This window comes from Lolium perenne, chromosome 5 (genome assembly GCF_019359855.2).
Source record: "Lolium perenne isolate Kyuss_39 chromosome 5, Kyuss_2.0, whole genome shotgun sequence".
In the NCBI taxonomy this organism is placed as follows: Eukaryota; Viridiplantae; Streptophyta; class Magnoliopsida; order Poales; family Poaceae; genus Lolium; species Lolium perenne.
Genome location: NC_067248.2, coordinates 9,295,807 through 9,367,895, shown reverse-complemented (window position 1 = coordinate 9,367,895; position 72,089 = coordinate 9,295,807). Strand labels below are relative to the sequence as shown.

Genomic DNA, 72,089 nt, shown 5'->3' with positions numbered 1-72,089 from the left:
AAACCTACACCTAACCATAAATACTTACCTTTAACCTAAACCCTAGCCCTACCCCCTAAACCCTAGCCCTAACCCTACACCTAACCCTAACCAGTAGATCAGGCACACCCTCGATCGTGTGATAATGGCTCTAGCTGCGGGGTATATGTGCCAAAGGGTGCCAATCTTGGTTCTCCATGTGTATATGTACTAAACAAACCTAAAAGAATGAAAAGGTACATTGGTGCACCCTCGCGCGGAGAAATCTAGGGGGGTAGACCCGCCGGGGCACACGTTCCGCTGTTTTGGGGGGAGGAGGGGGAGAACGACCGCCGGAGCACCGGAACCCCACCAAATCTTGCATGTGGACCTATGATATGTGTCAAAGTGTGGTGCAAGGTCTGATGGTGCAAAAGTAGCTCCCCTAAACCCTAAACCCTAAACTGGGGAGGCTTCGAGCCCTAAACCCCTCTAAACCCCTAAACCACGACACCGGAGCTGCAGAACCATGCATCATAAATCCTAACCCTAGCCCTAAACCCTAAAACTACACCTAACCATAAATACTTACCTTTAACCTAAACCCTAGCCCTACCCCCTAAACCCTAGCCCTAACCCTACACCTAACCCTAACCAGTAGATCAGGCACACCCTCGATCGTGTGATAATGGCTCTAGTTGCGGGGTATATGTGCCAAAGGGTCCCAATCTTGGTTCTCCATGTGTATATGTACTAAACAAACCTAAAATAATGAATAGGTACATTGGTGCACCCTCGCGCGGATAAATCTAGGGGGTAGACCCGCCGGGGCACACGTTCCGCTGTTTTGGGGGGGAGGAGGGGGAGAACGACCGCCGGAGCACCGGAACCCCACCAAATCTTGCATGTGGACCTATGATATGTGTCAAAGTGTGGTGCAAGGTCTAATGGTGCAAAAGTAGCTCCCCTAAACCCTAAACCCTAAACTGGGGAGGCTTCGAGCCCTAAACCCCTCTAAACCCCTAAACCACGACACCGGAGCTGCAGAACCATGCATCATAAACCCTAACCCTAACCCTAAACCCTAAACCTACACCTAACCATAAATACTTACCTTTAACCTAAACCCAAGCCCTACCCCCTAAACCCTAGCCCTAACCCTACACATAACCCTAACCAGTAGATCAGGCACACCCTCGATCGTGTGATAATGGCTCTAGCTGCGGGGTATATGTGCCAAAGGGTCCCAATCTTGGTTCTCCATGTGTATATGTACTAAACAAACCTAAAAGAATGAAAAGGTACATTGGTGCACCCTCGCGCGGAGAAATCTAGGGGGTAGGGGCACACGTTCCGCTGTTTTGGGGGAGGAGGGGGAGAACGACCGCCGGAGCACCGGAACCCCACCAAATCTTGCATGTGGACCTATGATATGTGTCAAAGTTTGGTGCAAGGTCTGATGGTGCAAAAGTAGCTCCCCTAAACCCTAAACCCTAAACTGGGGAGGCTTCGAGCCCTAAACCCCTCTAAACCCCTAAACCACGACACCGGAGCTGCAGAACCATGCATCATAAACCCTAACCCTAACCCTAAACCCTAAACCTACACCTAACCATAAATACTTACCTTTAACCTAAACCCTAGCCTTACCCCCTAAACCCTAGCCCTAACCCTACACCTAACCCTAACCAGTAGATCAGGCACACCCTCGATCGTGTGATAATGGCTCTAGCTGCGGGGTATATGTGCCAAAGGGACCCAATCTTGGTTCTCCATGTGTATATGTACTAAACAAACCTAAAAGAATGAAAAGGTACATTGGTGCACCCTCGCGCGGAGAAATCTAGGGGGGTAGACCCGCCGGGGCACACGTTCATTGTTTTGGGGGAGGAGGGGGAGAACGACCGCCGGAGCACCGGAACCCCACCAAATCTTGCATGTGGACCTATGATATGTGTCAAAGTGTGGTGCAACGTCTGATGGTGCAAAAGTAGCTCCCCTAAACCCTAAACCCTAAACTGGGGAGGCTTCGAGCCCTAAACCCCTCTAAACCCCTAAACCACGACACCGGAGCTGCAGAACCATGCATCATAAACCCTAACCCTAACCCTAAACCCTAAACCTACACCTAACCATAAATACTTACCTTTAACCTAAACCCTAGCCCTACCCACTAAACCCTAGCCCTAACCCTACACCTAACCCTAACCAGTAGATCAGGCACACCCTCGATCGTGTGATAATGGCTCTAGCTGCGAGGTATATGTGCCAAAGGGTCCCAATCTTGGTTCTCCATGTGTATATGTACTAAACAAACCTAAAATAATGAAAAGGTACATTGGTGCACCCTCGCGCGGAGAAATCTAGGGGGGTAGACCCGCCGGGCCGGGGCACACGTTCCGCTGTTTTGGGGGGAGGAGGGGGAGAACAACCGCCGGAGCACCGGAACCCCACCAAATCTTGCATGTGGACCTATGATATGTGTCAAAGTGTGGTGCAAGGTCTGATGGTGCAAAAGTAGCTCCCCTAAATCCTAAACCCTTAACTGGGGAGGCTTCGAGCCCTAAACCCCTCTAAACCCCTAAACCACGACACCGGAGCTGCAGAACCATGCATCATAAACCCTAACCCTAAACCCTAAACCTACACCTAACCATAAATACTTACCTTTAACCTAAACCCTAGCCCTACCCCCTAAACCCTAGCCCTAACCCTACACCTAACACTAACCAGTAGATCAGGCACCCCTCGATCGTGTGATAATGGCTCTAGCTGCGGGGTATATGTGCCAAAGGGTCCCAATCTTGGTTCTCCATGTGTATATGTACTAAAAAAACCTAAAATAATGAAAAGGTACATTGGTGCACCCTCGCGCGGAGAAATCTAGGGGGTAGACCCGCCGGGGCACACGTTCTGCTGTTTTGGGGGGAGGAGGGGGAGAACGACCGCCGGAGCACCGAACCCCACCAAATCTTCCATGTGGACCTATGATATGTGTCAAAGGGTGGTGCAAGGTCTGATGGTGCAAAAGTAGCTCCCCTAAACCCTAAACCCAAAACTGGGGAGGCTTCGAGCCCTAAACCCCTAAACCACGACACCGGAGCTGCAGAACCATGCATCATAAACCCTAAACCTAACCCTAAACCCTAAACCTACACCTAACCATAAATACTTACCTTTAACCTAAACCCTAGCCCTACCCCCTAAACCCTATCCCTAACCCTACACCTAACCCTAACCAGTAGATCAGGCACACCCTCGATCGTGTGATAATGGCTCTAGCTGCGGGGTATATGTGCCAAAGGGTCCCAATCTTGGTTCTCCATGTGTATATGTACTAAACAAACCTAAAAGAATGAAAAGGTACATTGGTGCACCCTCGCGCGGAGAAATCTAGGGGGGTAGACCCGCCGGGGCACACGTTCCGCTGTTTTGGGGGGAGGAGGGGGAGAACGACCGCCGGAGCACCGGAACCCCACCAAATCTTGCATGTGGACCTATGATATGTGTCAAAGTGTGGTGCAAGGTCTAATGGTGCAAAAGTAGCTCCCCTAAACCCTAAACCCTAAACTGGGGAGGCTTCGAGCCCTAAACCCCTCTAAACCCCTAAACCACGACACCGGAGCTGCAGAACCATGCATCATAAACCCTAAACCTAACCCTAAACCCTAAACCTACACCTAACCATAAATACTTACCTTTAACCTAAACCCTAGCCCTACCCCCTAAACCCTAGCCCTAACCCTAACCAGTAGATCAGGCACACCCTCGATCGTGTGATAATGGCTCTAGCTGCGGGGTATATGTGCCAAAGGGTCCCAATCTTGGTTCTCCATGTGTATATGTACTAAACAAACCTAAAAGAATGAAAAGGTACATTGGTGCACCCTCGCGCGGAGAAATCTAGGGGGGTAGACCCGCCGGGGCACACGTTCCGCTGTTTTGGGGGGAGGAGGGGGAGAACGACCGCCGGAGCACCGGAACCCCACCAAATCTTGCATGTGGACCTATGATATGTGTCAAAGTGTGGTGCAAGGTCTAATGGTGCAAAAGTAGCTCCCCTAAACCCTAAACCCTAAACTGGGGAGGCTTCAAGCCCTAAACCCCTCTAAACCCCTAAACCACGACACCGGAGCTGCAGAACCATGCATCATAAACCCTAACCCTAACCCTAAACCCTAAACCTACACCTAACTATAAATACTTACCTTTAACCTAAACCCTAGCCCTACCCCCTAAACCCTAGCCCTAACCCTACACCTAACCCTAACCAGTAGATCAGGCACACCCTCGATCGTGTGATAATGGCTCTAGCTGCGGGGTATATGTGCCAAAGGGTCCCAATCTTGGTTCTCCATGTGTATATGTACTAAACAAACCTAAAAGAATGAAAAGGTACATTGGTGCACCCTCGCGCGGAGAAATCTAGGGGGTAAACCCGCCGGGGCACACGTTCCGCTGTTTTGGGGGTAGGAGGGGGAGAACGACCGCCGGAGCACCGGAACCCCACCAAATCTTGCATGTGGACCTATTATATGTGTCAAAGTGTGGTGCAAGGTATAATGGTGCAAAAGTAGCTCCCCTAAACCCTAAACCCTAAACTGGGGAGGCTTCGAGCCCTAAACCCGTCTAAACCCCTAAACCACGACACCGGCGGAGCTGCAGAACCATGCATCATAAACCCTAACCCTAACCCTAAACCCTAAACCTACACCTAACCATAAATACTTACCTTTAACCTAAACCCTAGCCCTACCCCCTAAACCCTAGCCCTAACCCTACACCTAACCTTAACCAGTAGATCAGGCACACCCTCGATCGTGTGATAATGGCTCTAGCTGCGGGGTATATGTGCCAAAGGGTCCCAATCTTGGTTCTCCATGTGTATATGTACTAAACAAACCTAAAAGAATGAAAAGGTACATTGGTGCACCCTCGCGCGGAGAAATCTAGGGGGGTAGACCCGCCGGGGCACACGTTCCACTGTTTTGGGGGGAGGAGGGGGAGAACGACCGCCGGAGCACCGGAACCCCACCAAATCTTGCATGTGGACCTATGATATGTATCAAAGTGTGGTGCAAGGTCTAATGGTGCAAAAGTAGCTCCCCTAAACCCTAAACCCTAAACTGGGGAGGCTTCGAGCCCTAAACCCCTCTAAACCCCTAAACCACGACACCGGAGCTGCAGAATCATGCATCATAAACCCTAACCCTAACCCTAAACCCTAAACCTACACCTAACCATAAATACTTACCTTTAACCTAAACCCTAGCCCTACCCCCTAATGGTGCAAAAGTAGCTCCCCGGTGTGACCTTCCTCACATTTGGGCGATAACACTTAGCAGATTTTTCGAAGCGCGTATTAATTGCTCCGAAACCCTGATATATGTGGGGGATGAACATGGAGGGTAATTTTGTATTGCACATTGTCTTAAGTAACACTAATAAATAGTCATCAAAAAGTAAAACTAATAAAAAATAAATATAAGTATTAGATGAAATAAAATAGAAAGAAAAACAAATAAAATGAAGTATGGCGCACGGCAAAGAAGGAGTGCACGGCAAAGGCGTCTTTGCCGTGCATTTTATCTGGCCTCACGGCAAAGGGAAGCCCACGGCAACGTCCCAGTCCTTTGCCGAGCACAGTTTCTTTGCCATGCGGCCTCTGTTGGCTTTGCCGTCATGGTTTCTTTGCCGTGCGCGTTTGAGGGACTTTGCCGTGCGAGGGGACGTTGCCGTGCGGCACGGGTGAGGTTGCCGTGCTCTGTATCTTTGCCGTGCGCCACCCTGTAACTTTGCCGTGTACATATTCTTTGCCGTGCGTGCGTCTTGCGTCTCACGGCAAAGAAGTCATTGCCGTGCGGTGCCTCACGGCAATGATATGCTGCACGGCAGCGCCTGATTTTCCCGTAGTAGCTTATGCCATCGTTTCTTGTAACATGTAAGTTATGCTGTGTGTACTACTTCTTTTTTGGACATTATTATTTTTTCACTGGATACGAGGCATGGTCAGTCTATCACAAAATTTCATTAGCTTGGGCAAAACACATTGTTCGTAAGCTATTACTAGGAGGCGTCAGCGCGGCGCACGCCGCGCCCGTGACCTTTTGCACGATGAAGTGCTCTAGCGCAATTTTGGTCCATGTATACTTACTTTGTAAAGCCGGCCGAATGGCTATGAACCGCTGGATCAATTTGGTAGCAATATTGGTGGGTTGGGTAGATGGGCTGCGCTAGCGAATATAGTCCATATGTGATCCATCAATGCCAGCGACTTCATTTCTTGAATTTATATTTTCTTACAGTTCTTCAACCAATTTTTTATTCTCACGAAACTGCTAGAGGCTAAGACGATAAGAACAGAGCGGACAGAGCAAGCGGTCAGCAATCACCACCGGCGACCAAAGCAACCGGAGACTGAAAGAAATTAAGCAGTGAGCATTACGCGAGGCGCCGCCGGCATTAATCGATGCATGGCCGCCGCCTTGTTGCGTCCTTCGCCGTGCTAGCCGGCGCGCGGGTCGAGCCGTTGTTGTGCGCTGCCCACCGTGTTATCGGCTAGCCAGTCTCACACCTTCCTGCTGACGGCCGCCCAACGTGGCCGTGGCAATTAACTGGGCGTTTACGGCGACGGAGCTCTGTTGCAAGGCAAGATCCGGTCAGTCAGCATCGCCAACATCGTCGGCGAGTTCCTGAGGGAAGAGGAATTCCTCGTTGGTAGCAGGCATCGGTGGCCGGAGAGCCGTAGGGGACAAATCTGTTGGAAATATAAGCAAATATTCATATGAAATAAACCGTACTAGTAAATGATAAATCATGACTACGAAATTAACAAATAAACTAATCATGCAGACTAGTAAGGTAGATGAACAGATCACATCTAAATAAGATAAACTGATCGCATCTGGCACACAAACTAGAAGAAGAAACTCTAACAGAAACTGAAAGAGAAACGACAAGATCACATACTTCGCAGCAGTGTCGTTGTCGCCCATGTTGAGGTTGTCGAAGAAGTCGCTGAGGTCCGGGAAGAAGTTGTCGGTGTGGAGGAACTCATCGTCCGATGACGACGTCGTGATGCCAGTAGTCGCGCCGGAGCGCTCCCCAAAAACCTGATTGCCCCTCACCCGTACAGGTTCACGAGAGGCAGGGTTCCGGAGGCCTACTGTCCCGGCAGTCGGTGCACGCCGACGGACGGGATGAGGAAGACGAAGGCGGCGGCGCAATGAACTGGAAACAGGTAGTCGCGTATGCGTCTCGTACAGAGTAGGGTTGGAGTCGGCGCTTATGTAGTGCGGTTCGGGAAGGTCGTGGGACGCAGCCCACGTCCGAGTCGGCACAGCCACGATCCAGAAAAACCGGAAGGCAAAACGGCTGAGTAACGCGTCCGTTAATGACTCGGAATTGATTACACAATTAATTTCCCAAACAGCAAAAAGATAAGCTCGGCTCGGCGAGATTCCCGCAACCCGCGACGCGTCGTGACGTGTCGTGTCGTGACGAGGCGAGGCGGGCGGCGGAGGAGGAGGAGTGCGCGATGGCTCTCTCTCTTCTCACTCACTTACTAGGACTAGAACAGTCCACCTTATATACCACTCCAACTCTCTCCCAACTAGCAATGTGGGACTAAACTTTAGCTCCCACTAGTGCTGCCACTGATTATTGGAATGGGCCATGTGAGTTTCAGAATTTGATAATGGGCCATGGGCCAAAGGCCAAATGCCCCAAATTCCAGCAATCCCCCACAAACTCTCATTGGCACATCTCATCAATAAGTTTCCAGAACATTGTTTTATATACCGGTATGTCATGGAGACTGTTAAGTGAACTTCCACTTAAAGCTTCATATTACACTAGATCGCAACTTGGATAGTGGACTATGCCTTGAACTACAAGTTTTCTGCGCACTAGCTTCATACAAAGCCTAGACCGATACTAGGCTGCCGCAAGACTTCCTCGCGGTTTGGAGCTTATACGTCATACTCCAGGGCCTTTCATGAGTTTACTAGAGAGCACCCAACTCTCATAGATTGCGACGTTTAACAATCAGACTCATATAGGTGTGTTCTTCAAAAGATATTCTGCAGGACAACATCTTTGCTGAAATAAGCCACTTAGAACACATTAAGATAATTATCAACCTGCCATGCAGATTAGGAGAATATTGCATCTTACGGAGTGGTAAAATTGTTATAGGGATATATACTCTCCTCCCAGCTAACCAGCAGCTTGTCTCCCAGCTCTAATTCACGGGATCTCCGATCACATAGAGTAGGTTACCACCGTGGGCAGCTCATAGTGTGGGTCTCATACCCATCTCCCTCGATGCATTTTCTATCACATTTCATGATAGTCCCTTTGTGAAGGGGTCTGCCAGGTTTCTAGACGTATGGATATAATCCAACGCTATAACTCCGGAGTTTCTCATTTTCCTGACAGTTTTCAGTCTCCTCTTCACATGCCTTGATGACTTCATATTATCCTTAGAACTGTTTACTTTGATGATCACAGTTTGATTATCACAGTTCATAGGAATAGCGGGTATTGGTTTCTCAACCACAGGTAAGTCCATCAAGAGCTCACGAAGCCACTCTGCTTCAACAGTGGCTGTGTCTAATGCTGTGAGTTCTGCTTCCATAGTTGACCTCGTAATGATGGTCTGCTTGCAAGACTTCCAGGAAACAGCGCCACCTCCAAGTGTAAGCAAATAACCACTTGTGCCCTTAGTCTCATCAGCGTCAGATATCCAATTTGCATCACTATAACCCTCAAGTACTCTTGGATACCCAGTATAGTGAATGCCATAACTCGCAGTGCCTTTCAAATAGCGCAAAACTCTCTCAAGAGCATGCCAATGAACATCTCCAGGTCTAGACACAAAACGGCTGAGTTTACTTACAGCAAAGGAGATGTCAGGCCTCGTGGCGCTGGCTAAATACATAAGCGAGCCAATGATTTGCGAGTATCGCAATTGATCTCTAGCAATTCTTTTATTCTTATGAATTATCACACTAGGATCATAGGGCGTTGGAGAAGATTTGCAGTCGCTATACCCGAAGCGACTTAGGATCTTTTCCACATAGTGGGACTGAAGCAAAGTAATCCCACCATTGTCATCCTTCAGCAGCTTAATGTTTAAGATCACATCAGCTACTCCCAAGTCCTTCATCTCAAAACAACGAGATAGGAACTCCTTGACCTCCTTAATCACAGTAAGGCTGGTCCCGAATATCAGTATGTCATCGACATAGAGACAAAGAATAACTCCCTCGCCCCCACCATGGCGATAGTATACACACTTGTCAGCTTCGTTTACAACAAAGCCTTCAGCGGTTAAAGTTTTTTTCAAACTTCTCATGCCACTGCTTAGGCGCTTGCTTAAGCCCATATAAAGATTTCAGTAGTTTACACACCTTTCCTTCTTGACCATCTACTACAAATCCATCAGGCTGCTCCATATAAATTTCCTCTTCAAGCTCTCCATTTAGGAAAGCAGTCTTAACATCCATTTGATGAACGAGAAGACCATGTGAGGCAGCCAAGGATAGTAGCACTCGAATGGTGGTCAATCTGGCAACAGGTGAGTATGTATCAAAGAAATCTTCACCTTCTTTCTGGGTATAACCCTTGGCCACAAGACGTGTCTTGTACTTTTCAATAGTACCATCGGGCCTAAGCTTTTTCTTGAACACCCACTTGCATCCTACAGGTTTGCACCCATAAGGACGATCAGTAATCTCCCAAGTTCCATTAGCTAAGATGGAATCCATCTCGCTACGGACAGCTTCCTTCCAGTAGTCAGCATCCTGAGATGCATATGCTTCTGAAATAGAAGTGGGAGTATCATCCACGAGGTACACAATGAAATCATGACCAAAGGACTTTGCAGTCCTCTGTCTCTTGCTCCTTTTGGGAGCTTCATTGTCATCCTCTACAGGATTGTCAAAGTGTTCTATAGCCATGGTAGGTTCAGGAAATAATTCCTGAGTAGATGAACTAGGCATCTCCTGAATTGATGAGCTAGACGTTTCTTTCATAGGAAAGATGTCCTCAAAGAAAGTCGCATCATTCGACTCCATAATTGTACCAACATGCATGTCGGATACCTCAGATTTTACTATCAAAAATCTGTAGCCAATGCTATGAAATGCATATCCCAGAAGAACACAATCCACGGTTTTTGGTCCAAGCTTGCGCTTCTTGGGTATTGGCACATTTACTTTCACCATACAGCCCCAAGTTCGTAGGTAAGAGAGTTTCAGCCTTTTCCTTTCCCATTCCTCAAACGGGGTAATGGTTTTATTCTTTGTGAGGACACGGTTTAGGACATGACATGCAGTCAATATCGCCTCCCCCTACCATGCCTTGGAGAGACCCGATGTATCTAACATGGCGTTAACCAAATCAGTTAGAGTACGGTTCTTTCTTTCGGCCACCCCATTTGACTGAGGTGAGTAGGGAGGCGTCCTCTCATGGATAATACCATGCTCCGCACAAAAAGAATCAAACTCGTTGGAAAAATACTCTCCACCACGATCAGACCTTAGCCGCTTGATCTTTCGATCAAGTTGGTTTTCTGCTTCAGCTTTAAAGATTTTGAAGTGATTAAGAGCTTCATCTTTAGATTTCAGGAGGTACACATAACAATATCGAGTAGAGTCATCAATTAAAGTCATGAAGTATCTTTTTCCTCCTTTTGTCAATTCACCATTGGCGCCGTTGCCGGGGAGGAAAGGTAAAAGGCACTCATACTTCGGTTCCAGGTAACAGTACTTTTCTGGCTCCATTGTGTTTGTGCTCGAAGCTATTTCCTTTAGATCCTGCAATTGCAACTTTTTATTTCTTGTTTACACTAGTTTGGCATAATGGACAACAATGAGCTTCTTATTCTATTTCCTGATTTAAGACATGGATGGTTTGATCCGAAAATTAAAAAACCCATGGAACATGTTAGCATGAATACTTTGAACACCATTGTTGCTAATGATATGGAAAATTCTAAGCTTGGGGAAGCTGGTTTTGATGAGCATGATATTTTTAGTCCCCCAAGCATTGAGGAGAAATTTTACTTTGATGATACTTTACCTCCTATTTATGATGATTATAATGATAGTAGTCTTTTGGTTCCACCTGTTATGAAGGATAAATTTAATTATGATTACAATATGCCTCCTATATTTGATGATGAGAATAATAATGATAGCTACTTTGTTGAATTTGCTCCTACTACAATTAATAAGAATAATTATGCTTACGTTGGGAGTAGTAATTATTTTATGCATGAGACTCATGATAAGAATGCTTTATGTGATAGTTATATTGTTGAGTTTGCTCATGATACTACTGAAAGTTATTATGAGAGAGGAAAATATGGTTGTAGAAATTTTCATGTTACTAAAACACCTCTCTATGTGCTGAAATTTTTTAAGCTACACTTGTTTTATCTTTCTATGCTTGTTGCATTATGCTTCTTGAACTTGTTTATTTACAAGATTCCTTTTCATAGGAAGCATGTTAGACTTAAATGTGGTTTGAATTTTCCTCTTGATGCTCTCTTTTGCTCCAAATACTATTTCTTGCAAGTGCATCATTAAAACTGCTGAGCCCATCTTAATGGCTATAAAGAAAGAACTTCTTGGGAGATAACCCATGTGTTATTTTGCTACAGTACTTTGTTTTATATTTGTGCCTTGGAAGTTGTTTACTACTGTAGCAACATCTTCTTATCTTAGTTTTGTGTTTTGTTGTGCCAAGTGAAGCCTCTAATCGAAGGTTGATACTAGATTTGGATTTCTGCGCAGAAACAGATTTCTATCTGTCACGAATCTGGGCTGTTTTCTCTGTAGGTAACTCAGAAAAATATGCAAATTTACGTGCGTGTTCCTCAGATATGTACGCAACTTTCATTAGTTTTGAGTTTTCTGATTTGAGAAACGGAAGTATTTATTAAAAATTCGTCTTTACGGACTGTTCTGTTTTGACAGATTCTGCCTTTTATTTCGCATTGCTTCTTTCGCTGTGTTGGGTGGATTTCTTTGTTCCATTACCTTCCAGTAGCTTTGAGAAATGTCCAGAAGTGTTAAGAATGATTGTGTCACCTCTGAACATGTGAGTTTTTGATTATGTACTAACCCCTCTAATGAAGTTTATGAGAAGTTTGGTGTGAAAGAAGTTTTCAAGGGTCAAGAGAGGAGGATGATATACTATGATCAAGAAGAGTGAAAGCTCTAAGCTTGGGGATGCCCCGGTGGTTCATCCCTGCATATTTCAAGAAGACTCAAGCATCTAAGATTGGGGATGCCCAAGGCATCCCCTTCTTCATCGACAAATTATCAGGTTCCTCCCCTGAAACTATATTTTTATTCGGTCACATCTTATGTGCTTTACTTGGAGCGTCTGTTTGTGTTTGTTTTTGTTTTTGTTTGAATAAATTGGATTACATCATGCTTGTGTGGGAGAGAGACACGCTCCGCTGTTGTATATGAACACATGTGTTCTTAGCTTTACTTTTAGTGTTCATGGCGAAGGTTGATTGCTTCGTTCATCATTATATGGTTGGAATCGGAAAATGCTACATGTAGTAATTGGTAAACTGTCTTGAATAATTTGATACTTGGCAATTGTTGTGCTCATGTTTAAGCTCTTGCATCATATACTTTGCACCTATTAATGAAGAAATACATAGAGCATGCTAAAATTTGGTTTGCATAATTGGTCTCTCTAAGATCTAGATAATTTCTAGTATTGAGTTTGAACAACAAGGAAGACGGTGTAAAGTCTTATAATGTTTACAATATGTGTTTTATGTAAGTTTTGCTGCACCGGTTCATCCTTGTGTTTGTTTCAAATAACCTTGCTAGCCTAAACCTTGTATCGAGAGGGAATACTTCTCATGCATCCAAAATCCTTGAGCCAACCACTATGCCATTTGTGTCCACCATACCTACCTACCACATGGTATTTCTCCGCCATTCCAAAGTATATTGCTTGAGTGCTACCTTTAAAATTTCCATTCTTTACCTTTACAATATATAGCTCATGGGACATATAGCTTAAAAACTATCGTGGTATTGAATATGTACTTATGCACTTTATCTCTTATTAAGTTGCTTGTTGTGCGATAACCATGTTTCTGGGGACGCCATCAATTATTTCTTTGTTGAATATCATGTGAGTTGCTATGCATGTTCGTCTTGTCTGAAGTAAGAGTGATTTATCATGATCAAATGGTTTGAGTATGCATATTGTTAGAGAAGAACATTGGGCCGCTAACTAAAGCCATGATCCATGGTGGAAGTTTCAGTTTGGACAACAAACCTCACTCTCTTATGAGAATATTATCTGTTGTTGAATGCTTATGCATTAAAAGAGGAGTCCATTATCTGTTGTCTATGTTGTCCCGGTATGGATGTCTAAGTTGAGAATAACCAAAAGCGAGAAATCCAATGCGAGCATTCTCCTTAGACCTTTGTACATGCGGCATAGAGGTACCCCTTTGTGACACTTGGTTGAAACATGTGCCATGCTATGATAATCCATGTAAATCCAAGCTAATTAGGACAAGGTGCGGGCACTATTAGTATACTATGCATGAGGCTTGCAACTTGTAGGATATAACTTACATAACTCATATGCTTTATTACTACCGTTGACAAAATTGTTTCTTGTTTTCAAAATAAAAGCTCTAGCACAAATATAGCAATCGATGCTTTCCTCTTTGAAGGACCTTTCTTTTACTTTTATGTTGAGTCAGTTCACCTATTTCTCTCTACCTCAAGAAGCAAACACTTGTGTGAACTGTGCATTGATTCCTACATACTTGCATATTGCACTTGTTATATTGCTTTGCATTGACAACTATCCATGAGATATACATGTTACAAGTTGAAAGCAACCGCTGAAACTTCATCTTCCTTTATGTTGTTTCAATACCTTTACTTTGAATTATTGCTTTATGAGTTAACTCTTATGCAAGACTTATTGATGCTTGTCTTGAAGTACTATTCATGAAAAGTCTTTGCTTTATGATTCAATTGTTTACTCATGTCATTTACCATTGTTTTGATAGCTGCATTCATTACATATGCTTACAATATTATGATCAAGGTTATGATGGCATGTCACTCCAGAAATTATCTTTGTTATCGTTTACCTGCTCGGGACGAGCAGGAACTAAGCTTGGGGATGCTGATACGTCTCCGACGTATCGATAATTTCTTATGTTCCATGCCACATTATTGATGATATCTACATGTTTTATACACACTTTATATCGTTTTTATGCATTTTCTGGAACTAACCTATTAACGAGATGCCGCAGTGCCAGTTCCTGTTTTCTGCTGTTTTTGGTTTCAGAAATCCTAGTAAGGAAATATTCTCGGAATTGGACGAAATCAACGCCCAGCACCCTATTTTCACACGAAGCTTCCAGAACACCCGAGAGAGGACAGAGGGGGGCCACAGGCCCACCACACATGGGGCTGGCGCGGCCCAGGCCCTGGCCGCGCCACCCTATGGTGTCGGCGCCCCTTCGACCTCCTGACGACGCCTCTTCGCCTATATAAAGCCCCTGGACCTAAAACCCTATGACGTTCGACGAAACCCACAGAAACCTTCTGCAGCCGCCGCCATCGCGAAGCCAAGATCTGGGGGACAGGAGTCTCTGTTCCGGCACGCTGCCGGAGCAGGGAAGTGCCCCCGGAAGGCTTCTCCATCGACACCACCGCCATCTTCATCAACGCTGCTGTCTCCCATGAGGAGGGAGTAGTTCTCCATCGAGGCTCGGGGCTGTACCGATAGCTATGTGGTTCATCTCTCTCCTATGTACTTCAATACAATGATCTCATGAGCTGCCTTACATGATTGAGATCCATATGATGATGATTGTAATCTAGATGTCGTTATGCTAGTCAAGTGAATTTTACTTATGTGATCTCCGGAGACTCCTTGTCCCACGTGTGTAAAGGTGACAGTGTGTGCATCGTGCGGGTCTCTTAGGCTATATTTCACAGAATACTTATTCACTGTTATGAATGGCATAGTGAAGTGCTTATTTATATCTCTTTATGATTGCAATGTGTTTTGTATCACAATTTATCTATGTGCTACTCTAGTAATGTTATTAAAGTAGTTTTATTCCTCCTACACGGTGTAATGGTGACAGTGTGTGCATCCGTGTTAGTACTTGGCGTAGGCTATGATTATGATCTCTTGTAGATTATGAAGTTAACTATTGCTATGATAGTATTGATTTGATCTATTCCTCCTTTCTTAGCATGAAGGTGACAGTGTGCATGCTATGTTAGTACTTGGTTTAGTCGTAATGATCTTTCATGCACTCTAAGGTTATTTAAATATGAACATTGAATTGTGGAGCTTGTTAACTCCGGCATTGAGGATTCGTGTAATCCTACGCAATGTGTTCATCATCCAACAAGAGTGTAGAGTATGCATTTATCTATTCTGTTATGTGATCAATGTTGAGAGTGTCCACTAGTGAAAGTCTAATCCCTAGGCTTTGTTTCCTAAATACTGCTATCGCTGTTTGTTTACTGTTTTACTGCGTTACTACTGCTGCATTACTACTGCTTATTTACTGTCCTGGGCAAAGCACTTTTCTGGTGCCGTTGCTACTGCTACTATTTATTCATACCACCTGTATTTTACTATCTCTTCGCCGAACTAGTACACCTATAAGGTGTGTTGGGGACACAAGAGACTTCTTGCTTTGTGGTTGCAGGGTTGCATGAGAGGGATATCTTTGACCTCTTCCTCCCTGAGTTCGATAAACCTTGGGTGATCCACTTAAGGGAAACTTGCTGCTGTTCTACAAACCTCTGCTCTTGGAGGCCCAACACTGTCTACCAGAATAGAAGCTCTCGTAGACATCAACCATTCATTTCACAAAGATCTGAATGTATAAGCTCCAGCGGTGCCAAGTCTCTTGCCTCCGCAGTCTTGTGAGACTTACGTGGTTGCTTAGCTTGCACACATACTTGGCACTTGGATTTCTTGACAATAGCAAATTTCGGAATTATATTCATATTCGCTAGCCGCGTCATGCACCCAAAATTAATGTGACAAAGTCGTGAATGCCAAATATCGGACTCACTATCATTGCAAACGTGATTAATAATTTGAGTACATAAGTCTGACAAAGATAAGCGGAACAAGCCTCCGCACACGTAACCCTTTCCAACAAATTGTCCACACTTGGAAATTACAACTTTATTGGACTCAAAAACCAACTTAAAACCATCTCGACATAAAAGCGATCCGCTAACGAGATTCTTATTGATGGAGGGAACGTGCTGCACATTCTTCAGCTGGATGGTCTTTCCCGAAGTAAACTTCAGATCCACCGTACCAACACCAGGAACAGAAGCACGTGAGCCGTTTCCCATCAGCACGGAGGAAGTCCTTGCGACCTGATAAGAAGAAAACATAGAGACATCAGAACATACATGTGTATTGGCTCCGGTGTCTATCCACCAATCAGGAGAATTACATACTGAAAGGACAGTAGGAGAAATACCGTACCCAACGTCCTTCATCTCAGTATCAACACCAATAACAACATTTGCGGACTTGCCGTTGTTCCCACGCCGATCATGGCGTTCTGGGCAATCAGGAGCCCAATGTCCAGGAGCGCCACAAACATGGCAGTTCCCTTTCTTCTTATAAGGAGTCTTCCTCTTGAAGTTGGTTAAGTTGGAGGCTTTGTTCTTTTCATCAAACTTGCCTTTTCCATTGTTCTTATTCTTGGACTTGTGGGATTGAAAGTTCTTCTTTTGTACCACATTGGCACTAGAACCTCCCTCAAAACTATGAGCGTGTGTGTCCTTTGCTCTCGCCTTCTCTTCCACATGAAGCGAGCCAATGAGATCCGAAACGGAAAATTCTTGTCTCTTATGTTTCAGAGAAGTAGCAAAGTTCCTCCACGAGGGAGGAAGCTTGGCAATAATGCCACCGGCGACAAATTTGTCCGGTAAGGTACACTTAAACTGCTCGAGTTCTTTGGCAAGGGACTGAATCTCATGAGCCTGCTCAACCACGGAGCGCTCATCAGTCATCCTGTAGTCATAGTATTGCTCCATGACATACAGTTCAGTGCCAGCGTCCGAGACCCCAAATTTGGCCTCGAGCGCATCCCACGCATCTTTACCATGGTCGAAAGCCATGTACGGGTCAACAATGTTGTCCCCAAGAATGCTGAACAAGGCCGCCTTAAACATGGCGTCGACCTTCTCAAACTTTTCCTGCTCCTCTACAGGGAGAGGCCCCTCAGGTCTAGCATCTGTGGCGCTAAAACAGCCTAGGTTTGTAAACCATAGAACTGCCTTTGTGCGCCACCTCTTGTAATGCATACCATCAAAGAGGGGAGGTCGAGTAGCGGCAGCAACGCTGCTTGAATTGATTTGCCTATATTCAGGTTTTTGGATTGTTGGAAATATAAGCAAATATTCATATGAAATAATCCGTACTAGTAAATGATAAATTATGACTACGAAATTAACAAATAAACTAATCATGCAGACTAGTAAGGTAGATGAACAGATCACATCTAAACAAGATAAACTGATCGCATCTGGCACACAAACTAGAAGAAGAAACTCTAACAGAAACTGAAAGAGAAACGACAAGATCACATACTTCGCAACAGTGTCGTTGTCACTCATGTTGAGGTTGTCGAAGAAGTCGCTGAGGTCCGGGAAGAAGTTGTCGGTGTGGAGGAACTCGTCGTCCGATGACGACGTCGTGATGCCAGTAGTCGTGCTGGAGCGCTCCCCAAAAACCTGATTGCCCCTCACCCGTACAGGTTCACGAGAGGCAGGGTTCCGGAGGCCTACTGTCCCGGCAGTCGGTGCACGCCGACGGACGGGATGAGGAAGACGAAGGCGGCAGCGCAATGAACTGGAAACAGGTAGTCGCGTATGCGTCTCGTACAGAGTAGGGTTGGAGTCGGCGCTTATGTAGTGCGGTTCGGGAAGGTCGTGGGACGCAGCCCACGTCCGAGTCGGCACAGCCACGATCCAGAAAAACCGGAAGGCAACAATTAATTTCCCAAACAGCAAAAAGATAAGGTTCGGGAAGGTCGTGGGACGCAGGCCACGTCCGAGTCGGCACAGCCACGATCCAGAAAAACCGGAAGGCAACAATTAATTTCCCAAACAGCAAAAAGATAAGCTCGGCTCGGCCAGATTCCCGCAACCCGCGTCGTGGCGAGGCGGGCGGCGGAGGAGGAGTGCGCGAGGGCTCTCTCTCTTCTCACTCACTTATTAGGACTAGAACAACCCACCTTATATACCACTCCAACTCTCTCCCAACTAGCAATGTGGGACTAAACTTTAGCTTCCACTAGTGCTGCCACTGATTATTGGAATGGGCCATGTGAGTTTCAGAATTTGATAATGGGCCATGGGCCAAAGGCCAAATACCGCAAATTTCAGCAAAATCAAGGGCAAACAGTCACTTGACGGCGGCCCCGACTGGTTGCTCTGCCGTGCGCGTGCAGCTGCCTATGCTACCTGGATATGTCCAGCACCATTCTCTCCCGGCAACGCTGCAGTAAGCTGCTTCTCCCCATGCATCTCTCTCCCCTTAATTCAGATCAGAAATAAGAAAAAGCTGCACCATCGGGCCATGCACAGGGAGCAGCGGCAGCTGTGGTGTGGTGAATCCCCATATTCATTTTTTGGTTCTTGGCCTGCATCTCTTCATAATTGTCATTTCGTGGATAATGTGGGGTTCAGTTTTTCCTCTATCCATACACAACACAGCAGAAATGATATGTGATCATTCACCTGTAGCTTTGAATGAATATTATTTCTCCGTACACATGCACAATAGTATGCTCAGTTCAGACAATCTGCTTATTTTTTATTTTGCCACCTTGACCTTACCAATGTAAATCTCAGGCAAGTAAATCAGAAGTATGGAACTGTGTGTGTGCTGCCAACTTAAGCTACAGCACTCTGAAGTTGAGGCTCTTACTCTCGGCTAGATGAAGAAACAGAATCTGGCGTTTTAAGGAAGGTCAATTCAGCTGTGATTCAGGGATTCATGTACACTCCAAGAAAAAAAATGAAGCTATAACTCTTATGCAGGCTCAGGCATGGTAAAAGTGTTTAGGTAATTCGCTATATTCTTTTACCATGTGACAGTATTTCAACATCAAGTGTCAACGGTCTCAAATGTCAATGTAGGACAGAGAATACTGGTAAGGGAAAAAAATTAAACTTTTTCAATCAGGTTGATGATAAAAAAGGTGTGTATCAACTCTCAAATGTCAATGTAGAATAGAGAATACTGGTAAGTTGTTCTTTCTTGTGTGATGTATGTTCAGACGTGCAGTCGGAGCTACATACCATTGTCATTCTGATAGTACCCTAATGATTCCATGTTGCTATTGGTTTTTATAATAGCTAAACCATTTTGTGCACATGTTAACAGAAATTGTTGCATTGAAGAAAATCAATAGTAAAACTTGAAAGAAAGTAGTCGTTGCTTTCTGAATTGTATTTATAGTTTGCCTGATCTGCTAAAGCTTTATCTTCAGTAGTCAGACGAATATATTTTTAGAAAAGCAGAAAGAACTAATTTCGCAGATATCACAATCATTACCAAGAAAAGTGATTGAAACAATAAGAAGCATTATAAAGAATTGAAGACATAAGATTTCAGCACATCGACTGACTATAACTATATATATAACACGAAGTACAGAAATCATAAGGCTGACCATAGCATAGAATGGGAAGCTCTGTAGTATCATGGGTAGAAATGCTAAATTTTTATTAACATTTCGCTTAATTAACCGAAGTTGCTGGAGAAGAACTGGGAATATAGAAGAAAAGCTAATTATACAAAGAAACCGAAGTTGGTAAGTATATTGATTACAAGGATAAGAGGAAATGTAAGAACAGAAGATGCAAAGGATAGCAACAGGAAATAAAAAAAACAGAGCAGTCACTATGGCATAATATGGAACTAACTATTAATAAGCAGTTTGCCACTGGCAAACAAAGCGATACATGAAGAGAGTAGCACATAAAAGATTTGAGTTTTAATAAAACACAGGAGCACATTTGGAGATTAGCATAACTAAGACTATTACACATAGTTATAGTAGATAGATCAATTGTGCCATAAAGGGTGTCCTCGATGTTCAAAGCAGCCAAAGTAGCAACATTATATTGGATCCTTGCTTCGTCAGTTACACTAGCTATCTTTGGCTGGTTTCTTCTTCACATAAGCCATGCTGCATGAAATAGATTACTTATGAGTCTTTAATGTAAGGATAGCTAGTCCTGGTTTGTTGCAGAAATGCACCTTTTCTTGGTTGATGTCGCAGGTGCGGTTTCATTCTTCCTTCCCTTTCCTCCTGTTGTAGAGTTTGTATTCTTGAACAAAAAAAATGTACGATGATGGGTAAGTTCTATCTGGAAGTAATATATAAGTTAAGCTTTCAATAGATAAATCAAGAAAAGTGTTGGCTGCATGACATCTGTGGTAGGTGCAGTGTCTGAGTTTCTGCTACTCTCCTGTGGATCAACTATACCTTTAGAGCAATTGAGTACTATGGATTTGTCTGTATTTTCTGAACTTTTGGAGTTAGTTGTGGATGTTGTCGCTCGACTGGCATTGTTAATCAATTTGGACCTTGAAACATGAAAGGTTATATTGTTGGCATCTGGTAGCATATAATCGGTCCTTCCTCTGATAGTTGCAACACCTAGGACAGCTTACTGGCCTCTGAGTGTAGTGCCATTGGCGCCCAAAAACATGAATTGACCTATTATTTCTTTAGTCACCTCGTTGGGCTTGACATCCTTTCAGTTAGCGGATAGTTTGTACCTGTCGATGTTGTAAGGATTAATTATTAGATTCACATGAGAGAAAATCATTAGTTTTATGTGAGTAATCTGTCTTAGAAGGCTGTACATTAGTTTACCTGTGTTTTCCTTCTATGTAATATGTATGGCCACTTCAGAAATTTGTAGACATTTCCGTTAGGATGTCTTCTTTCAGAAATCTTTACAGGACATGAGCGAGCAGTCTTGAACATTGTTTGCGTAACTTTTTCCTCGTGTGCCATTAATGCATTAGATTTGTTCAGATATAAGCATACTATATTGATAGTGCATATTAATGGAAAGATGTTCACCAAAATAGTTTTATTGGTTCTTTAGCTAGAGCATATAGTGTTGTCTCTATTGGTTCAGGTCTTTGTTTTCGCCCCTGCCTATCTAGCTCATGTGGGTGATCTTGGAGGCTGCAACAAATTTGCACACATATGGTTAGTAAATAGCATGTATGTTAGTATACTGGATCTAGTGGTTTATGCATTATACCTGTCTTTCATATCAGATATTTCTGAAACAGGTATATTGACATACCAACATGCGAAGGATGTATTCTTGAAAGATAGCACTCCTGCAGCGGCAATAGTACTGTAAGTATAATCATACACTGCATTTAGCTGCTATATATATTTTATTGATGTATGCCTGATGAAATATACCTGAATAATAAGAACTTTCAGCTGCTCCCTAAATTGATCCATGCAAAACCTTTTCCAGCAACAATGAAACCTGGTATATATCATAAATTGCATTTAGTGCAAATTAACTTGCCATACTTCTTTAGAAGAAAAGACGTGCTTCAGTAACCTGGAGTTGGCAGTCAAATAGTATATTGAGGTAGGTATATACTTTTATACAGTAGCAGAAAAGAAGTCCTAGTTACCAAGGATTTATACTTATGGGTCACTTTTCCTATTCTCTGGTGTATATCACCATGCAAGGGAAATACACCTGGTCTTTTAAAAGCTGAAAGAACAAATACCAAATGGTCATGCATGGAAATTATATGGACTAATACAATAATGGTACACCAAATAGCAATTTCACGCCATATTGTATTTGGACCCCTCATATATGGGAAAATAGTTGGAGCTCTTGGAGAAGAATTCTGAAACATCATTTGCCAAAATTGTTAAAATACATGGACATATTATTACAAAAATATAATTCTATGAAAGTGAATAGGCCAGTGATATCATCATGGGCACATTATGCATATCCATAACTCATGCAGTACCTACCATGGCTTTGTCACCGGTGAGGAGCTGGCTTCAATGCCTTGACAGATCCTGGAAGCAAACTCCTCTTTGTCCATGGGATGATCAACACCACAAGGCACTGCTTATTTTCGCTTATTTTCCTACAGGGGAGGGGAAGACATGAGAAACATGAAGCTTATTGGATCAGGGGAGGGGAAGACACAAGAAACATGAAGCTTATTGGATCGTTGCCGACTGAGAAGATGGTCAACACAGTAAGGAGGCCGTGTACTGGCGCACAAAGGTGTTCCTGTGGCGTGTGTGGGATACCTCCAGACAGCGCCCTCCATGGGAGTGAGCTCCCCGGTGGCGCCACCAAGCACGAGTTCGAGGCGCGATGGAGAAGGCAGGAACCAATCTAGCAACTCCGCAGGCGACCATGCACACATCATCATCTCCTCCACCTGAGATAGAAGACTGACCACGGGGATGCCTAGGCAAGGAGAGGAGGGGGCCAAGGTCCTGTACCACCTCTGAAAGGGGAGGGGAACCCCAAGATCTTCCTCCACGCCGTCAGAACGTTAGGAAAGAGAGGATGGTGTGCTGCGGCAACAGCTGCCTCCATAGGCGGAATTGCGGACGGAGAGGGATAGGGGGGCATCGTCCGAAGAAGGCAGGCGGCAATGGAAAGAAGACAGAAGATGAGAGAAGAGAGAGGTTGGGGATGGGCGCCGCTTTGACCACCGCCGTCTTGACCGAAGGAACCAGAAGGAAGTGATCCACAATAATAGGAAGGAGTGGAGGAAGGTCAGCAACCGGTAGCCGGTTGCCCATCGGTCAAAAAAAAGTGATGCGTAACCACTAACCAAGCAAACGGTGGGGCGGAAAAAAAATTTGACAGTTACGTGTAAGACAATGGCTGGAGGAAGGAGTGGATAAATAGGCCATGAATAGTGCCTGAATCAATTATAGCGTCCTAAAATAGCCAGCCTTTATATAGGGTATAATGAACAACACAAAAGTTGGGATGGATGTATGCAGCAGCAGGAGGCTTGGTTAAAGCTTGCATCTAGGATGTTTCAATGTATATATTGGAGTTGGCTCGTATCTCTAAATCGGATAGCTAGCTAAAATGTTCAACTTTATTGACCACTATCTTTATGCCATTTTTTTACGAGCTAATTACACCGAAGGTACAACAACTTGTAACCTGGGTGCACTTTGGTACAATAGTTACAACATGTGGTTAGGTGGTACACAACTTGTGATGTAGGTGCAAATTCATACAAAATCATTGTGGGGGTGCCATGTGGCGTTGTCGTTTTAGGGAAAAACCCCTTTCATATTTTTTGCTCTAAGCTATATCCTTCAGATATCACCGGTGAGCTCCAGGTCAAGGGCAGAATGCCCTTCATGGCTAATCAGCGGTGCCTCAACAGCCTCGGCGTGAGCGCAGTCTAGATAGAACAAAGCGCGCAGGACCGCCACCGCTTCAGAGGGTACCTGTGTGTTGAACATTTTGACCTACTGCTGAATAACCTGCTCTGTGACGTCTTCGCTCTCCCCAACGATGTCCAGACGCCTACAGAGGTTGAGCTCTGCCATCTTAGAGCATCTCCAGCCGTTGGGCCTCCTCAGCTATTTAGCGTCGGATGAATGATTCTTAGGAGAAGAATTAGAGCCCAGGGAACCATCAATTCTGTCAGGTGTTTAAACTAGTTGATGTAGTTCAAAAACTAGAGTACTTAACTTCTAAACTCTCTACTTCCTAACACATTTCAGAGATTTTAAAAGACTAATTTCGCAGTCTGCTTTTTTTTCGTTTTCAGAAGATATCTGAACTTGTAAAATTCATAACTAATTCATATAAAATCGGAAAAATGCAAATAAGATATCGAACTGTTCATAAAAATGTCATCTATCTGTTTGTTTCAAAATCATGCAACATTAAACAACCTAAACTACTGTTTATAATAGAAGAACAAAATAACTCTTTTATGTAATCATGGAGTTAATTCAAATGCTCTCTACAGTATTTGAACTCCATTAAAATTGATGAATATGTCTTAGGATAAAATAAAAATATAGTACCTAATTAATATGTCATGTCATCTTTCTTGTATGCGCATTGCATCGATGCCATATGTTGATTGTTGTTTTACCTTTCCGGTATTTGCTTCTTCGCAATCGATAGAGCACATACACGAGATGATGAAGATCGACAACACCGAAGATCAATACTTGTCCATCAACGAACAAGCCAAGTACAAGATCTCCGAAGATCCATACTTTCTTATCAATGACAAAGGCAATCCCTAACCTGGTTCATATATGGTTTCGAAATGCTTTTACTTATGGTTTCTACATATTGCATACGATTTCAATGTGTTTTATCGGCAGGTTTAGTTATCCTATGTGTTGCATTTACCATCCTTGTAGCCTAAATACTTTGATCCACTGCTCCCAGCAAGACTAGGTTTGAGCTCATGTGCATCGCTAGAGCCGTTGTATCGAATATGCTTAGCCATGCTTAGTTGACGAATTCTGATCCATCTGGTTGATGAATCAGAGCTACGATTGAACCTAGTATGGCAGGATGACGTGGTAACATCAGTGATGATAATTAAACATGTTTAAAGGCTTGGATGGGCCACCACGTGGTGATTTAACTCGTTCTCGCCGATACTAGGACCTGAGGTTCTCGCCTTCGGAACTAAAACTGAGCGTACAGCCACACAAGGCCCATGGGAACCCCTAAGCCTGAACTTGCCTAGCTTACCCATGAGTTAATTAGATTGCGAGTTCCATTTGGCATTCTGCATGGCGAAGGCGTGGAAAAGGTTTTCAAAGGTGCATCATACAGGACGTGGCCGGGGTGAAGGATGCTGGAGGCATTGAACTGGATCCCCTGCGCACAATGATCGGGACCGCCTCAGAGAATGGCTACCTATGATGATGGAGTTTCCCAGTTAGTTGACTCATGGAATAGGCGAAGCAAGAAAAAGGTTTTGGTCGACCACCCTCTGCCGGCACACCAAGGAAGTGTGTATCGTACGGTGCAAAGAGTCGGTCGGCGCGTGTGGGTAAAGTTGTACACCCCTGCAGGAAGGTCGGTCGGATTCGTGATGTACATGACAAGGAATACAATGCGTAGTTTAGACTTAGTCGTATCCGGTAGGATCTCTTCCTTGTAACCCTATATCTGGAGCATTTATAAGCGGGATCTTGGGAGCTCTTGCGGCAACTAGAACGACACCTCTCATTGTAATCACGCACTTATTACCTTGTAGAGAATTATAGCAACACGTAGTATCTCGCCGCCGTTGCGAGGTCTCAAGGTGGGTAACTCGTGTGACCCCGTCCCGGTACTACTCGCCCCATGGCTCCCCCTCTCTCCCCTCTCTCCTACTCTCTTGTTTTACGCTGCTGCTTCTTGTTGTTACAATTTTTTTTTTCAAACATGTATGCCTGCAGCAGCTAGTGGGTGAGCAGCGAGTGCCACGATTCCATCCCATTCCATCATCAACGGCTAGTTCATTCACCATTTTCGGATTCTGCTCCCCATCCCTCCAACACGGCTCCTCAACTTAACCCATCCACCACTGTCCACTTCGCAGCTTGCTTCCTCATTATTGGATCCTGGTAGGAGAGTAACCCCGTTTCTTGTCTCCGTAGTGATTTCGACGACGAGGAAAAAATGCAGCTACTTTCTTTTCATGATGTGAGTATGTGACTAAAAGATCAGCACCCATTTTCTTACTGAAAACACACACATGTCTAAGTTAGACAGTCTAACTATCTACAGCAAAATGTGATTAGTTGCCAGCTGAAGAAGGCTACCGCTGCCGTGGACCAACATCTGCGGCGGGACCACAGACACGCCCGGGCCCACCAGTCAGCGGCGCTACAGTGACCCGCCTGGGACTCCCCGTCAGCGCACACATGCGCGCAAATAATTAAAGGACAGTGCTGAGCGTCCCCCGGGGGATCAAATCATCCGATCCCCCGGGTCGCCAGCCGTAGGATGCGTGCAATCAGGACCAGCACAGGTCAAAGCTCCCACACAGGAAGAAAAAAAAAAAGCAAAAACGAGCCCACAATACTCTGACAGCGCCGTCGCTTTCATCTCGGAACTCCTGCCGCCCGCTGCTCCTGCCGCCCGCGCCTGGGCCATCTGTTGGTGGCGTCGTCGGAGAAGCTCGAGGTGGCGTCGCCGGAGAACATCGAAAGTTGCTTCATCGATGCATGAGTCCTCCTCGCGTTGCGCATCCCTCCTCCACCACTCTACCTCCCCCATCGGTGCATGTTGCTCCTCCCTTGGCCACAGCCATTGACGGACAACCTGACGCGGTGTCGCCGTCGCAACAGCTGGTACCAGACCCGATGTGCCTTGGGAGCAATAACAGTGGCCTCTGGCAGCAACGTGGCCATGCCATTGTAGCAACGCGGCTGCCCCCGGTCACGCCCGGTCGCCCATTGTAGAAACGCCCAGCTGCGATTGCAGCAAGGCCGGCCGGCGATTGGAGAAGGCAAGGCCGGCCGCCGATTGAAGCAAAGATGTCCGCCGATTGTAGCACCGCCCGGCCGCGATTGGAGCAATGCAAAGTCGGCCGCCGATTGTAGCAACGCCCGACCGCGATTGGAGCAAGTCTGGCCGCCGATTGGAGCAAGGCCAGCTGGCGATTGGAGCAAGGCAAGGCCGGCCGCCGATTGTAGCAACGCCCGACCGTGATTGGAGCAAGTCCGGATGCCGATTGGAGCAAGGCCGGCCACCGCCGGCACAAAGGCATGCGGCCGCTGGCAGCAACCCCCTGCCACCATAGTAGCACCACGCCTCCACAATGGTAGCAGCACCACCGGGGTGGCGGCGTAGGCATCAAGGATGCCGCGTGTACGAGAGGTAGAAGCTCGACCGGCGGAGCTCGACGTGGGCGCAGACGAGGGCACGGCGGCTGTAGGGGAGGAGGTCGGGGGAACAAGGCGGCCAGGCGCGTGGAAGCCGGAGCTCGGAGTGGGGGCGGACGAGGGTGCGGCGGCTGCAAGGGGGAGGAAGTCGGAAGATCCTGCCGTCGCGCGCAGGAGAGGCGGACCAGAGCATGGTGGCCGCTCGCGGAACCAGAGCCATGGAGCTGTCTGCCGAGGGCAAATGACGGACGGAACTAGAAGATAACGTGGGGAATTTTCCACCGCTGAACTTACTGGGGCCCACCCATGTGCTTGAGAGGAAAAAGCCAGCGACGCATGCGTGGCAGGAGGCGGACGATGGAAAGGTTTGATCCCCCGGGTGATCAGAAGCATTTTCCATAATTAAAGGCAGCTACTAGCTCACTCTCACTCTCCCAAGCTCACTCTCACTCTCCCAAGCTCACTCTCACTCACTTCAAACCCCTCCCAAAGTCCCAAGCAAGCACCAAGCCATGGCCGCCAGCCACGGCAATGGGCACGCCGCCGCCCTCGCCGCCGCGACGGCGCTCCTCCTCTTCTCCACCGCGTCCATGGCGCTCACCCCGGACGGTCGGTACCGCCCGCATTTCGCATCCAATCTCTTAAATCCCCAAAACTGATGGATGACTCTGGGTTGCAGGAGAGGCGCTGCTGGAGCTGAAGACGGCCTTCAACGCCACGGCGGGGAGGCTGGGCAGCTGGAGGCCCGCCGACGGCGACCCCTGCGGCTGGGAGGGCATCTCCTGCTCCTTCCCAGACCTCAGGGTCCAGTCCATGTACGTACGGCTCTACCTCGCTTCTCAATCTCCCACATTTCCCATCCTAGTAGAATAGATCAGATTAGCATCTTCTGCTTAGCTTGCTACAAGATTTCCCCCCATCCCTGCTCTCGATTGGGTTATTGCGTGGTGGCACGGTTCCCGATGCGTTCTTGGATTCCTTGCCCGTGAACGAATAATCCGTATCTCAACATTATCTTGTGTGTGGCGCAGAAATCTGCCGTATATGCAGCTTGGAGGCTTCATCTCGCCCAGCATCGGGAAGCTCAGCAAGCTACAGAGACTGTAAGATTTCTTCGCTCTCTAGTTTCAGCAGGATGCATGCAGCAGCCTCTGACATTTCCGCACTTTTGCTGCCCCCTCTTCAGAGCTCTGCACCAGAACAGCTTGCACGGCTCGATCCCGTTAGAGATCAAGAACTGCACCGAGCTCAGAGCGATGTATGATCTGGTCTTCGCACTTCATTTCCATTTGTTCTGTAATTTCATTGGATTGCCTGCCAAAATAAAATTTGGGATGTCTATTATTCAGTTACCTTAGAGCCAACTACCTGCAAGGGGGCATCCCGCCAGAGGTCGGCGAGCTTGAACACCTCACTATCCTGTAGGTTCTTCCTTCCGACACCACCCCCTCTGGCTGCCTGTTTATGCTGCTGTTCTTTACACTCCAATTCTATGTTTGTCGGGTCTGATGTTTGTTACTCCAATGCAGGGACTTGTCGAGCAATCTGTTGCGGGGAACGATACCGGCGTCGATCGGGAGCCTGACTCATCTGCGTTTCCTGTGAGTTTCTCTGGTGCAGTGAACCTTCTTGGCAGTTTGAATTAACAGAAATGCTGATGTGGAACTTGTTCTTTTTTTTGTTGGGCTAGGAATGTGTCTACCAATTTCTTCTCAGGGGAGATCCCCAATGTCGGAGTCCTTGGAACCTTCAAGAGCAGCTCGTAAGCTTGGCCCTGACCTCCCCATTTCTTGTAGTCAGTGCTGCTTATGATGGGAGAATGAGATAGCTTAGCTGCTGCAAATATGAAGGGATGATGTCTAGCCTTCTAGTTTTATAAGTTAGACTTAATTAGTAATGTATATATTGGAAATTCAGAACATGGCGCTAGTCCATTTCTAGTGCACTAGCTTAGCTTGCTTTTTATCAGTTAGACTTGGCTGTTTTTTTATGATCTACTACCTCCATACAAAAATATAAGAGGCCTACTAAAACTTCTTATATTTTGAAACAGAGGAAGTAGTACATTTCTTCAATCTTAACATGGTGCTTGACAAATGCAGATTTGTCGGAAATCTTGAGCTCTGCGGGCTGCCCATCCAGAAAGCCTGCCGTGGAACCCTCGGATTTCCTGCGGTGCTGCCACATTCTGATCCCCTCTCCTCATCTGGCAAGTCTTACGTTTCACTGTTTGAAACACCGCCACCTTCCCAATGATGGGAGCAGCTTTAGTTCAATGTGTGTGACTAACTGATTTTTTTTTGGCTCAACAAGCAGGCGTTACTCCGATCAGCAGTAACAAGACTTCGCACTTCCTGAATGGCATTGTGATTGGCTCAATGTCAACTATGGCCGTTGCGCTGATCGCGGTAATGGGTTTCCTATGGGTTTGCTTGCTCTCCAGGAAGAAGAACGGTGTGGACTATGTAAAAATGGACAAGCCCACTGTCCCAGATGGTAAAGTCTGACTACATCACTTGATAAATTTTGTCAAGGATTGCTGAATGGAAGCTAATTGTAGCTATCCGTGATATCCTTCATGACTTTAGGTGCAAAGCTTGTGACGTACCAGTGGAACCTTCCGTATTCATCGAGTGAGATCATTAGAAGGCTGGAGTTGCTCGATGAAGAGGACGTGGTTGGCTGCGGCGGGTTTGGTACAGTGTACAAGATGGTGATGGACGACGGCACGGCATTCGCTGTCAAGAGGATAGACCTCAACCGCGAGAGGCGGGACAAGACTTTTGAGAAGGAGCTCGAGATCCTGGGCAGCATTAGGCACATTAACCTCGTCAATCTGCGAGGTTACTGCCGCCTCTCCACAGCCAAACTGCTCATCTACGATTTCATGGAGCTCGGCAGCTTGGACGGCTATCTTCATGGTAAGGCCTATCTTCTTATACTGTTTCATTATGATCGTTGTGGCTTGGTGCGACTTTACTGCTGGTGTAATGCCATCTCATGTTACCTGATGCTTACCACACTATGTTGCCAATGGCAGGAGATGCACAGGAGGATCAGCCACTGAACTGGAATGCACGCATGAAGATTGCCCTGGGTTCCGCTCGAGGGCTAGCGTATTTGCACCATGATTGCTCGCCAGGGATCGTCCACAGGGACATCAAAGCCAGCAACATCCTTCTTGACAGATTCTTGGAACCCCGTGTATCTGATTTCGGCCTTGCGAGGCTGCTCGTGGACAGTGAGACCCATGTCACGACTGTTGTGGCGGGTACCTTTGGGTACCTAGCTCCAGGTACTTGTTCTTTACCTTATAGTCGACATTGTATTGTATTATATGAGTATTTATGCAACCTTTGGGTACCTAGATCCAGGTACTTGTTCTTTACCTTACAAGTCGATATTGTATTGCATTGTATGGATATTTATGCATTTTGAGGAAAAGATGTTTTGTTCATTTTTAAACATATTATATTGATATTTGTATTACTCTTTCCATTCCCGCAAAAAAGAGTACAGTATTGCTCTTTCCATTGCATTTCCTAGAAACCTCATCACAGTAGACAGTTGTGTAGTTTCAAGTTAGAGGTACTTTTTTTTATAGATAAAGGAGCATAGCCCCAGCCTCTGCATCAGTAGATGCACAAGGCTTGCTTTATTAAACCGAAGTATCAGGTCACCAACAATCCAACGTTAGAGGTACTTGACACAAATTTAGATTCCTCACGTTGGGAACAATAAATAGCTTGCCTTTCTTCTACTACCTCCCATCCAAACTAATAATAAAGGTAATTTTAACTTTCCTCAGAGTACCTGCAAAATGGCCATTCAACTGAGAAATCAGACGTGTATAGCTTTGGAGTGCTTTTGCTGGAGCTGGTGACCGGAAAGAGGCCTACCGACTCTTGCTTTCTCAACAAGGGACTCAACATCGTTGGCTGGGTAAGGAATCCTGAACTCTGCTTTGCAATCTAAACTTGACAGTCTTTCAAATGTGTCACTTATCATATATTTGTCTTTAGCTAAACCTCAAAGCACTCCGAATCCTGAACTTTGCTTTCTGCCTACAGCTGAATACGCTGACAGGGGAGCACCGCCTGGAGGAGATCGTGGACGAGAGGTCGGGTGACGTGGAGGTAGAAGCTGTCGAAGCCATCCTGGACATCGCGGCGATGTGCACGGATGCTGTCCCGGGGCAGCGCCCCTCGATGAGCGCGGTGCTGAAGATGCTGGAGGAGGAGATCCTGTCCCCGCCTCTGAGCGAGCTCTACTACGAGCAGCATCTGGAGTTCTGAGTGAGCTCTGAGTGAGTGTATCAACAGTACTTGCTGTGTGCTCCTTGCTCGTGATGGAGAAGAAAAAAGTTTTGTAGATATGTGATGGAGGAACCGTGTAGGGCTGTTGGCTGGACATTTTTCTCTCGTCTCTAGTTTGTTCCCAAGTGTGCCTTGGTTCTTGGGACAGAACCATGTCACTTAGTCACTGCTTTTTTGTACATAGATACTGGTGAGACCTTTTGATCTTTTGACCAGTTTTTTCCTTCTTTCTAACCATTTTGACTGCTTGGTTACATGAACGAAATCACTGAAGACAGGTAAACTAGGTTCCCATCACCATCCGACAAGGGTGAAAAGGGTTGTACTTTCAGACCAAAGTGGAAAATTAGAGGGAATCAATTTTTCATGACCAGTTAACTAGGACTAGTACTCTGACCTTTGTCAACAACTTTATGATAGTTTAGAATCTCATGCACTAGCATTAGCCTCCTGGCTTGCGATAGTTTATTACAGGGAGAGCATGTTACTTGCTGAGTGGCTCCAAATATTCCAGTCTTGCACAAGAATCCTGCACAATGCTCCAAGAAGAATAGTACCAGTAAACTTGTGCATTCCTCCATGCCATTTGGGAAACCGAGCTCCTCGTCATCAAAATCTCCATCCCTTTTCAGACGAGGAATGCATCTAAGCTTGGTAGCTTGCAGGGGAGTGAGATCTGAATCATGACATGTTCAGTGCTCACTAGTTTTTCTTTTCTTTCTTTTTATCATGTTGACTGCATGTCACTTGAACCAAATCACGGAGGAGAGGTAAGCTAGGTTACCATAAACATTAGACATGGATGAAAAAAATTCACTAGTACTTTTGCAGACCAAAATGAAAAATTAGATGCAATGCTAGTTGAGAGGTTAAGCAGTATACCGGACTCATGCATTAGTATCGTGTTGCTGGCTCCACATATTGCAAGCTTGCACAAGTATCATGCACAGTATTGCAACCTTGAACAAGTATCATGCACAATGCTCCAAATATTGCAACCTTGCACAATGTTCAAGCGGAAATAAGGTTGAATTCATCCATCCATGCCACTTGGAAAACCGAGCCATTTGGTCAAAATCTCCATTCCGTTTTGAGGGAAGAACTGCCGATCTTGCCTGAGAATTCCACATGGCAGGAGGGAGATCTGAATGAATCATGCCATGCACAGTGCTCAAGATCGAGCATGCAAAGATCAAAGCAATTTCTTCCTGGAAACTAGAGCAAAAGAAGAAAGGTGTTTTCAAACCATGACATGGCATGCAGATCCAGGTCAGGAACGGTCGAGCCCACCTTTGCCTGCTGCATCTCTGGACATGAGTACAGGACACAATAAAAGGGAAGGACACTGCACTGCCTCGAAGCATTTAAATATATCACGTGTTGTCAGCCCGACAATTGCTTGTACTATGTAATAATAAGTAACTAATCTATGTTGGTTATCGTTAGCTAATTCCAAAATTTCCCGCCTATATTACCATCTGCTTTTGCTGGCAATGATATAACAGTTTACATATAACACCTAGACACCAACACAGATGGTACATGTAGCTAAACGCATGCTTTAAATACAGAAGGAATGTGGCAAGTAAGAACACATTAGGGACGTGATCAAGCTAAGTAACAACATTAGGGCCGACCTAGTTCTAGGTCTCTCCTGCAGCTGTTGGTCGAATTTAAATCTGAAATCTGCCGGTCCATCCGAAAGAGGGGCCTAAGCCTGGAAAATTTAGGCCCCTTTGTGTCCAAATGACGATGATCAAACAATCACTTGACCAAACGCATGATAAAAAAAAAAAACTTGAAACAGATCTCTCAAATCGTTGCACTTTATTCAAAGCGGACGAGGTCTCAAGATAACTAGTTCTTACTCCTTCGTTCTAAAATAAATAAGAATCAAATCTTTTCTATGGCGAAGGCTACGCGTCGGGCGGCGGATATGGGGCCAAAAATCGGTCATCCTCCGCGCCGTTCGATGGCGATCTGACGGGCAGAATCAGTCGCATTAGGAAGTTTACATTATAGCCCCCGGTTTCTGGAGAATCAACCCGCAGTACTATATTTCTCAGATTATAGTTTAAATACAGTTTTACATTTGGCACCCTCCTTTTTCTGGAAACCAGCCCGCAGTACCACCTAATGTGAAGAGTATTAAAACAAAAATCATCTCTCCGCGTACAAAAAAATATATACTATTACAACAAAAAGTCGCAACACTTTTTAAAGTAATGTCACAATAAAAGTGGTTAAACCGGAGACTATTACAAAAAAAGTAGCCATTATTATTAACAAAAACCGGAGACTATTACAACAAAAATCCATATGTTTGGAAAAAAAAAGAAGAAAACATTAATTTATTACATATTGAATTACAACAAAAGTCACCAACTTTTTTTACAAAAAGTCACAAACGATTACAATAAAAAATCAATATGTTTGCAAAATGATGCAAAGTGGTCAAGCGATATTTAATTTGCTACAGATTGAATTACAACAAAAATCACCTACTCCGTACTATTTTATCCAAAGTCACAAATGGTTACACCAAAATAAAAAATAACTTTGTTATTAGCATCAACAAAAAAATAAAAAAATATTGTCTCTTTACAACAATTGTTAACAACAAATTCTACAAAAATTACGGGTTGTTTACAACAAATAGTTCATCATCTCACTCCATGTGTTTTGCAGCGAAACAATAGTTGGGCCGAAAAAAGCATGCCCATTAAGCGACGCGGGAGCGAGGCCGGACGACCGATCCGCGCGACACGATCGGTCGCCGGATCCCAAGCATTTTCCTTTTTTCTATACACATATATATCTATGAGCATGTAGATCTGTATAGTGTATACACAGATATAACTAGTTCTTACTTCTTGGTTCTAAAATAAATAAGTCACTTGATGTAGTCAAGTCAACTCATGTATAACTCATAGGCCAACGCGAATCTTAAAGCAAATTTAACAATGTGAATATTTTTTCTTACTCGCAACCCAGTTGCAACTAGGAAAATCTCAGTTGCAACCTACTTTCAACTAGGGAAATCCGAGTTTCAACCTACTTTCAACTAGGTAAATCTCAGTTGCAACCCACTTTATCATGTCAGCATGAATCACGAGGCAAATTCAATGGCTAAATAATCGAGCTAGATATAATAAAAATTAGACGCCTAATTTTGGGCAAATCCGTATATATGTACTACAATGCATCTAGATAAAATTGCCACACTTATTTTGGATGTGATGATGTAGTACATAGCAAACAAACCGCAATCTACCACGGTGAGAAGCACTAACTAACTATCGTGATCATTAATAATCCAGACCGAAATTTGGATGGAAACTTTTAATCTAGGCGAAGGTGGTGGTGGCACCACCGGAGGAGTCGCGGCGGCACTGGTTGAGCATGTCGATGTAGAACTGGCACGGGCTGATGTCGCTTGCGTTCTGCTTGATGCACTGCACGAATCAATTTAAGCGATCTATCAGTACAAGAATACCCCCACTTGATAAAAACAACATCAGCATGGCTGGATGGTGGATGGAGATGGACGACATACATCTGCGAAGGCCATGTTGTGGATGTCACAAGCGTCCGAGACTGGCGCCGGCGCCTGAGAAGGAGCTTCGGCGACTCGGATGGTGCGCGGCCCGGCGAAGAAGTCGACGAGCCTGCGGCCTATGCTGCTGCCGGCGCCCCAGGTCAATCCTGGATCATCATGAACGTACAACGCGTGGATCAGACATCAGATTAGCTAGCTAGGTCGACATGACGGGATATATGAACAATTAACCGATCGGACGAACCGTCGAAGACGTTGGACGCGAACGATCCTCCTCCCATGAGGCCGCCATTGCTGTGTGGAGCGGGGGCAGGGGCCGCCGCCGGTTTTGCGGGCGCCGGGGTCCTCCGGCGCGGCGTCGAGCGGAATCCTCCTCCTGCAATTCAGATTTCGTAACGATCAATCGAGCTCGGATTGGAGATCAAGAACTAACTGCACGATCGAACATGGTTATGTACCTGAGCTGCGGCGTGCCATGGCGAAGATGGATGGCCGGAGATGTGTGAAGCAGTTTTCCCGAGGTGAGGTGAGGTGATTGATCGACGACGGGCACGAACGAGGTGGAGTAGACGGCCGGGAACCCTTTTAGTGCAACGGCCGGAGAGCCGAGCCGAGCCGAGTCGAATCCAGAATCCAGAATCCTTTTCGTTCTCCTGTTCCGGAGATCCTCCCGAGCCTTCCTTGGCCAGATTCCAGCCCAATACTGGGGACTTTCTCGGTGCCCACGTCTTTTACGACCAAAAATCTACTCCATAGTAAAAAAAACCACACCACTTATTAGCATAGTTTAAAATAGCGGGCTATTTCATTTAGCCGCGATTTTTTGAAGGCTATAAAAGACTATAGCCAGGTTATAGCGGGCTATTCCATTTAGCCTTTTTTTTTAAAATGAAATATTTCAGTCATATCTTACCAAAAGAAGAGGAAAACTATGACTCAAATACGATTCGTGATACAAATTATTCAACTATTCAAGTCAAATAAGTATTCGGTTATTCAACTCACAAGTTTTATCTAATTATATTGAACGCAAATTCGGAAAACAAGAAATAAAAAAGAGAAGAGAAGAGAAATTTAAAATGCAGGAGGTTTAGCGGCTAAATTAAAGGCTAAATATGGGCTAAATTAGGCTATAGCCGGTTATTAGCGGTTTTTTCTCATTTAGCCTATAAAGGGCATAGCCGCAGCGGCAGGTCTCCCGAAAGGCTATAGCCGGCTATTTAAAACCATGCTTATTAGGAATCCTAAGGTGTACTCCTTTCACCTTCCATTTTCACCCCTCCCAATTTGCCCCGTTTTACTCCGAGAAGATCATGGAGATATTGGCTATGAGAGGCCCATGCCATTTCCGTCCGCATGACCGCATATATTGTTCACCCAAAAAGTCTCCCACTTCACAATCAAAACCTTAGGGTGCGTGCGTTAATAGGGGTAAGTGTGTGCGTATGTGTGAGCATCTACGTCTTAATATATTTCGCCAAAAAAAAAATATATTCATTCCGTAAGAGCAATAGTGGATCCGGTCTTCAATACCGAAATCTCCATAGTGGAGGTATCAAGGCTTCCAAATGATATGCTATGACGTATATTTGACAACTTTGTAGTGACCCTCGAGTATCAAAACCGATGCTGTTGCCATCGATGTTGTTGAAGCCAAACATCAGATCAGCCACCATGTGAGTGCCTTCCAGAACTTGGAGCTGACTAACGTTGTCCAAGGCGATAACACGCCGGTCCAGACTCATCTCCCTATGTACCCTATGATAGACAGTGTACTCTCTGTAGATACCTGTATAATACGTATCCCTGTAATTCCTGTATTTGTACGATCTACCCATATATATATGAGAGAGGCCGGCCCTATTGGGTGACGTGCAATACCCTACCAAACCCTACGTTAACATGGTATCAGAGCGGAGGAATTGATTCGCCGCCGCCGTACGCTTCCGCCTACAACTCGAGATCGATCTCGATCGTTTTTCTGCGTCGTCGCCTGTAGCGCCGCCGCTCCTCTCCACGCCTGTGATGGCTCCCAACACCACCGCATCTCTCTCCACCACCGCGTCCTCCTTCCTCTCCAGCGGATCAGACTCAGGTTCCGCTGGGCTGTCCAGCAGCGGGAAGGAGACCATGGCGTCGCGGATACCTACCACGCCCATCGTCATCAACAACGCCATCACCATCCGGCTCATTGTCGAGAATTACCTCTACTGGCGCACTCCGATCGTTCCGATCCTTCGGAGCAACCTCATCTACGGGTTCATCGACGGCACACTCCCCTGCCCCGATGCTGAGATCGCCAATACCGTGGCCAAGGAGCCGGCTACCGTCCCCAACCCGTCTTCAATACCGAAATCTCCATAGTGGAGGTATCAAGGCTTCCAAATGATATGCTATGACGTATATTTGACAACTTTGTAGTGACCCTCGAGTATCAAAACCGATGCTGTTGCCATCGATGTTGTTGAAGCCAAACATCAGATCAGCCACCATGTGAGTGCCTTCCAGAACTTGGAGCTGACTAACGTTGTCCAAGGCGATAACACGCCGGTCCAGACTCATCTCCCTATGTACCCTATGATAGACAGTGTACTCTCTGTAGATACCTGTATAATACGTATCCCTGTAATTCCTGTATTTGTACGATCTACCCATATATATATGAGAGAGGCCGGCCCTATTGGGTGACGTGCAATACCCTACCAAACCCTACGTTAACATGGTATCAGAGCGGAGGAATTGATTCGCCGCCGCCGTACGCTTCCGCCTACAACTCGAGATCGATCTCGATCGTTTTTCTGCGTCGTCGCCTGTAGCGCCGCCGCTCCTCTCCACGCCTGTGATGGCTCCCAACACCACCGCATCTCTCTCCACCACCGCGTCCTCCTTCCTCTCCAGCGGATCAGACTCAGGTTCCGCTGGGCTGTCCAGGAGCGGGAAGGCGACCATGGCGTCGCGGATACCTACCACGCCCATCGTCATCAACAACGCCATCACCATCCGGCTCATTGTCGAGAATTACCTCTACTGGCGCACTCCGATCGTTCCGATCCTTCGGAGCAACCTCATCTACGGGTTCATCGACGGCACACTCCCCTGCCCCGATGCTGAGATCGCCAATACCGTGGCCAAGGAGCCGGCTACCGTCCCCAACCCGTCTTCAATACCGAAATCTCCATAGTGGAGGTATCAAGGCTTCCAAATGATATGCTATGACGTATATTTGACAACTTTGTAGTGACCCTCGAGTATCAAAACCGATGCTGTTGCCATCGATGTTGTTGAAGCCAAACATCAGATCAGCCACCATGTGAGTGCCTTCCAGAACTTGGAGCTGACTAACGTTGTCCAAGGCGATAACACGCCGGTCCAGACTCATCTCCCTATGTACCCTATGATAGACAGTGTACTCTCTGTAGATACCTGTATAATACGTATCCCTGTAATTCCTGTATTTGTACGATCTACCCATATATATATGAGAGAGGCCGGCCCTATTGGGTGACGTGCAATACCCTACCAAACCCTACGTTAACATGGTATCAGAGCGGAGGAATTGATTCGCCGCCGCCGTACGCTTCCGCCTACAACTCGAGATCGATCTCGATCGTTTTTCTGCGTCGTCGCCTGTAGCGCCGCCGCTCCTCTCCACGCCTGTGATGGCTCCCAACACCACCGCATCTCTCTCCACCACCGCGTCCTCCTTCCTCTCCAGCGGATCAGACTCAGGTTCCGCTGGGCTGTCCAGCAGCGGGAAGGCGACCATGGCGTCGCGGATACCTACCACGCCCATCGTCATCAACAACGCCATCACCATCCGGCTCATTGTCGAGAATTACCTCTACTGGCGCACTCCGATCGTTCCGATCCTTCGGAGCAACCTCATCTACGGGTTCATCGACGGCACACTCCCCTGCCCCGATGCTGAGATCGCCAATACCGTGGCCAAGGAGCCGGCTACCGTCCCCAACCCTCTGTATGGTGCTTGGCATCAGCAAGACCAGACGACCCTATCCGCCATCGTCTCCTCCCTTACTGAAGGAGTGATTGGGATGGTCATGCTCGCTGCTACGTCGCAAGAGACCTGGGAGACGCTCGAGGTGAGCTATGCCACGCAGTCTACCTCGCGTGTCATGCAGCTCCGCACTGCCCTCTCCAAGTGCAAGAAGTTGGACAAGTCTGCCAATACCTACTTCTCTGAGGTCAAGGCGCTCGCCGATACCATGGCCTCCGTTGGACAGCCACTCCGACCTGAAGAGTTCAACTCCTACCTCCTGATACGTCCAATTTGCATCACTATTTTATATCATAATTTGCTGTTATTCATTGATATATTTCATATTTGGAAATGATACTTATGTTATTTCATCTATTTTGCATGTTTCATGATTATTTGGGGATCGCGCACTGGAGCCAGGATTCTGCTGGAAAAAGCACCGTCAGAATGCAATATTTCGGAAGATCAACAGTTGACGGAAATTATACGAAAAATCCTATTTTTCCAGATGACGAAGGGAGCCAGAAGGGGGAGCCGAGGGGACCCGAGGTGGGCCCACCTCATAGGCCGGTGCGGCCCAAGGCCTGGCCGCGCCGCCCTGTGAGGAGGGGGCCCACAGCCCTCTCTCGCCCCCTTTTCTTCGCGTACGTCTTCGTCCCGAAAACCTAAGCCCCAGAGGATAGTCGCGAAGAGTCATAGCCGCCTCTGCGGGGCGGAGAACACCAGAGAGAAAAGAGCTCTCCGGCGGGCAGGAATCCGCCGGGGAAATTCCCTCCCGGAGGGGGAAATCGACGCCATCGTCACCGTCATCGAGCTGGACATCATCTCCATCACCATCGTCATCATCTCCATCATCATCACCGCCATCTCCACCGCTGCACCTCGTCACCGCTGTAACAATTCGGGTTGGATCTTGATTGTTTGATAGGGGAAACTCTCCCGGTGTTGAGTTCTACTTGTTATTGATGCTATTGAGTGAAACCATTGAACCAAGGTTTATGTTCAGATTGTTATTCATCATCATATCACCTCTGATCATGTTCCATATGATGTCTCGTGAGTAGTTCGTTTAGTTCTTGAGGACATGGGTGAAGTCTAAATGTTAGTAGTGAAGTATGGTTGAGTAATATTCAATGTTATGATATTTAAGTTGTGGTGTTATTCTTCTAGTGGTGTCGTGTGAACGTCGACTACACGACACTTCACCTTTATGGGCCTAGGGGAATGCATCTTGTACTCGTTTGCCAATTGCGGGGTTGCCGGAGTGACAGAAACCTGAGCCCCCGTTGGTATATCGATGCAGGAGGGATAGCAGGATCTCAGAGTTTAAGGCTGTGGTTAGATTTATCTTAATTACTTTCTTGTAGTTGCAGATGCTTGCAAGGGGTATAATCACAAGTATGTATTAGTCCTAGGAAGGGCGGTATATTAGCATAGGTTCACCCACACAACACTTATCAAAACAATGAAGATTAATTAGCCGTATGTAGCGAAAGCACTAGACTAAATTCCCGTGTGTCCTCAAGAACGTTTGGTCATTATAAGTAAACAAACCGGCTTGTCCTTTGTGCTAAAAAGAATTGGGCCACTCGCTGCAATTATTACTCTCGCACTTTACTTACTCGTACTTTATTCATCTGTTACATCAAAACCCCCTGAATACTTGTCTGTGAGCATTTACAGTGAATCCTTCATCGAAACTGCTTGTCAACACCTTCTGCTACTCGTTGGGATCGACATTCTTACTTATCGAAGATACTACGATACACCCCCTATACTTGTGGGTCATCAAGACTATTTTAAAGCGCCGTTGCCGGGAGTGAAGCGCTATTGGTAAGTGGAATTGGTAAGGGAAATTTCTACTGTTTGTGCTGATTTTATTTCTGCTCTTTGCTATAATTCATTATGGAGAGATCTTCTCTTGAGTGTTTATTTGGGAAATCTACTACTACTGCAAAGGTAGTGGATGAGGCGCCAGGTAAGGAAGAAATACCATACAAAATACCTATGAAAATTATTGAACGTGTAGTGGGTAACCGTTATACAGGGGATGGAACTGTCCACCCTGGAGATCATTTACTGTTTTTACATGAATTATGCGGTTTATTCAAGTGTGCAGGTATTGCTATGGATGAAGTGAGGAAGAAACTATTCTCTATATCGTTGTCTGGTAAAGCGGCGCATTGGTATAAATTACTGGATAATGGGGATTCTCTTGAATGGAATGATATTGTGCCCCGGTTTTATTCTAAGTTCTATCCTCCAAGTGAGATTCACAAAGATCGGAATCGCATATATAATTTTTGGCCTCATGAAGGAGAGAGTATTGCCCAAGCGTGGGGGAGATTGAAGTCTTTAATGCTCAAATGCCCCATTCATGAGCTTCCTGGTAATATTATTATTGATAATTTCTATGCAAGACTTTCTTTTCAAGACAAGACCTTGCTGGATACTTCTTGTTCTGGATCATTTACACGCAACAAGGAAGAGTTTAAAAGGGACCTTCTTAATCGGATCCAAGAAAATACTGAAGGATGGGAGAACGACAAGGATAGAGAATCAGGTATAAATTATGATTATAAATGCATTGAAGCTTTTATGGATACTGATAAATTTCGTAATATGAGTGCTACTTATGGTCTTGATTCTCAAGTTGCTGCAAATCTTTATAAAGCTTTTGCCTCTCATTATGAATTGCCAAAGAAGAACTTTGATAAGTATCATGAACCGTATAAAGATAAAATTGATTCATCTATAAATAAATGTGTTGTAGTTGAAACTGTTGATCATGTTATTCCTGAAGCTTATATTGAAAAAACTCCTTTCCCTGCTAAAATGAAGGAGTACTCTGTTATAAATAGTGCGGTTCATAAAAGTGAAAAGAAACCTATAGAACCTGAAGAACAAATAAAAGTTGAACCTGCTGTTGCAATAATTAAAGATCTTGTGACTGAAAATTGGAGGATGGTCATATTATTTTCTGTGAAGATGCCTCCAATATTGTTTCGCATCCTAATAAGTCTAGGAAAGCTAGTGTTCCTATGCTATCTGTTAGAATTGGTGATCATTGTTATTATGGTTTATGTGATATTGGTGCAAGTATTAGTGCTATTCCTTATGAGCTTTACACGGATATTATGCACGAAATTGGTTCTTGTGAACTTGAAGATATTGATGTGGTTATTCGGCTGGCTAATAGAGAAACTATCTCTCCAATTGGTATTGTTCGAGATGTGGAAGTTCTATGTGGTAAGATTAAATATCCTGCTGACTTTTTGGTACTTGGTTCTGCTGCTAGTAAATATTGTCCTATTATTTTTGGTAGACCTTTTCTAAATACTTGTGGAGCTATTATAGATTGCAAGAAAGAGAAAATTTTGACTAAATTTGCTGGTGAATCTTATGAGTTTAACTTCTCTAAATTTACCAAAACTCCTTATAAACATGATTTGCCTAATAATGATTTTAAAGTTGAACAGTGTGCATCTATTGCTCTTGCTCCTAGTAATCCTTTGCAGCAACATTTGGAGAATAGTGAGAGTGAAGTCTTTAGGGAAGAAAGAGATGAGCTTGATGAAATTTTCCTTCGTCAACCTATTCTTAAGCATGATTTACCGGTGGAAGATCTGGGTACAACACCACCACCAAAGGAAGATCCTGTCTTTGATTTAAAACCATTGCCTGATAATCTTAAATATGCTCATATTGATGATAAGAAAATATATCCTGTTATTATTAGTTCTAAGCTTTCAGAGTTTGAAGAAGAAAGGTTATTGGAAATACTGAAGAAACACCGAGGTGCTATTGGCTACACTCTTGATGACTTGAAGGGGATTTCTCCCTCTATTTGCCAACACGCCATTAATATGGAAGATGATGCAAAGCCTGTTGTTGAATCTCAGCGTCGTCTAATTCCTAAGATGAAGGATGTGGTAAGAAATGAGGTATTAAGACACCTTGAAGCTGGTATTATATATCCAATTGCTGATAGTAGATGGGTTAGTCCTGTGCATTGTGTTCCTAAGAAAGGAGGAATGACTGTTGTGCCTAATGATAATGATGAGCTCATACCTCAAAGAGTAGTTGTAGGGTATAGAATGTGCATTGATTTTCGAAAAGTTAATAAGGTTACTAAGAAAGATCATTACCCTTTGCCTTTTATTGATCAAATGTTAGAAAGGTTGTCTAAAAATACTCATTTTTGCTTTCTTGATGGTTATTCTGGGTTTTCACAAATTGCTGTTAAAACTAAAGATCAAGAGAAAACCACTTTCACTTGTCCCTATGGAACTTATGCTTATAGGCGTACGCCTTTTGGTTTATGTAATGCTCCTGCTACTTTTCAGAGATGCATGTCTGCTATTTTTCATGGCTTTTGTGAGAGTATTGTAGAGGTATTCATGGACGATTTTTTCGTTTATGGAAATTCTTTTGATAATTGCTTGCGGAACCTTGATAAAGTTTTGCAGAGATGTGAAGAAACCAACCTTGTTCTTAATTGGGAGAAATGCCACTTTATGGTTAATGAAGGAATTGTATTGGGACATAAAATTTCCGAGAGAGGTATTGAAGTTGATAGAGCTAAAGTTGAAGCCATTGAGAAGATGCCCTATCCTAGGGATGTTAAATGTATTCGTAGTGTTCTTGGTCATGCTGGGTTTTATAGGAGGTTTATTAAAGACTTCTCCAAGATTTCAAAGCCTCTTACTAATCTTCTTCAAAAAGAAGTACCTTTTGTTTTTGATGATGATTGTAAGGAAGCTTTTGAAACTCTAAAGAAAGCTTTAACAACTGCCCCTATAGTTGAACCTCCTGATTGGAACTTACCATTTGAAATTATGTGTGATGCTAGTGATTTTGCTGTAGGCACTGTTCTTGGATAGCGTGTAGATAAAAAACTGAATGTTATTCATTATACTAGTAAAACTCTTGATGCTGCTCAAAGAAATTATGCTACTACTGAAAAGGAATTGTTAGCTGTAGTGTTTGCTTGTGATAAGTTTAGATCTTATATCGTTGATTCAAAAGTTACTATTCATACTGATCATGCTGCAATTAGATACCTTATGACAAAGAAAGATGCTAAGCCAAGACTTATTAGATGGGTACTTCTTTTGCAAGAATTTGATCTGCATATTGTAGATAGGAAAGGTGCTGATAATCCTGTTGCTGATAATTTGTCTAGATTGGAAAATATTGCTTATGATCCTGTTCCTGTTAATGATAGTTTTCCAAATGAACAATTGGCTGTAATAAAGGTGAACTCGCGAGATAGCCCTTGGTATGCTGATTATGCTAACTTTATTGTTTCCAAGTACTTGCCTCCAACCTTTTCAGCTCAGCAAAGGAGGAAATTCTTTTATGACTTGAGGCATTATTTTTGGGATGACCCACACTTATATAAAGAAGGAGTGGATGGTATTCTGCGAAGATGTGTTCCCGAATATGAGCAACAAGAGATATTGAGTAAATGTCATGGGAGTGCTTATGGAGGACATCACGCCGGAGATAGAACCGCGCAAAAGGTTCTACAATCAGGTTTTTATTGGCCAACTCTCTTCAAAGATGCAAGGAAGTTTATTTTATCTTGTGATGAATGTCAAAGGGTTGGTAATATCTCCAGACGCAATGAAATGCCTATGAATTATACTCTTGTTATTGAACCGTTTGATTGTTGGGGATTTGACTTCATGGGACCTTTTCCCTCTTCAGAAGGTAACACTCATATACTTGTTGTTGTTGATTATGTTACTAAATGGGTGGAAGCTATACCTACAAAAAGTGCTGATGGTGAGACCTCTTTAAGAATGCTTTTAGACATTATTTTTCCTAGATTTGGAGTTCCTAGATATATTATGTCAGATGGAGGTTCTCATTTTATTCATGGTGGTTTTAGAAAAACTCTTGCTAAATATGGTATTAATCATAGAATTGCTTCTGCCTATCATCCTCAAACTAGTGGGCAAGTAGAACTATCAAATAGAGAAATTAAATCTATCTTGCAAAAGACTGTTAATAAAACTAGAAAAAATTGGGCTAGTAAATTGAAGGAAGCACTATGGGCTTATAGAACTGCTTATAAAAACCCCATGGGAATGTCACCTTATAAAATGGTTTATGGAAAAGCTTGTCATTTACCTTTAGAACTAGAGCACAAAGCTTATTGGGCTGTTAGAGAACTAAACAAAGATCCTAAACTAGCCGGTGATAAGAGGTTGTTGCAATTAAGTTCTCTAGATGAATGGAGAAGTGAAGCTTACGAAAATGCTAAACTCTTTAAAGAGAAAGTTAAGAAATGGCATGATAGAAGGATTATCAAAAGAGAGTTTAATATTGGGGATAAAGTCCTATTGTATCGGTCTCGTCTCAGATTCTTTGCAGGGAAATTACTCTCGAAATGGGAAGGACCATATGTTGTTGAGGAGGTGTATCGTTCAGGAGCAATTAAAATCAGTTCCCTCCAAGGCAATGCCACGCAAGTGGTGAATGGACAAAGACTCAAGCATTATATCTCAGGTGATTCTTATAATGTAGATGTTGATGTTATTCGAGTGGAAACACCAGAGGCTTTCATCAAAGGTCAAATTGACAGCCCTCGAGAACTCGACTTTGAATAGGTAACAGTACAGGTAATAAAAAGTTCGCGATTCACTTTCCGAACAATGTTTTTGCTGTTTTTGGAAAATATGAAAAATTACGAGATCGAAACGGAGTGGAGGAGGCGCACGAGGAGGTGCCCCCATAGGCCGGCGCGGGCCCCAGCCTGGCCACGCTGCCCTGTGAGGAGGCCACCTTGTTGCCCCTCTCCGACTCTGGTTCGACCTGGTACTTTCCGTTTGTCATAAAAATTCCTGCTATATAATCCCCCGGACCCCTGGAGGTCCGTATATCGTTTTCTCGACGTGTTTTGTTTCGAGCTGTTTCTGCCAAGATCTATTTTCAATCTAGAAGCACCATGGTCTCCAACAACAAAGACAAGGAGCCTATGGAGGAAGATATTCAAGATCCCGAGTGGAAAGAGGTGGACGAGAGCGTCAAGGAAGAAGATGAAGAAGAAGTGGAGGAAGACTCGCGCGCGTACCCGCGTGCTACCATTGCAAGCATCGAGGTGGTGGAGAACCCTTTTAATGCAAAGAAGAGCGCAAGAATTCGCACCGGAGGAAGACTTCCACGTCACTACCTAGCTCCAAAGACATCCTCTCCAGGCACTTATCACCCCTTCCGAAATCTAATTTACAATAATCAAATTGAAAGGACTCCCAAGGCAGCATTGCCTAGCAATTGGGATATAGATCGTTCTAACACTGCAGGAAGGATGAAGGCTGAAACTGAAGAGTGGGGAAATAACTCCAAGAGTTGGGACGTCGGACATACTTCTTAACCGCGTCGAGCACAATTCGGAGATGATCCGCAACCTCATGTACAAGATTGATGAGCTTCAGGAGCTTGTTGAGAAGCTTGTCAAGAATTCACCATCACCACCGAAGGAGTAATTTATCATCGGTATTGGCATCCCCTTGGTTTGTTCCAAGCTTGGGGGAGTGCCGCGGTATCACATCATCACTACCTTTTACTTTTTACTATCAAGTAGTGTCATATCATGAGTAGGGAAGTTATCATATAAGATGTGTTGCAGTGTGGAAGTATCTCTCCTTTAGTTGGTTGTCTATGTATCCCTTGGTGTGAGGTATCGTTATGAAATATTAATGAGAAGTCTTATCATTTACATATTGCACACCTTATTTTAGTTTGCAATTTCTATTATATGATTGATCTTGATTTTAGTATTGGTACCACTTTGGGAGCATTGAGTAAATCTATTTGGTTTTGGCAAACTTAGCATTGGTCAATTGCAACAACACCTTGAGGTTTAAGTAGAAAAGAGAAATATATATAGTTGTTTCATTGTCTTCCTTTCTTGTTAGCTCATAGCTTATTATTCTGAAGTTAAAATTGTTTGTGCTTACAAGAAAGATGCATGATTGTTTCTATCACATGTATATTCGTTTGTTTCCCTCAACTTTTGTGCTTGCTAATTAACCTTGCTAGCCAAAGACCTGTACTGAGAGGGAATGCCTCTCGTGCATCCAAATCTCAACCCAAACCTATGCCATTTGTGTCCACCATATCTACCTACTACATGGTATTTCTCCGCCATTCCAAAGTAAATTGCTTGAGTGCTACCTTTAAAATTTCTATCCTTTACCTCTGCAATATATAGCTCATGGGACAAATAGCTTAAAAACTATCGTGGTGAAGAATATGTACTTATGTGTCTTATTTCTTAGTAAGTTGCTTGTTGAGCGGTAACCATGTTTTCTGGGGACGCCATCAACTCTTACCTTTGTTGAATATCATGTGAGTTGCTATGCATGTTCGTCTTGTCTGAAGTAAGGGCGGTTTTCACAATCAAATGGTTTGAGTATGCATACTGTTAGAGAAGAACATTGGGCCGCTAACTAAAGCCATGATTCATGGTGGAAGTTTCAGTATGGACAGCTAATCCCCAATCTCTTATGAGAATAATAATTGTTGTTGAATGCTTATGCATTAAAGAGGAGTCCATTATCTGTTGTCTATGTTGTCCCGGTATGGATGTCTAAGTTGAGAATAATCAAAAGCGAGAAATCCAATGCGAGCTTTCTCCTTAGACCTTTGTACAGGCGGCATAGAGGTACCCCTTTGTGACACTTGGTTGAAACATATGCCATGCAATGATAATCTGTGTTAATCCAAGCTAATTAGGACAAGGTGCGAGCACTATTAGTATACTATGCATGAGGCTTGCAACTTATAAGATGTCTTACACATAACACATATGCTTTATTACTACCGTTGACAAAATTGTTTCTTGTTTTCAAAATGAAAAGCTCTAGCACAAAAATAGTAATCCATGCTTCCCTCTGCGAACGGTCTGTCTCTTACTTTATGTTGAGTCAGTAAACCTATTCCCCTCCATCTTAAGCAAGCATTTGAGTTGTTGTGATCAAACCATTATATTGTGATTTACTTCATCATGTCTTTTACTCTTCCTTGTTTAGTACAAGTTTTATCTGAATGAATATAGCTTTGAAAGTTATCAATGATTACTATGATTGAGTATGCAAGTTTACCATAAGCTTTAATATGAAAGCGCTGCTCCATAGATAAGTATAATCTGTTAACTGTTCTCTGACCAAGAACAAAGTTTGCCATCACCAACTATGATTTCTTATGCACCTTTATTTGTGACTACCTTATACTTGTTTCAAGTTGAGTTATATGAGGAAGTTGTTCACTAGAATGTCTTGTGTGAATGAATATGATGCTTCTTGTCCGTATTCGATTTATCGACTCTTCACTCCATAAACATGTGGTCCTGTTTACCGAGTTCAGTTTCGCTTGGGGACAAGCGAAGTCTAAGCTTGGGGGGAGTTGATACGTCCAATTTGCATCACTATTTTATATCATAATTTTCTGTTATTCATTGATATATTTCATATTTGGAAATGATACTTATGTTATTTCATCTATTTTGCATGTTTCATGATTATTTGGGGATCGCGCACCGGAGCCAGGATTCTGCTGGAAAAAGCACCGTCAGAATGCAATATTTCGGAAGATCAACAGTTGACGGAAATTATACGAAAAATCCTATTTTTTCAGATGACGAAGGGAGCCATAAGGGGGAGCCGAGGGGACCCGAGGTGGGCCCACCTTATAGGCCGGCGCGGCCCAAGGCCTGGCCGCGCCGCCCTGTGAGGAGGGGCCCACAGCCCTCTCTCGCCCCCTTTTCTTCGCGCACGTCTTCGTCCCGAAAACCTAAGCCCCAGAGGATAGTCGCGAAGAGTCACAGCCGCCTCTGCGGGGCGGAGAACACCAGAGAGAAAAGAGCTCTCCGGCGGGCAGGAATCCGCCGGGGAAATTCCCTCCCGGAGGGGGAAATCGACGCCATCGTCACCGTCATCGAGCTGGACATCATCTCCATCACCATCGTCATCATGTCCATCATCATCACCGCCATCTTCACCGCTGCACCTCGTCACCGCTGTAACAATTCGGGTTGGATCTTGATTGTTTGATAGGGGAAACTCTCCCGGTGTTGATTTCTACTTGTTATTGATGCTATTGAGTGAAACCATTGAACCAAGGTTTATGTTCAGATTGTTATTCATCATCATATCACCTCTGATCATGTTCCATATGATGTCTCGTGAGTAGTTCGTTTAGTTCTTGAGGACATGGGTGAAGTCTAAATGTTAGTAGTGAAGTATGGTTGAGTAATATTCAATGTTATGATATTTAAGTTGTGGTGTTATTCTTCTAGTGGTGTCGTGTGAACGTCGACTACACGACACTTCACCTTCATGGGCCTAGGGGAATGCATCTTGTACTCGTTTGCCAATTGCGGGGTTGCCGGAGTGACAGAAACCTGAGCCCCCGTTGGTATATCGATGCAGGAGGGATAGCAGGATCTCAGAGTTTAAGGCTGTGGTTAGATTTATCTTAATTACTTTCTTGTAGTTGCGGATGCTTGCAAGGGGTATAATCACAAGTATGTATTAGTCCTAGGAAGGGCGGTATATTAGCATAGGTTCACCCACACAACACTTATCAAAACAATGAAGATTAATTAGCCGTATGTAGCGAAAGCACTAGACTAAATCCCCGTGTGTCCTCAAGAACGTTTGGTCATTATAAGTAAACAAACCGGCTTGTCCTTTATGCTAAAAAGGATTGGGCCACTCGCTGCAATTATTACTCTCGCACTTTACTTACTCGTACTTTATTCATCTGTTACATCAAAACCCCCTGAATACTTGTCTGTGAGCATTTACAGTGAATCCTTCATCGAAACTGCTTGTCAACACCTTCTGCTCCTCGTTGGGATCGACATTCTTACTTATCGAAGATACTACGATACACCCCCTATACTTGTGGGTCATCACCTCCTTGGCGGGCTTGACAGCGACTACGATGCGTTGGCTGATCGCATTGGTGCTCGTCCGATCAATGACCCCATGCCGATGCGTGATGTTTATGCCCAGATGTTGAATGCCGAGCAGCGTGCTGAAAACCGGCGTGCCGAGCTTCGTGTCGACGTTCACCACGCCAACTACTCGTCGCGCCAGGGCCCTAGAGGAGGTCGCGCTGCTCCGCCCCTGCTGGTCGCACCGGTCCCCCGCCTCCTGTTCGTCAACAGGCGCCCGCCCCTACCCCTGCCCCTGCGAGTGGCACTCGGCCTCAATGCCAGATATGTGGGAAGCTGGGTCATGTTGCCTCCTGCTGCTTCAAACGGTTCCAGGCCAACTTCCTGGGCATTGGCAACGATGGCCGCAACATGGACCGGCAAATCTCCGTCTTCAAGCCGCCAACCGGTGGTGCCTACACCGCCGCCACCAACAATGGAGCTACATCCTCCTACCTGATTGATCCCAGCTGGTATGCTGACACCGGCTCGACGGATCACATCACCAACGACCTCAACAAGCTTACTATGAGGGAACAGTACCATGGCAAGGACAATGTCCAAACTGCCAATGGCTCAGGTATGCGCATTACACATATTGGTCAGTCTATCTTTCATACACCATCCAACTCTTTACATCTCTCAAACATTCTTCATGTTCCATCAGTTACAAAGAATCTCTTATCTGTCAAAATTTTTGCCTATGACAATAATGTTTACTTTGAGTTTCACCCCTGGTATTTTCTTGTTAAGGATCGAGCTACGAGGGTGGTTCTGCTTAGATCGAGGAGGGCTTCATGGAGGTCTCTATAATCTCAACTTCGAGTCCGTGAAACAAGTGTTCAGCAATGTCAGGGTGTCCCGAGATCAGTGGCATTCGCGTTTAGGTCATCCAACCACTCCTATTGTTCAGCATGTCTTACATCGTCATGAGCTTCCATCATCGTCAGTCAATAAAAATGTAGTGTGTGATGCCTGTCAACAGGGCAAGAGTCATCAATTACCATTCCCTGTATCGAGTCGTTTTGCTACTGCACCTCTTGAGATTATTTATTCGGATGTTTGGGGTCCTTCCCAAACGTCTATTAGTGGACACAAGTACTATGTCAGTTTTATTGATGCTTATAGTCGCTTTACATGGTTTTATCTCCTTAAGCATAAATCTGATGTGTTTCACATTTTCCTTCAATTCCAACAACATGTTGAGCGCTTGTTAAGTAGAAAAATTATCCATGTTCAGAGTGACTGGGGAGGTGAGTACCTCAAGCTCAACAAATTCTTTTCCGACATTGGTGTTTCCCATCGTGTCTCATGTCCTCATACTAGCCAACAAAATGGTACTGCTGAACGTAAATATCGTCATATTGTTGAGACTGGCTTAACCTTGTTACCACATGCCTTAGCTCCTTTTCGTTTTTGGAGTGATGCATTCTCCACAGCATGCTTTCTCATCAATCGCCTACCTACACGCGTCATTAATATGCAGACTCCACTTGAATGTCTTCTAGGTGAAACCCCTGACTACACCTTTTTCAAGGTTTTTGGGAGCGCCTGTTGGCCCCATCTTCGTCCCTATAATAATCGGAAACTTGAGTTTCGATCCAAACAGTGCGTGTTTCTTGGTTATAGCTCCATGCACAAAGGCTACAAATGCTTACATATTCCTACCAATCGAGTCTACATCTCTCGTGATGTCGTGTTTGATGAAACGGTTTTTCCCTTCTCTCAACTTGCCTCTACACATACTGCACCGACATCATCCACTATTCCCTTACATTCTGACCAATTTGTTGATGCTGCATACTCCCCTACACTGTTTGCTAACCATGGTGCAGGACATGGCCGAGGTGCTCGACTTGAGCTACTCGACGATCACGTCGATCATGCACCTGATGGTGCACTGCTGCATGGCGCGGCTGATCCCCATGCAGCCGGGCCCCCCCGATGTCGGCCCATCTTCGCCAACCCGTGCCGCCAGTTGCTCCTTGCCCAGCGCGGCCGACTGCAGCTCGTCTACGCCGTCGCCTGGAGCGTCTGCTAGCTCCTCGTCGCCCACTACTACTGGGTCGTCTGCTTTGGCCTCTCCAGCTACTGCTTCATCGACCACCGATGCCTCTTCGTCGCCTGCGGATCCTCGCGAGCCAGCTCCTGCTGCCCCTCGTCTTGGTCCCACTACCCGGCTTCAACGTGGCGTTCGTCAGCCCAAACAACGCACCGATGGAACGATTTCCTGGGCAGCTACTCGCACTGATGACCCCTCTCTACTGCATACAGAACCCACAGACTATCGAGCAGCTCTTTCCTCTCCACATTGGCGCACTGCAATGGAGACTGAATTTACCGCTCTTCAGAACAATCGTACCTGGCATCTTGTTCCTCCTCGTTCCGGTGTCAATATTATTGATTGCAAGTGGGTTTTCAAGATTAAAAAGAAGGGTGATGGTTCCATTGAGAGATACAAGGCACGTCTTGTTGCTAAGGGGTTCAAACAACGGTATGGATTGGACTATGAGGATACTTTCAGTCCCGTTGTCAAACCTGCTACTATTCGCTTATTACTGTCTATGGCTCTCTCTCATGGCTGGCACCTTCGTCAACTGGATATACAAAATGCTTTTCTACACGGTGTCCTTGAGGAGGAAGTGTTTATGTGTCAGCCTCCTGGATTTGAGGATCCTACATACTCCAGTCACCTATGCCGCCTTCATAAGGCTCTCTACGGGCTAAAACAAGCTCCTCGTGCGTGGCACACTAGATTGAGTTCTGTTCTTGGTGACATTGGCTTTACACCATCTACTGCTGATATGTCGCTGTTCATCCTGCGCCGCCGTGGTACTACCATTTATCTGCTTGTTTATGTGGATGATATTATTGTGGTGAGTTCTTCCTCCACAGCTACTGATCATCTGGTTCGTCAGCTTGGTACTATTTTTGCTCTCAAAGATCTTGGTCCTCTCCATTACTTCCTTGGTGTTGAAGTTCATACTTTGGGGCTTGATCTTTTGTTGAGTCAACGCAAGTATGCCACTGACCTCTTACAGCGTGCTGGGATGACTAAGTGTGCTCCAGTCTCTACTCCTATGGCATCCTCTGATCGACTTTCTGCTACTGATGGTACACTACTATCTCCTGAGGATACCACCAAATATCGCAGTATCGTTGGAGGACTACAATATCTCACTATGACACGGCCTGACTTGTCCTTTGTGGCGAACAAGGTGTGTCAGTACTTACATGCCCCTCGGTGTTCCCATTGGTCGGCAGTGAAGCGCATACTCCGTTATGTCAAAGCTACTTTGACTACTGGTCTCCTTCTTCGCCCACCATCTGGTGATCCAGGTCTTCTGTCTGCTTTCTCTGATGCTGACTGGGCTGGCAGCCCTGATGACAGATGATCTACGGGGGGATATGCCACCTTCTATGGTGGTAATCATGTTGCCTGGAGTGCTAGGAAACAGGCCACAGTTTCTCGATCTAGCACAGAGTCTGAATACAAAGCACTTGCTAATGCTACTGCTGAATTAATTTGGATACAGGCCTTACTTGGTGAACTTGGAGTCTCTCAGCGTCACCCACCTATACTATGGTGTGACAACATTGGAGCAACGTTTCTTTTGGCTAACCCGGTGTTTCATGCTCGCACAAAACATATAGAGGTGGATTTCCACTTTGTCAGAGAACGGGTAGCTAAGAAGTTGCTTCAGATACGCTTCATCTCCTCCAAGGATCAGCTAGCTGATATCTTCACCAAGCCTCTCCCGCTACTGCTGTTTACTTCTTGTAAGCGCAATCTCAACATTCATGGGAAGGTTGAGATTGAGGGAGGGTGATAGACAATGTACTCTGTAGATACCTGTATAATACGTATCCCTGTAATTCCTGTATTTGTACGATCTACCCATATATATATGAGAGAGGCCGGTCCTATTGGGTGTTGTGCAATACCCTACCAAACCCTACTTTAACACCCTAACCGTGTTAGAGAACACACCGCTAGAGAAGGAGCATGACGGGATGAAACAAACTCTTAGGTTACCCAATTGCTGCCGCCATGATATTGTTCCCCGGAGATACCTTATTCATCACCACTATGAACTATGGGAGATTCTGGGACATGGGGGGCAGAAACTTTGGCTAAGAAAACTACCCTACTCTGCGACAATACGTATCCAAATTCAGGATTCAACGACTCCTTCTCCCTCGCACAATGAACCGATGGGTTATCCATGGGGAGGAGATGCCGGAGACGGTGCCGGAAAAGTCGCATGTATTGTCGCTTTCTTCTTTGGAGAGGAGAGAGACGTGCCAGATGGGGAAGTAGGTAGGCGAGGACATGGCCGTCCCATTGTGCCCCCATGTACCACTCATGCATGCACGAAGAAATCAAAATGCGGCACCATATATGTTCGCGAGGTTCATTGCACGGCTACATCTCAAGACCATGCGAGTATGGGTGGACACGGTGAGGCATTCAAGATGAAACTAAAATGCTAGCATGGATCTCCAAAAGCATAAACTGTGGCGTCGAATGCATTCTGGTCTTCTGGACTAGGTCTAACACGTGTGTTCACTAGTGGAAAACAGGGCTTCCGTGGGAGCCTTTTGTCGCGGGCGCGCCTGCACCCGCGACAAATGGCCTGGCCACGTCGCCCCGAAACCATGTGGAGCGCGCAGAGGCTTTTGTCGCGGGCCGTATTACGACCTGCGACAAAAGGGGTAGGAGCGACGTGGCCACCCCTTTTGTCGCGGGTCGTAATACGGCCCGCGACAAAATGTCCATGCCTATATATATAGAAGCAGCCAGCCACCCCCCACCTCATTTTTTCCTTGGTGGTGAAGGTGGAGGTGTATGCTAGCTCATTTTTTCTACATGTGCACAAGAGGTGTTTGATGGAATGCTTGTGAGAGGGATGCCACTTGGTTTTATTTGATAAGATTTCTCCTCTTTTTGATCCTAAAAGGTTAGCAACTATTTTCTGGACTATATATATATACATAGTCCGTATAATACTAATTTTAGCAAGGTGATTGCATCTGATACATATATAATTATACTTATGATGCAGATGAGTCATCCATGGATGTACGGTAACCGATGTGCTCCCGCTTTCAGAGAGGGCGTGAATTCTTTCCTGCTTGTGGCCGAGGCCAACAAGTCGAAGCAAGGTTTTATGTGCTGTCCATGTCTAAAATGTAAGAACGAGAAGGATTACTCTTGCTCAAGAGATATTAAGAGCCACCTGCTTCGGTTTGGGTTCATGTCCAGCTATAATGTTTGGACCAAGCACGGAGAAGAAGGGGTTATGATGGAAGACGGCGATGAGGAAGAAGATAATGATGAGAAGTACCGATCTATGTTCTCTGAATGCTTTGATACCGCAATGGACGACAATGAAGAAGAAGGAGGTGAAGAACAGGCATCAGATGATCCTGTTGATAATGATCTTCGTCGGGCCATTTCTGATGCAAGAAGAGACTGTGGCACGGATAAGGAGAGGTTGCAGTTCGACAAGATGTTAGAGGACCACCACAAATTGTTGTACCCAGGTTGTGAAGATGGGCATAGAAAGCTGGGTAGCATATTGGAATTGCTGAAATGGAAGGCAGAGGTCGGTGTGACTGACTCGGGATTTGAGAAATTGATGATAATATTAAAGAAGCTGTTTCCAAGAAATAATGAATTGCCCGTCAGTACATATGAAGCAAAGAAGCTTGTCTGCCCTCTAGGATTAGATGTGCAGAAGATACATGCATGCATTAATGACTGTATCCTCTACCGCGGTGAGAAGTACGAGAATTTGAATAAATGTCCGATATGTGGTGCATTGCGGTATAAGATCGTAAAAGATGACCCTGGTGATGTTGAGGGCGAGCCACCCAGGAAGAGGGTTCTGCGAAGGTGATGTGGTATGCTCCAATAATACCACGGTTGAAACGTTTGTTCAGAAACAAAGAGCATGCCAAGTTGTTGCGATGGCACATGGAAGAACGTAAGAAAGACGCGATGTTGAGGCACCCCGCTGATGGTCGGCAGTGGAGAAACATCAGGAGAGAGTTTCCGGATTTTGCAGGTGAGGCAAGGAACTTATATTTTGGTCTAAGTACAGATGGCATGAATCCTTTTGGGGAGCAGAGCTGCGATCCACGGCACCTGGCCCGTGACTCTATGTATCTACAACCTTCCTCCTTGGTTGTGCATGAAGCGGAAGTTCATTATGATGCCAGTGCTTATCCAAGGCCCAAAGCAACCGGGCAACGACATTGATGTGTACCTAAGGCCATTAGTCGATGAACTTTTGGAGTTGTGGGCCAAATCAGGTGTACGTGTGTGGGATGAGCACACGGAGCAAGAATTTGACCTACGAGCGTTGCTATTCGTAACCATCAATGATTGGCCTGCTCTCAGTAACATTTCAGGACAGACGAACAAAGGATACAATGCATGCACACACTGTTTAGATGAGACTGAAAGTAAATATTTGGGAAAAAGCAGAAAAGTTGTGTACCCGTTCAATCGTCGTTTCCTTCCGCGCAAGCATCCCTTAAGGAAAAAAGGCAAGCATTTCGATGGCGAGGCAGACCGCCATCCGAAGCCTGTCCCCCGTAGTGGTGCTGATATATTTGACATGGTCAAGGATTTAAATGTTATCTTTGGAAAGGGTCCAGGCAGTCGACCTGTTCCGAAAGACGATGACGGACACGCGCCCATGTGGAAGAAGAAATCTATTTTCTGGGAGCTAGAATATTGGAAAGTCCTGGAAGTCCGCTCTGCAATCGACGTGATGCACCTGGCCAAGAATCTTTGTGTTAATTTTCTAGGTTTTATTGGCGTGTATGGAAAGACAAAAGATACAACAGAAGCACGGGAGGACCAGGAACTTCATAAAGGACGAAACGGCAATCATCCAGGGCAGTTTGTAGGGCCTGCCAGCTACGCTCTTACCAAACAAGAGAAGGAGATCTTTTTTGAAGCCCTATTCAGTATCAAGGTTCCGTCTGGTTTCTCGTCGAATATAAAGGTGATAGTAAATATGAAGGAGAAAAAATTCCAGAACACGAAGTCCCATGAGCATCACGTGCTTATGACACAATTGCTTCCGATTGCATTGAGGGGACTTCTACCCGGAAAATGTTCGACTAGCCATTGTGAAGATATGTGCATTCCTGAATGCAATTTCTCAGAAGGTAATGGATCCAGAAACTTTGTCAGGATTACAGGAAGATGTGGTCCAATGTCTTGTCAGCTTCGAGTTGTTGTTCCCACCATCCTTCTTCAATATTATGACGCACCTCCTCGTTCACCTAGTTGAAGAGATTAGAATTCTCGGTCCTGTATTTCTACACAATATGTTCCCCTTCGAGAGGTTCATGGGAGTCTTAAAGAAATATGTTCATAACCGAGCTAGGCCGGAAGGAAGTATCTCAAAGGGCTACGGAACTGAGGAGGTCATTGAGTTTTGTGTTGACTTTCTTCCTGACCTTAAGCCGATTGGTGTTCCTGAATCTCGGTATGAGGGGAGGCTGACTGGAAAAGGCACACTAGGAAGGAAAGCAACGGTGTGGAGGGACAAGATTTCTTTCAATCAAGCACACTACAGTTCTATACAATTCCAGCTTGGTGGCTCCGTACATCGAGAAACATAAGAATGTTTTACGAGAAATAAACCCGGGCCAGCCCGAGTCCTTGATTACACGTCAACACATGAATACCTTCGGCAGTTGGTTGCAAAGACATCTCATTAATGACCCATCTGCGGTGGAGCAGCTGTACTTGTTGGCCAGGTTACCATCTTCAAACATATGTACATTCCAAGGGTACGAGATAAATGGGAATACATTTTACACGATCGACCAAGATAAAAGAGCACCAACCAAAACAGCGGTGTCCGCTTCGATGCAACAGACGAGAATGGGCAGACCACCACATATTATGGATACATAGAGGAGATATGGGAACTTGACTATGGTCCCACTTTTAAGGTCCCTTTGTTTCGGTGCAAATGGGTGAAGCTCAGCGCTATACATATTGACGATAAGTACGGTATGATAACAGTGGATCCCAACAATCTTGCGTGCACAGACGAGCCATTTGTCCTAGCCAGCGAGGTGGCTCAAGTTTTCTACGTGAAGGACATGTCTAGCAAATCAAGAAAAAGAAATCAACAAAAGAATACATCAACCGAGGAGCCAAAGCGCCACATAGTTCTTTCGGGGAAAAGAAACATCGTGGGAGTGGATGACAAGACAGACATGTCAGAAGATTATAATAAGTTTAAAGAAATTCCGCCCTTCACGGTGAAAATTGACCCAAGCATCTTGCTAAATGATGAAGATTCTCCATGGCTACGGCGTAGAAGATCACAACACTAGATGGCGATGTAATAATGTATTCTTCATATATAGTTCCCAAGACAATCTCTACATTTATGTAATAATGAGAACCCTTTCCCCAACACTGTTAGAGGAGACGGAGTCTTTCACGGGCTTGCATGGAAATTTTTCCGAGGAGCAGCTTCCGAAGATGCCGTAGGGCGTGTGCACCAACGACATCTTCGAGAAGCTGCGCCACGGGAGATTTCCCAACCCTTTCCTTCATCCATGGGAATGAAACTGTGCTTGGCTTGTTGATCTGCTTGGCAAGGCGTATCGATGCTCCTTTTATAGGCACGGCACCGCTTCTACTTTGTCTTATTCCTTCGACAGGCCGTCGTGCGCTACATGCTTTATCTCATCGAGCAGTGCGTCCACCCACGCGTCCTTATCCTGCCGACACCTTTAGTCACGGTTGCAGCCACCAACCGTGACAAAAGGTTACTGACACATCCTTATTCTGCCGACAGCTTTAGTCGCGGTTGCAGCCACCAACCGTGACAAAAGGTTACCGACACATCCTTATCCTGCCGACAGCTTTAGTCGCGGTTGCAGCCACCAACCGTGACAAAAGGCCCTCCTAGATAAGCCTCCCCCAGTCTTTTGTCGCGGTTTGAGCCTCCACCCGGGATGAAAGTTTCGCGCGCCACTTCGTTCCCGCCTATTTTCTTCCCGCATTCCCGCCATTTTTCCACTATATATATGTAGGCTTGGACTCATATCTGCAAACCTCATCACTCTCTCCCATGGCTTCCATCGTATGTCTAACACCCCGGGAGGCGGAGGCGCTTTGCGCCTCGAACTACCCCTGCCCGCCCGGCTACCGCGTCCCGACCGGCTGGTTGCTGAGCGTCGGAGGCGTACCGGTCCCTCCTATCCCTCTTGGTGTGCCACGCGAGATGGCCATCACGAACCACTACTATTTCGAGCTCACGCCTGAGCAGCGGAGGAATCCCCAGTGGCATCCCGACTACAGCCCGACTTGGGACAGCTTCTTCATCAATCGGCGTGAGAGGGCGGTTGCCAGGTACGAGGAGGACGGCCCGCCTCCTTCGAACTTCAACGAGGCCGGCCGTCGGATGTGGTGGCGCGGCCGGACTCTCCAGAGCGTCCTGGCCTATCGTGGCCCCCGCCTGCGCTACCCTCAATCCCAGCCCACGCGTGCTCACCCGCCGAGGTTGGACAACCGCGACCCCGATGCTAGCGACGATGACGTCGGCGACTATGATGACTACAGTGGCGAGTATTATAGGGCTAGGCACGACTATGATTGAATGGCTCCAACATTCGAATCTGGCCATGTATCTTAATTTTCAGTTGAGCTCTGTACTTTAATTTCAGTTCAGTCGTAATAAATTTCGTGTCAACCACTTTATTGAACAAACAACCATCAACGACTTTATAAACTAAATTTAAACTAATAGAACCGACAACGACTTTATTGAAATTACAATAAAATAGATAAATTACTAGTCTAGTCTCAGTCGTCGTCGGAGGTTGTCTCCGTCCAAATGTCATCCCACCGAGGGTCGTCTTCGGTCCAAGTTGTATTCGGGTTCTCGAGCTCGAAGTTGGCGACGGCCCGACGGTGGCGCCTGTTGGACCTGCGTTGTGCCCTAAGGATAGCGAAGAACGCGTCGGTGTTCTCGACGTCGTTGGGGAACTGCGCCCTCCACTGGCGCATCAACTGCTCGTCGTGCTCGGCGATGGCGATCCTGCGCTGCACCTGGCGGTGCCGTCGACGGTCCTCGTCGTCGACGAGGCACGGCGGTGGCGCGAGGAACTCTGCCTCCTCTAGCGATTCAACATCCGGGAAGTTCATGTCGCGCCGTGGCCGCCGAAAACGCCACGCCGCCGCGTCGTAAGCGCGCGCCGCCAGCTCCGGCGTGTTGTACGTGCCGAGGGTGAGGCGGAAGCCACCGGCGCGTATCTCGGCGTAGAACCTACCGCTCGGACGCACTCGAACGCCACGGAAACCGGACGCCCCTCGACGACGTGGAGGCATCCCGGAGATGAATGAGCGGAGGAGGCGGTGGCGACGTGTGGTTGCACCCGCACTCGTCGCTATATATAGCGCACGCGGGGCATGGCACGTGTAAGCCACGGCTACACACGTCGCACGCCGGCGTCGACGGGTGAGGCACGTGGAAGCGGTGGCCACACGTCGCACGACGGCGTCGGCGGGTGAGGCACGTGGAAGCGGTGGCCACACGTCGCACGACGGCGTCGACGGGACGCGACACGTGGCACGGGGACGCGACACGTGTGGCACGGCGGCGGTGCACAGGGGTGAAACATACCCGACTATCAACGTTTCATATGACGCGAGATGCAAATAGGTATATGGATGTCATATTCATGTTCATTACCTTTTTCTGATCAATATTCATATATAAAACATTTGTATTTGAGTTACCATTCAAAAGTTATTGAAATAATAGTTTTATTAATTTAAAATACAAAAAATAAAGGGTGAAGAGGCCTCTAGATGGGCTGATCCGTGGCACAGCCCATCCAACGGCTCTAGGCCGTTGGATTCAAACGGCCAGAGCCGTTGGATGGGCTGTGCCGCGGATCAGCCCCAAAGGCCTTTTGTCGCGGGTGGGGGCTTGACCCGCGACAAAAGACCCCCCCTTTTGTCGCGGGTGGGGGCTTGACCCGCGACAAAAGAGGTCTTTTGTCGCGGGTCAAGCCCCCACCCGCGACAAAAGGGGGTAGGTATAAGAGGGGCCGTCGCGGGCGGAGCCGCCACCCGCGACTCTGGAGGCCAACACTTAGACGAATTTGCGCCGCCGGGCTGCCCAAGTCGCCGCCGCCGCCGTTCGCCGGCGTTCCCTCGTCCTCCGACGCGCCGCCTCGACCTCCTCTGCCGCGCCGCCGCGCTCCTCCTCTGCGTGCGCCGCCTCGACCTCCTCCGACGCCGCCGCGCCGCTCGACCTCCTCCTCTGCGCGCCGCCGCGCGCGTCGACCTCCTCCGACGCCGCCGCGCCGCCTCGACCTCCTCCTCTGCCGCGCCCCCGCTCCGCGTCGACCTCTCAGGTAGTCCTCCGACGCCGCCGCGCCACGCCGCCGCCGCCGCCGGCGCGTTTCGGCCATTTTTTTAATTTTTTAGTTTTTAGTTAATTTGTTTTATGTAATTTTAGTTAATTTTAGTAGTTAGTAGTTAGTTTGTAGTTAGTTAGTTAGTTAGTTAGTATAGTTTTAGTTTTAGGTTTAATTAGTTAGTATAGTTTTTGTTAGTTACTATATATAGTTTTAGTTTTAGATTTAGTTATTATAGTTTTAGGTTTAGTTAGTATAGTTTTAATTAGTTTTAGGTTTAGTTAGTATGTATTAAGTTAATTAGTATATGTATTAAGTTAGTTAGTTTAGTTAATTCTTATATTTATGTATTTAGTTAGTTAGTATATGTATGGATTTAGTTTGTAATTTAGTATATGTATGTACTTAATTAGTTAGTATATGTATTTTGTATAGTTAGTTTATAATTAGTATATGGATTTAGTTTGTGCTTTAGTATATGTATTTGGTATACGGACGACTCCTCCACCGACACCCTCTCTCGCAAACTAGCTAGCGTCGCCGACACCCTCTCTCTCGCAAACACGCGTCCACCGACACCCCCCCTCTCTCTCTCTCTCTCTCTCGCAAACACGCGTCGCCGACACCCTCTCTCTCTCTCGCAAACACGCGTCGCCGACACCCTCTCTCCCTCTCTCGCAAACACGCGTCGCCGACACCCTCTCCCTCTCGCAAACACGCGTCGCCGACACCATCTCCCTCTCGCAAACACGCGTCGCCGACACACTCTCCCTCTCGCAAACACGCGTCGCCGACACCCTCTCCCTCTCGCAAACACGCGTCGCCGACACACTCTCCCTCTCGCAAACACGCGTCGCCGACACCCTCTCCCTCTCGCAAACACGTGTCGCCGATTAGGGTTAGGGTTTGGTTTGTGTTTGATTAGGGTTAGGGTTTGGTTTGTGTTTGATTAGGGTTAGGGTTAGAACATGTACTTATCGATTTAATTCTTTTGCAGAAACAATGGATCCATTCGAACGGGACTTGGAACAGGAAGACATGTTCGCGGACATAATCCGCGATGGTACAGAAGCCGACCGAGAAGACCGCGGCTCCGGTGATGGAGAAGCCCGCGGCTCCGGTCATGGAGAAGCCGACGGCTCCGGTCATGGAGAAGCCGACGGCTCCGGTGACGGAGAAGCCGACTGATGTCTACGTTCCCCCTCCTTTCCTGTAGACAGTGTTGGGCCTCCAAGAGCAGAGGTTTGTAGAACAGCAGCAAGTTTTCCCTTAAGTGGATCACCCAAGGTTTATCGAACTCAGGGAGGAAGAGGTCAAAGATATCCCTCTCATGCAACCCTGCAACCACAAAGCAAGAAGTCTCTTGTGTCCCCAACACACCAAATAGGTGCACTAGTTCGGCGAAGAGATAGTGAAATACAGGTGGTATAAATAAGTATGAGCAGTAGCAAAGGGTGCCAGAAAATAGCTTGCTGGCGTGTAGTTGATGGTGGTAGTATTGCAGCAGTAGTAACGCAGTAAAACAGTAAACAAGCAGCGATAGCAGTATTTAGGAACAAGGCCTAGGGATTACACTTTCACTAGTGGGTACTCTCAACATTGATCACATAACAGAATAGATAAATGCATACTCTACACTTTTGTTGGATGATGAACACATTGCGTAGGATTACACGAACCCTCAATGCCGGAGTTAACAAGCTCCACAATAATGCTCATGTTTAAGTAACCTTATAGTGTAAGATAGATCAATAGACTAAACCAAGTACTAACATAGCATGCACACTGTCACCTTCAAGCATATGTAGGAGGAATAGATCACATCAATATTATCATAGCAATAGTTAACTTCGCAATCTACAAGAGATCATGATCATAGCATAAACCAAGTACTAACACGGTGCACACACTGTCACCTTTACACACGTGCAGGAGGAATAAAACTACTTTAATAACATTGCTAGAGTAGCACATAGATAGTAGTGATACAAAACTCATATGAATCTCAATCATGTAAGGCAGCTCATGAGATTACTGTATTGAAGTACATAGGAGAGAGGTGAACCACATAGCTACCGGTACAGCCCCGAGCCTCGATGGAGAACTACTCCCTCCTCATGGGAGCAGCAGCGGTGACGAAGATGGCGGTGGAGATGGCAGCGGTGTCGATGGAGAAGCCTTCCGGGGGCACTTCCCTGCTCCGGCAGCGTGCCGGAACAGAGACTCCTGTCCCCCAGATCTTGGCCTCGCGATGGCGGCGGCTCTGGAAGGTTTCTGTGGTTTTCGTCAATTGGTGTCGAGGTTTTAGGTCACGACGGCTTAAATAGGCGAAGAGTCGGAGTCGGAGGGGCCACAGGCTGCCCAAACCATAGGGGGGCGCGCCCCCCCCCCTGGCCGCGCCGGGGTGTGGTTTGGTGGCCCTGCCCCCCTTCTCTGGCGGTTCTCGTGTGTTCTGGATGCTTCCGGGTAAAATAGGAACTTGGGCGTTGATTTCGTCCGATTCCGAGAATATTTCGTTACTAGGATTTCTGAAACCAAAAACAGCAGAAAACAGGAACTGGCACTTCGGCATCTTGTTAATAGGTTAGTTCCAGAAAATACACGAATATGACATAAAGTGTGCATAAAACATGTAGGTAACATCAATAATGTGGCATGGAACATAAGAAATTATCGATACGTCGGAGACGTATCAGCATCCCCAAGCTTAGTTCTGCTCGTCCCGAGCAGGTAAAACGATAACACAGATAATTTCTGGAGTGACATGCCATCATAACCTTGATCATACTATTTGGAAAGCATATGTAGTGAATGCAGTGATCAAAACAATGTATATGACATGAGTAAACAATTGAATCATATAGCAAAGACTTTTCATGAATAGTACTTTCGAGACAAGCATCAATAAGTCTTGCATAAGAGTTACTCATAAAGCAATAAATTCATAGTAGAGACATTGAAGCAACACAATGGAAGATTAAGTTTCAGCGGTTGCTTTCAACTTGTAACATGTATATCTCATGGATAGTTGTCAATGCAGAGCAATATAACAAATGCAATAAGCAAGTATGTAAGAATCAATGCACAGTTCACACAAATGTTTGCTTCTTGAGGTAGAGAGAGATAGGTGAACTGACTCAACAATAAAAGTAAAAGAATTGTCCTTCAAAGAGGAAAGCATCGATTGCTATATTTGTGCTAGAGCTTTGATTTTAAAAGCATGAAACAATTTTGTCAACGGTAGTAATAAAGCATATGTATCATGTAAATTATATCTTACAAGTCGCAAGCCTCATGCATAGTGTACTAATAGTGCCCGCACCTTGTCCTAATTAGCTTGGACTACCGGATCATCACAATGCACATGTTTTAACCAAGTGTCACAAAGGGGTACCTCTATGCCGCCTGTACAAAGGTCTAAGGAGAAAGCTCGCATTGGATTTCTCGCTATTGATTATTCTTCAACTTAGACATCCATACCGGGACAACATAGACAACAGATAATGGACTCCTCTTTTATGCATAAGCATGTAACAACAATTAATAATTTTCTCATTTGAGATTGAGGATATATGTCCAAAACTGAAACTTCCACCATGGATCATGGCTTTAGTTAGCGGCCCAATGTTCTTCTCTAACAATATGCATGCTTAACCATAGGGTGGTAGATCGCTCTTACTTCAGACAAGACGAACATGCATAGCAACTCACATGAAATTCAACAAAGAGTAGTTGATGGCGTCCCCAGTGAACATGGTTATCGCACAACAAGCAACTTAATAAGAGATAAAGTACATAATTACATATTCAATACCACAATAGTTTTTAAGCTATTTGTCCCATGAGCTATATATTGCAAAGGTGAATGATGGAATTTTAAAGGTAGCACTCAAGCAATTTACTTTGGAATGGCGAAAAATACCATGTAGTAGGTAGGTATGGTGGACACAAATGGCATAGTGTTGTTTGGCTCAGGATTTGGATGCATGAGAAGTATTCCCTCTCGATACAAGGTTTAGGCTAGCAAGGTTGTTTGAAGCAAACACAAGCACGAACTAGTACAGCAAAACTCACATAAAAGACATATTACAAGCATTATAAAACTATACATCGTCTTCCTTGTTGTTCAAACATCTTACTAGAAAATATCTAGACTCTAGAGAAACCACTCATGCAAACCAAATTTTACCAAGCTCTATGTATTTCTTCACTAATAGGTGCAAGGTATATGATGCAAGAGCTTAAACAAGAGCACAACAATTGCCAAGTATCAAGTTATTCAAGACATCATACCAATTACTACATGTATCATTTTCCAATTCCAACCATATAACAATTTAACGAAGAAGAAACTTCGCCATGAATATTATGAGCTAAGAACACATGTGTTCATATGAACCAGCGGAGCGTGTCTCTCTCCCACACAAGCATTTATTCAACAAAAACAAAAACAAGAAACATACTGACGCTCCAAGAAAAGCACATAAGATGTGACCGAATAAAAATATAGTTTCAAGAGAAGGAACCTGATAATTTGTCGATGAAGAAGGGGATGCCTTGGGCATCCCCAAGCTTAGACGCTTGAGTCTTCTTAGAATATGCAGGGGTGAACCACCGGGGCATCCCCAAGCTTAGAGCTTTCACTCTTCTTGATCATAGTATATCATCCTCCTCTCTTGACCCTTGAAAACTTCCTTCACACCAAACTTCTCATAAACTTCATTAGAGGGGTTAGTACATAATCAAAAACTCACATGTTCAGAGGTGACACAATCATTATTAACACTTCTGGACATTGCCCAAAGCTACTGGAGTTTAATGGAACAAAGAAATCCATCCCACATAGCAAAAGAGGCAATGCGAAATAAAAGGCAGAATCTGTCAAAACAGAACAGTCCGTAAAGACGAATTTCTAATAAATACTTCCGTTGCTCAGATCAGAAAACTCAAAACTAATGAAAGTTGCGTACATATCTGAGGAACACGCACGTAAATTGGCATATTTTTCTGATTTTTCTACAGAGAGAAAATCCCAGATTCGTGACAGATAGAAATCTGTTTCTGCGCAGAAATCCAAATCTAGTATCAACCTTCGATTAGAGGCTTCACTTGGCACAACAAAACACAAAACTAAGATAAGGAGAGGTTGCTACAGTAGTAAACAACTTCCAAGACACAAATATAAAACAAAATACTGTAGCAAAATAACACATGGGTTATCTCCCAAGAAGTTCTTTCTTTATAGCCATTAAGATGGGCTCAGCAGTTTTAATGATCCACTCGCAGGAAATAGTATTCGAAGCAAAAGAGAGCTTCAAGAGGCAAATTCAAAACAAATTTAAGTCTAACATGCTTCCTATAAAGAGGAATCTTGTACACAAATGAATTCATGAAGAACAAAGTGACAAGCATAAGAGGATAAAACACGAGTAACTTCAAGATTCTCAACATAAAGAGGGGAAACTTAATATTATTAAGATGCATATAACCATATTTCCCTCTCTCATAATAACTTTCAGTAGCATCATTGATGAAATCCACAATATACCCATCACTTAAAACATTCTTATCATGGTTCATATGCATAGAAGTATCATTAATTTTGGCATAAGAAGAGTTATTCTCATTAATAGTAATTGGAGCAAGATTATTATCAAGAATTTGAACATGGTAAACAAGTTGCATATTAAAAGAATTGTTTTTGGTAATCCAATCATGACTATGACAAGTTTCATAAGGATAATTATAACCTATATCATAGCATTCTTTATAATAATCATCAAAGATCGGAGGCACAGTGTCATCATAAGGAATAGAATAGTTATCTTTCACAGTCGGTTTATCTATGACCATACCATCATTGTTATTAGAAGGAGATGTATCAGACACATAATGATCAGTAGCAAAAGGATTTTCAAACACCTCTTCCCCAAGCTTACAGCTTTCTATATTATTATGGGAGAAAGCATGGATAGCACTGACACTATGGCAATTATTATCATCATTTTCAGAATTAGTTTCCCAGAGATTTGCAATATCAAAAGTAGTGTGCTCATTCAAATCATGATTGCTAATGTATGTAAAGGGCATAGGAAGATCATCATATTCAGATTCATTGTCACAATAATCATTAGGAGCAACATACTTACGGTTACTTAGCGTTATCTCATTCACGCGGGGATACGCCGTTACCTCTTTCTTTTTATTCTCCTTCTTCTTCTTCTTCTTCTTCTTCGTTCCCTTCTTCTTCTTCTTCTCTTCCTTCTCCTCATTTCCTTCTTTAGGAGGAAGAGGCTTGAAGGGTAGCTTGTCCGCATAACCTGATTTGCTTTCAGAAACAATAGAAGAAACTTGGAAGGATTCCTCCTTTTCATTAATTAGTTCAAAACACATGGCTGTCCTATCATATTTTGGCAAGGTGTCATCTTCTAAAATATTTTGTATGTAAGTATTTGTATGGCTATTATCAATGCAATAAGAAAAACACCCATGCAGGACATCATCAATATCAAGATCACTCATATGTAACAAAGAGATTTTTCTCGACAGTTTTTCACACCCCAAAAATAAAGTAAGTTCATCATGCTGATTAGGAGTAATTTCATCATCACAATACAAATTTGCAGCACTCATCGGGTTCAAATTATCATTGGAGGAGCATTGAAAATTAAAATGACCCACTTCTTGGCAAACTTCACAAATAAAAGGATAGAGGGCACAAACTTTTTTACCAAGATCATCTAGAGCCCTAAACCACTTTCTAGTTTTTTCATTAATATGATGGATGCAATATTCATCTTTGACTTGATTAATTCCACAAGGTCTATGCATTCCACAAAAATTAACATGCTTATAAGAAATAGCATTCTTAGGAGTTTGAGCATGCTTATTGCAATAATTAACAACAATTTGATTCTTCATGCAAGCCTCTTTAAAAGGTTCATGATACTTATCAAAATTCTTCTTAGGCAATTCAAAATGAGAAGCAAAGGATTTATAAAGATTTGCAGCAACTTGAGAGTCAAGACCATAAGTAGCACTCATATTTCGAAATTTATCGGTATCCATAAAAGCTTCAATGCATTCATAATCATAATTTATACCTGACTCTTTACCTTCATTGTTCTCCCATCCTTCAGCGTTGTCCTCAATCCGATCAAGGAGGTCCCACCTAGCTTCAACCTCCTTGCTTGTGAAAGATCCCTCCGAACACGCGTCCAGATAGTCCTTGTGTTGTCCTGAAAGCCTCGCATAAAAATTGTTAACAATAACATTACGGGGAAGCTCATGAATGGGACATTTGAGCATTAGTGATTTCAATCTCCCCCACGCTTGAGAAATACTCTCTCCATCACGAGGGTAAAAGTTATAAATATAATTCCTATCAATATGCACTTCATGCGGAGGATAAAATTTAGAATAAAAGAGAGATGCAATTTCCTCCCAACCAAGAGAATGCCTATTCTCCAACAATTTATACCAATGCGCCGCTTTACCAGACAGCGAAACGGAGAATAGCTTCTTCTTCACTTCATCCATAGAGATACCTGCACACTTGAATAACCCGCATAATTCGTGCAAAAACAGTAAATGATCTCTAGGATGGACAGTTCCATCCCCTTTATAGTGGTTGTCCATAACACGTTCAATAATTTTCATAGGTATTTTATACGGAATACTTTCAGCAGGTGGATTCAAAATATCAAAAGCATCATTAGAGTTATCGCATATGGGAGATAAAGCATTATCAGAGCAAATTTTCTCCCCTAAAGATGGGAAGCTAAAAAGATCACAAAAACTAGCTTCCCCAAGCTTAGACTTCTTCATAGCATTAGCAGTAATTGCGTTCATACTAATAACATCGCTACTAGCATGCAAATAAGGTTCCATAGGTTTTTTAATTTTCGCATCAAACAATTCTAAATCAGGAAAAAGACTAAAAAGCTCACCAATTTTTTTGTTGTTTTCCATTATGCCTAACTAGTGTAAACAAGAAACAAAAAGTTGCAATTGCAGGTTCTAAAGGAAATAGCTTCGAGTACTTACAATGGCGGAAAATAGCTTGGTAGCCGAGGTCCGGAGTGTGAGTACCTTTTACCTTTCCTCCCCGGCAACGGCGCCAGAAAATACTTGATGCTGTCCAGGACTGGCGCGTGGTTGACGAGGGAGGAAATTCCTGTTGTGTAGCTTTCTGGTCCCCGGCAACGGCGCCAGAAAATAGCTTGATGTCTACGTTCCCCCTCCTTTCCTGTAGACAGTGTTGGGCCTCCAAGAGCAGAGGTTTGTAGAACAGCAGCAAGTTTTCCCTTAAGTGGATCACCCAAGGTTTATCGAACTCAGGGAGGAAGAGGTCAAAGATATCCCTCTCATGCAACCCTGCAACCACAAAGCAAGAAGTCTCTTGTGTCCCCAACACACCAAATAGGTGCACTAGTTCGGCGAAGAGATAGTGAAATACAGGTGGTATAAATAAGTATGAGCAGTAGCAACGGTGCCAGAAAATAGCTTGCTGGCGTGTAGTTGATGGTGGTAGTATTGCAGCAGTAGTAACGCAGTAAAACAGTAAACAAGCAGCGATAGCAGTATTTAGGAACAAGGCCTAGGGATTACACTTTCACTAGTGGACACTCTCAACATTGATCACATAACAGAATAGATAAATGCATACTCTACACTTTTGTTGGATGATGAACACATTGCGTAGGATTACACGAACCCTCAATGCCGGAGTTAACAAGCTCCACAATAATGCTCATGTTTAAGTAACCTTATAGTGTAAGATAGATCAATAGACTAAACCAAGTACTAACATAGCATGCACACTGTCACCTTCATGCATATGTAGGAGGAATAGATCACATCAATATTATCATAGCAATAGTTAACTTCGCAATCTACAAGAGATCATGATCATAGCATAAACCAAGTACTAACACGGTGCACACACTGTCACCTTTACACACGTGCAGGAGGAATAAAACTACTTTAATAACATTGCTAGAGTAGCACATAGATAGTAGTGATACAAAACTCATATGAATCTCAATCATGTAAGGCAGCTCATGAGATTACTGTATTGAAGTACATAGGAGAGAGGTGAACCACATAGCTACCGGTACAGCCCCGAGCCTCGATGGAGAACTACTCCCTCCTCATGGGAGCAGCAGCGGTGATGAAGATGGCGGTGGAGATGGCAGCGGTGTCGATGGAGAAGCCTTCCGGGGGCACTTCCCCGCTCCGGCAGCGTGCCGGAACAGAGACTCCTGTCCCCCAGATCTTGGCCTCGCGATGGCGGCGGCTCTGGAAGGTTTCTGTGGTTTTCGTCAATTGGTGTCGAGGTTTTAGGTCACGACGGCTTAAATAGGCGAAGAGTCGGAGTCGGAGGGGCCACGGGCTGCCCAAACCATAGGGGGGCACGCCCCCCCCTGGCCGCGCCGGGGTGTGGTTTGGTGGCCCTGCCCCCCTTCTCTGGCGGTTCTCGTGTGTTCTGGATGCTTCCGGGTAAAATAGGAACTTGGGCGTTGATTTCGTCCGATTCCGAGAATATTTCGTTACTAGGATTTCTGAAACCAAAAATAGCAGAAAACAGGAACTGGCACTTCGGCATCTTGTTAATAGGTTAGTTCCAGAAAATACACGAATATGACATAAAGTGTGCATAAAACATGTAGGTAACATCAATAATGTGGCATGGAACATAAGAAATTATCGATACGTCGGAGACGTATCACCGACGACGGCTCCGGTGACGGAGAAGCCGACGGCTCCGGTCATGACGAGGTATTAATGGAATTCTATATGTACATATGTATTGAGGCATTAGTATAGAGGCATTAATGCAATTCTATATGTATTCTCTTAGGCCTCCGAAGATAAGATAGAGAAACGAGGCCCGGCAAAGAAGTTTACCAAAAAAGACCACTTCACAATTGAAGCTATATCACCGGAAGGCCAACCGGTGGTACCCGAGAATGTCGGAGTGAAGTTCAAAAATCAGTGCGGAGTTGTGGTTAGAGATCGTATCCCGATCACTGTCAGAGAATGGAACAAGACCAAGAATGTGTCCGAAAATCAGGTTGCCGATAGGTACAAAGACACACTTTTCAGAGACCTCATGGCACATTTCACTTTGCCAGATTTGGGATCGGAGTCTGAGAATGCTAAGCAGCGAGCGCTTGTGAAGAAATGGGCTCTTAAGAAGATGGGGGAACTTTTCCGGGCGTATAAGAACCGGTTATGGAAAAATTATAAGAAAGACAAGAAGCCTCCATTATTCGAGAACTACCTAGCGAAGCAGGAGCATAACTGGGAAGAATTTGTGAGGTACAAAGAATCAGAGGAGGCTGTGAACCTGTCAACGAAAAACAAGAAGAATGCAAGCGAGAAGAAATATCACCATCATACGGGGCGAGGGGGCTACGGAAGAGCCATGCCTAAGTGGGATGCACAAGAGGCTGAGATGGAGCTGAACGGGATCACTCCAGAACCCACGCGAGAAGGATGGGACACTAGGGCTCGAAATTGGTTCCTCGCGCATGGCTGTGAGTATGACATGAAGACAGGGAACATTGTTGAAAGTGACACCAGGGTTAGGGTACCCAGGCAAAAATGGATTGAAGTGACGACAGATATAAAGGCGGGAAAACTAAAGTTTGCTCCCGATAGAGAGAAAGACTTGCTGACGCTTGTCCTCGGTAATCCTGAGAAGGGAGGACGAACAAGAGGCTTCGGCCCTAGTGTTCCGTGGTCGCTTGGGTTTCCGGCCGACGCGGAGACTTATAGAAGCCGAGCGAGAGCTAAACAACGCCAGCTGGAGGTGCAGAATGACCGGATGGCCGAGTTCCAACGCCGACTTGACCAGCAGCAGCGGGAGCTTCAGCAGCAGCAGCGGGAGATAAATGAACTAAAAGGACAGCGCCCGCCAGATAATA

The 72,089-nt window shown here is 45.1% G+C and overlaps 2 protein-coding genes and 3 long non-coding RNA genes across 6 annotated transcripts; 2 read left to right on the top strand and 3 right to left on the bottom strand.

Moving 5' to 3' along the window:
* Positions 1–19,992: 19,992 nt before the first annotated feature.
* Positions 19,993–20,787, bottom strand: LOC127299019 (uncharacterized). Its single transcript, XR_007850276.1, has 2 exons — positions 20,290–20,787; positions 19,993–20,218 (listed from the first exon to the last, which is right to left on the bottom strand). It is a non-coding gene; the product is annotated as an uncharacterized lncRNA (long non-coding RNA).
* A 4-nt stretch (positions 20,788–20,791) lies between these two features.
* LOC127299018 (uncharacterized) lies at positions 20,792–22,441 on the bottom strand. Of its 2 annotated transcripts, none has more exons than XR_011744542.1 (6): positions 22,352–22,441; positions 22,064–22,182; positions 21,482–21,788; positions 21,312–21,393; positions 20,912–21,232; positions 20,792–20,814 (listed from the first exon to the last, which is right to left on the bottom strand). It is a non-coding gene; the product is annotated as an uncharacterized lncRNA (long non-coding RNA). The 2 variants fall into 2 exon arrangements; XR_011744543.1 differs by lacking the exon at positions 22,352–22,441 and having other exon boundaries at positions 21,482–21,551; positions 21,706–21,788; positions 22,064–22,192.
* LOC127299020 (uncharacterized) lies at positions 21,118–22,325 on the top strand. Its single transcript, XR_007850277.1, has 3 exons — positions 21,118–21,256; positions 21,343–21,412; positions 22,189–22,325. It is a non-coding gene; the product is annotated as an uncharacterized lncRNA (long non-coding RNA).
* Positions 22,442–27,375: 4,934 nt separating the features above from the next.
* LOC127299021 (LRR receptor-like serine/threonine-protein kinase FEI 1) lies at positions 27,376–31,451 on the top strand. The gene is made up of 13 exons (XM_051328880.2): positions 27,376–27,535; positions 27,606–27,741; positions 27,958–28,029; positions 28,113–28,184; positions 28,276–28,347; positions 28,456–28,527; positions 28,617–28,688; positions 29,029–29,135; positions 29,243–29,422; positions 29,515–29,847; positions 29,967–30,221; positions 30,735–30,868; positions 30,997–31,451. The coding sequence occupies exons 1-13, from the start codon at positions 27,439–27,441 to the stop codon at positions 31,219–31,221; spliced, it is 1,827 nt and encodes a 608-aa protein (XP_051184840.1). The 5' UTR covers positions 27,376–27,438; the 3' UTR covers positions 31,222–31,451.
* A 3,052-nt stretch (positions 31,452–34,503) lies between these two features.
* LOC127303271 (uncharacterized) lies at positions 34,504–35,278 on the bottom strand. Its single transcript, XM_051334022.2, has 4 exons — positions 35,260–35,278; positions 35,046–35,177; positions 34,799–34,947; positions 34,504–34,697 (listed from the first exon to the last, which is right to left on the bottom strand). The coding sequence occupies exons 1-4, from the start codon at positions 35,276–35,278 to the stop codon at positions 34,590–34,592; spliced, it is 408 nt and encodes a 135-aa protein (XP_051189982.1). The 3' UTR covers positions 34,504–34,589.
* Positions 35,279–72,089: the final 36,811 nt, after the last annotated feature.

What these genes read in the sequence shown, in the direction of transcription:
- LOC127299021 (XM_051328880.2), top strand. Translation starts at nt 27,439, where the DNA reads ATGGCCGCCAGCCACGGCAATGGGCACGCCGCCGCCCTCGCCGCCGCG. An exon ending in CATGGCGCTCACCCCGGACG is followed by an intron (nt 27,536 to 27,605) that starts GTCGGTACCGCC and finishes TCTGGGTTGCAG; the next exon opens with GAGAGGCGCTGCTGGAGCTG. An exon ending in CTTGGACGGCTATCTTCATG is followed by an intron (nt 29,848 to 29,966) that starts GTAAGGCCTATC and finishes TGCCAATGGCAG; the next exon opens with GAGATGCACAGGAGGATCAG.
- LOC127303271 (XM_051334022.2), bottom strand. An exon ending in CGCGTCCAACGTCTTCGACG is followed by an intron (nt 34,948 to 35,045) that starts GTTCGTCCGATC and finishes ATGATGATCCAG; the next exon opens with GATTGACCTGGGGCGCCGGC. An exon ending in ACAACATGGCCTTCGCAGAT is followed by an intron (nt 34,698 to 34,798) that starts GTATGTCGTCCA and finishes TGATTCGTGCAG; the next exon opens with TGCATCAAGCAGAACGCAAG.